Below are 72,089 nucleotides of genomic sequence, written 5' to 3' on the forward strand. Positions count from 1 at the left end.
AAGAAACCTTTCAATCCCAAGGTGAAGCAGAGTGATGTGAAAGGAAGTTTCGTTAATAAGTCTGTGGGTGAGGAGAAGAAGAAATTCGAGAAGAATGATGTGAAGGCAACTGAAGCCAAAATTAAGAAGAAACTTAAGGGAGATTCGGGCATTGACTGTCATTACTGCAACGTAGCAAATTATTTGGCTAATGATTGTATGCTTCGTAAGAAAGAAGAGAAAAAGAATAGGGTCAAGTACGAAGCCTATTATGTTGAAAGATTGGAAGAAGTTTGTGCAAAGACGAAGGGGTTGTCTTTGGTTCCACAAGGCGAAGGTGAAGAAGATGGCACATATCAGATCTGGTCTTCAGGATCTGATGATGAAGAGATGTGTAATCCGACGCATGGGTTTATGTTCGCACAATTAGAAGAAGATGAGGACGAAATGGTGACTGGTCGTTGCTTCATGACCAAATCAGGAGACAAATCACCGATGACAACCAAGGTACGTGTTATTCTTCAGTCTTTTAAAATTTCTTTACAAGCTTATGATTCTGAAATAATTGCATTTGATGATATTGTTGCTTACTTTGATACAATTGTGGTGTCTGCTAGTAATGAAGCTAAGAAACTGAACATCCAGTTCCTAGAGACCCAAAAATTTCTAGATTCGAAATGAAGCAAAGTAGAGTATCTGGAATTGCAATTGAATAATGTGAATAATGATAGGGAATGTCTAGATAATGAAGTTCGAATGTTACTTGCTCAGCGAAACATTTACTGTAATTCAGCAAAAAGATTATATGTTAAATTGACTTCATTGCATCATTCATTTGACATTAGCAAAGAACAACATAGGAAATTGTTGCCTTTTCTTGTTTTTGAGAGAGAGAAAGTTGATAGTTTGTCCTATGATTGTGAGAAAACCATAGCAGAATTCGATAAAGTGCCTGATAATCGATTTGCTTATGGTATTGTTAAGATAGACGAATATGTGAATGCTGATGAACTTGTTGAGATAGTGAATGATACTTTCACCAAAAGTGAACAAATCAAAATTTTGAAAAGAACTAAGATTTCGAAACTTGACTCTCAATCTAATTTTGCTGATATCGATGATAATTCTGATAGTTTTAGCGAAATCAGTAAAATTGAGGAGGAGGAAAGTATCAATTGTTCTCAGTTATCTGTCATTAATGTCACATCTAAGTCAAAAGGTAAAGAAATTTGTAATGATTCGATGGTTGAGGATGACACTGATAGACCCTCTACTTCGAAAGTTTGTGACTTTGATCATGTGAGTGTAAGAGACAGTCAAACAGATAGTAGTGATGATGAGAATGAAGAAAAAGTTTCGTACAATTCTGAGCCAGAAAAGAATGTTTCGAATGAAACATCCATTCCACGAGTTGTTGTTGATCAAGTATTTGGAGACACTGAAAATTTCAACAAAATCGTATCTGACGAAGGTGCTCATTATTTGGAAACAAATACTGTTGTGTATCCAAATTTTAAGTGTTCAGGTGATGTTGTATTTCCAAATCAAGTGTTTGTCACTACTGGAAATGTTGAAAACATCAAACCAAAGTTCAACAAAATGGTCAAAGAAGACAACAAGAAAACATCAGACGAATGATTCTTTTCAAACCAAAGCACTGTCGAAAACAATCTAACAAAGAATTCGTCTGTTTTTCAAAGACAAAAACCACAAAGAAAATGGGTTGATAAACAAGAAAATACAAAAGAGATTTTGAAACAGGAATCTAATGAAACAAATGAGAATGTGAAACTTAATTCACAAGAATTTAAGGATCTTGTTGAAAAATTTTCGAATGAAAAAGGAATTTCGAAAAGACAGGCACGAAAGAGAATATTTTGGCAAGTAGTGTCCAATGAAAAGCAATCAAAAATACCAACCAAGAAAATGTCTAAAAAAGAGTTGCCTAAATCAGTACAAACAAAGTTTTCAACTCGTTTGGATAAAAAAGAAAATCCCGCTCAACCAATTTCGTCTGATACTCAAAATTCTTCAACGAAGTTTTCAAAATCAACATCTTCCAAGACTTTTCAAAAAAATGAGCAACAAAAGATTTTTCATTCAAAAAGTCAACAAAAGTTTTCAACTTCAAATTCATCTTTTTCAAAACCAACAAACAATCAAAACAGATTTTCTACAAATAGAACAAATCAACATTTTGCTAATGTTCGTCAATTTGACAATGTTCGAAAATTTGAGAATATTCGAAAATTTGACAATGTTCGAAAATTTGAGAATGTTCGAAAATTTGAGAATGGTCGAAAATTTGAAAACGTTCGAAAGTTTGTAGATAATCAAACTATTGTGAATGATAAATCCAAAACATCTGCAAAGTTTATTCCACAAAAACCAAATTTTCCGAATCCATCCACACACAAAGCCACTAAAGTTTCGTACACAAAAGGTTCATCTGGGGTGGAAACAATCAATCATTGGCTTGAGGAAAAAGGGAAAAAGTATCAATCGGGAAAGTTTTCTCAACATCAAATCAAGAAGGCCTATGAACAGTATTTGAATGATACTTCATCTGGAAGTTCATCTTCGAAAGAATCAAATACTCCAGTTCAAAAATGGCAACCAATCTCAAAGGAAAAACACATTGAGAAGCATGAGAAGAAAGTCAGTGAAAGTCCAAAACTATCGAAAAATTATGTTTCGATATCTTTAACTGATGATGTCGACTTAATTGATACTTTCAAAACCGAAGTTCGAAATTGGGCTTTAGGTTCTAAATTTCATTCGCTTTTTCAAACTAATAACCAAGGACCCAAACAGCCTTGGATACCTAAATTCTTTTAATGAATGTAGGTACTGAGCGACGAGCAATATGATGAGAAATGGTACATTGATAGTGGTTGGTCACGTCACATGACTGGAAGGAAGGAGAATTTGCGTGATTTTAGGAGTTTGGAAAATGCAGGAGTAGTGAAGTTTGGAAATAATCACAAGTGTCAAGTTAAAGGTTATGGAAAAGTAACAAATGGGCAATTTACAGTGAATCGTGTTGCTTATGTTGAAGGTCTTAAACATAATTTGATAAGTGTTTCAAAACTTGTTGTGGGCACTGGCAATCAAGTTGTGTTTAACGAAGAAGGAAGTATCATTTCTAATGTTGAGACACACGAAGTATTGCTGAAATCAAAAAGATATGGCGATATGTTCACTCTTGACATCAAACCTATTGTTGGGAAACCCTCAGTTTGTTTACTTTCGAAAGCTACATCTGATGTTAGTTGGTTGTGGCATCGACGTTTATCTCATTTAAACTTTCGAAATCTTAATAAGTTGGTAGTAGAAGATCTTGTTCGAGGTTTACCTGTTCTAAAGTTTGACAATGATACTTTATGTGCAGCTTGCGAACAAGGAAAACAACATCGTAAAGGACATCCAATTGTCATAGATTCGAAAATTGTTGAACCGCTGAAACTTCTTCATATTGGCCTTTTTGGACCGTCAACTGTTGAAACTCTCAACAAGAAACGGTTCATTTTGGTTATCGTTGATGATTTTTCACAATTTACTTGGGTGTATTTTCTCAGGTTAAAATCTAAAGTCGCTCAAACAATGATTAAATTTATCAAGAAAATTGAGACAAGTCTGAAAAGGAAAGTTCGTAAAATCAAAAGTGATAATGGTTCCGAGTTTAAAAACAACGTGCTCGATTCGTTCTTAACTGAGAAAGGAATTTCGCACAATTTCTCATCGCCATATACACCACAACAAAATGGTGTGGTTGAAAGGAGGAATAGGTCTCTTTGCGAAGCAGCAAGAACAATGTTGACATATGCGAATCTTCCTCAATATCTATGGGCAGGAGCAGTTTTGACAGCATGTTTTACTCAGAATCGATCTTTTATTCATCGTCGTTTCAATATAACTCCGTATGAAATCATAAATAACCGAAAACCAAATGTTAAATTTTTTCATGTGTTTGGTTGCATGTGTTTTATCATGAATCTCAAAGATAAACTTTCGAAATTTCAAGCTAAGGCTGATGAAGGAATAGTTTTGGGATATTCAAATAATTCGGTTGCATACAGAGTGTTGAATAAGCGAACAAGAAAAGTTGAAGAAACGTTTAACCTCACTTTTGATGATTACTATGTGAAACAAGTTGAAAAACGTTTCGAACAAAAACCAATTCTTAATGAATCAAATGATGAGTGTGAAATGTATCATTCATCTGATTTTGATTATGATTTACTTTTTGATGTTCCAGACAGGGCTGCTGATGCTGAAGTACATGCTGCTGATAATCAAACTCCTGAATCTTCGAAACATACTGATGATTCGACAATCACATCAGATACAACTGCTAATGGACAAAGTATTCTAGATGCTCAAGTGAAGGGGGAGCACTTGAATATACCATCAACTATTGAGGGGGAGCATCCTTTCGAGGGGGAGAAGAGCATATTGAATGATGTTTTGGAGGGAGAACATCAGAATGACAGTTATGTTGAGGGGGGGGGGCATAATGATACTGAAACCATAAATCTTGATGAAAATGATGAATTTCAAGAACTAAATGATAATAATTCTATTGCAGGATCCGAAAATGAAGAAATGTACGAAGATGCACCATTGGACTTTGATCCAACATATCCACCATTGGAAAAATGGACAAGAAATCATCCAAAAGAACAAGTCATTGGGAATCCACAAGATGGAGTTTTGACTAGAGCCCAAATTCGTGCAAAGAATGAGGTACTGAATGCTCGTCAAGAATTTTGTATGTTTAATGTTTTCATCTCGAAAATAGAACCAAAGACAGTTAAGGTTGCAATGGAACACTCAGATTGGGTTGTTGCAATGCAATCTGAACTTGCTGAGTTCGATAGAAACAAGGTTTGGAGGTTAATTCCTAAACCTGAAAATCTTTCAATTGTCGGATTAAAATGGATTTTCAAAAACAAAACCGACAAGGATGGAAATATTGTTCGAAATAAAGCACGATTAGTCGTTAAAGGATATTCGCAACAAGAAGGTATCGATTATGAAGAAACCTTTGCCCATGTCGCAAGACTTGAGGCTGTTCGAATATTTTTGGGTTATGCAGCTCACAAAGATTTTGATGTTTATCAAATGGATGTGAAGTGTGCTTTTTCTCAATGGTGAACTCGAAGAAACAGTTTATGTTGAACAACCTCCAGGTTTCATAAATGAAGAATATCCTGATCATGTTTATATTTTGGTTAAAGCAGTATATGGGTTAAAACAAGCACCAAGAGCATGGTACGCAACTCTTACCAGTTTCTTAAAACTATCGAAATTTAAACAAGGATTAGTTGACCCCACATTATTTCGAAAGAAAGTTGGGAATCATCTAATGCTTGTTCAAATTTATGCCGATGATATTATTTTTTGCTCTACTGACCCTGCTTTGTCTAGTGAATTCGAATGTTTGATGAAAAGCCAATTCGAAATGAGCATGATGGGTAAAATCAATAATTTTCTTGGTTTAAACATTCATCAAAGCAGAGAAGGAATTTTCATCAATCAAGAAAAATATACTAGGAATTTGCTCGAAAAATTTGGAATGACAAATAGCACGAAGTTAAGAGTACCAATGGTAGTTGGAACAAGGCTAACTCCTTCGTTAGACACACCTGTTGTTCATCTTACATTATACAGGAGTATGATAGGTTCATTTCTTTATCTTACAGCAAGTCGACCTGATATCATGTTTTTTGTATGTAATTGTGCTAGGTATCAAGCAAATCCGAGAGAACCACACTTGACTGCAGTGTAAAATATTTTCGTTATCTCAAGGGAACAATTTCGTTAGGATTGTGGTATCCTTCGAAATCAGGATTTATAATTCAAGCGTTTTCAGATGCAGATCTGGGAGGATGTACACTTGATCGAAAAAGTACAAGTGGAGGATGTCAATTGTTAGATGGGAAGCTTGTAAGTTGGCAATCGAAAAAGAAAACTTGTGTTGCAATTTCTACTGTTGAAGCTGAGTATGTTGCAGCTGCCGCTTGCACTTCACAAATCATTAGGATCCAGAGTCAATTGCGTGACTATGCAATTAATATGAAGAAGATTCCATTGTATTGTGATTCACAAAGTGCTATACGCATTTTTCATAATCCAGTACAACATTCGAAAACCAAACATATTGCACTTCGTTATCATTTCATTAAAGATCATGTGGAATATGGCAATATTGAAGTTCATTTTGTAAAAACAACTGATCAGCTTGCTGATATTTTTACAAAAGCATTGGACGAAAAATCATTTGTTCGAATTTTGACAGGATTGGGAATGATTGAAGCGAGTTCGGTTCCAGGACTACTTTCAAAAGAATAACAAAGAAAGGAGGTGAAAAAGTGTCGATTCAAAGGCATTATTGAATGGTTCAGAGGCGTATAGTATTAACCATTCAGAGGTTACTGTTCATATTCAGCGCTTGGATACGCTTCGTTTTCGACACTTGGGAAAGAAAAGTTTCGTTAGTTTGGTACACTCTTAAATTTTCGTTTCTATTTCATTTTGAAAAATTGGAAAAACCAAAAATATTTTCGTTATTTTGTATTCTTTTCGAAAAATCAAAAATATCAAAAAGATTTTCTTTTGTTATTTGTTTTAATTTTCGAAAAACTTAAAAACACAAAAATATTTTCTTTCTTTTCAAAAACATAAAAGACCAAAAACATTTTTGTTATTTTGTACTTTGTCTTTTCTTTCTTAGTGCAGATTCAACGGAAGTTTTACAAGGGTCATGCTTGCGTTTCTAGGGTAAGGTAAATTTTCGACAACTTTGTACTAGTTAGAATGTCCCTAGAAGCATGCTGCAGCATGTTGACCCAAGCCTCCATTGACTCAATGTGTGATTTCAAAAGCCTTAATGAAATTTTTCATTACGAAAATTTCTTCCCAATCAGGGTTGCATTCACATTAGTCTACTGAGCTACCTAACTCTTCTCAAATGAGTTAAGAGTTTTCTGTTTAGTCCAAGATAACAGAGGTAGAATTGAATTCGTGAAACAACCTTTTTCATCTCAAACTTCAAACACATTTCACACACAATGACGTATGTCCAAGAGGTCATTGATCAAACCAATCATGACTTAGACATATCAAACTTCTGTGTTAATGATCTAACATCATGAGACCGTGATGAAAGTGAAACCCACATTATCGAAATCATTTAAGGAATTGACGGGGAACTATGTTCCAGATTTTTACGAAACATTTGTTTCAGTACCAAATTTTCGATGCTCCAAATCATATTCTTTCGTTATGAGTGGTCTTGATCAAATGTTGGAAACCCACGACATTTGTTACTCAACACGATCCAGCTGAAAACAATTTTTCTTTGAATATGATTTTCATGGGAGTATCAATTATTTTAATTGTCACTTTCAAATTAAATCAAAGCATACTTGTCACTAACTATGCTGGTCAAACAAGTAATTTCGGTTACAATTACTCACCTTATGTTTAGGTTGATATATAACGAAATTTTTAAGCCACCCACGAAACCTTGAAAAAGAAGCCCTTCGATACTTCTCTACAATTATTCGATTGAAATTCACGGGAACATATACAAGCTGTTGATTATATCTCTTGATAATTAACGAAGCAACCTTTGCCCGGGGTTTAACTGCCTTTGTGTCGAAATTTTATTTTTCGACATCACAAATCCCAAATTTTCGTTAGTTTGCTTCTTATCTTATTCTATTGGCACACTACACTCACGAAATCATTGAGCTTCTGAGTATTACCAACTCAGGCTGATGATTTCGACAGTCTGGCATATGACTTCGTCTCTAATCCCAAAGACGAAAGAGCCTAACCTCCATGCCGAAGGTTTTTGATCTTATCCACTTGGTACTCACGAACAGTTTGATGTGATAGTTTGACAACTTGGTCCGACTTTCAAGGTACTTTTTCTGATGTGATGCTCATAACGGCTAGTGTCGCGACTTTCAAGGACAGACGTGGGTTACTCTTAATGAAACCGTCTGGAATTCCATTGGGGTTACATATAAAAAGAAATTCTTATCTCCTTTTATAATTACACGTTTAAATTCTCAGACGATCAAAAAGCCCTAAATTTCTCTGTTCTTCAAGATTTTCTCAAAACCCTAATCCACGGTTGCTGATCCCACCAACACTACTGACGATGCCTCATCTCAACCACTTATGAAGATTCAAAGCACCAACTATCAGGTTGAAGGAGATGTGTCAATGTATCCTGAAGAACTCAAGATGTTGATTGTTTCTCTTCAACATTCAGGTCTCGCAACTACGATGTTCAATGCTATTGAAGTCCTGTTGTCATGTTTATCAATGGTTAGTTCCACTGCTTCTTACAACAAATCCACTGATGTAATCACAATCAATCTGGTGAATGAAAAGCGAATTCGACTCACGAAGAAGTTGTTTACTCAAATCTTGGTAATTCCAAATTCACCTCCATTCTTTAAACCTACTGGTGATCAAGTTATGTTCATGTTTAACGAGATGGGTCATCAGCCACCACTCGTTAAGATCAGTGATTTCAAGAAGTCTGGTCTTCCTTGCATATGGAATTTTTTGTTCGGGATATACCTTCGTTGCTTAACTAGGTGAAGTGTAGGGCTTGACAATGGGAGAATGGAAGTCGATGCTATGGTATCAGGGTTGTACTATGATCTCAATGTTGATTATGCTACTCAAATTTGGAAAGAGTTTATAAAGAGCCTGGAAAACACGAATGTAGTAAAAGGAATTTCGTGTGCACGTTACTGGAGTTTGATTCTTCAGTATGTATATGAGAAAGAAGGTATTCCAATTCCTGCTGATGAGGCTAAGGCAGAATTTGTGAAGTATTATTTTCCAAAGACTGTTGCAGATGATTCAGAAGTATTCCCAAATGTTGCTCGAATTCCTGATGGGATGTTGAAGAAAGTTGATCCCACAAATTCAGTATTGGTGGCATACTTGCAACTTGTTAATCCTTCAGTCGAAATTGGTATTTTGCTGAAAATAAGTGGTGAAGCGTCATCTAAGAAGTCAAAAAATTCAAAGAAGGTTCCTGAAGAGGTTATTGTTCAAGAAACTTCCAAGAAACAAGCTAAGTCTAAGTCTCTTAAGAAGATTGTAAACGAAACTGAGAAGTCTAAGGAGGAGGTTATTCCTGAATCTTCGAAGGAATTCATCCCTTCAAAATCAGGTGTGTTCAAAAGATTAAGGAATTTCACTTATCCGAAACGAACTTCATCAAAAGATCAATCTCCTACTATTTGCAAACCTCAGCTTAACCGATAAGGAGTGAAAGTTCGTGAGATTCTTGCACCAGTTTCACCATCTTCCAAGAAGCGAAGAGCTGAGGATGTGGCGAAGCATATCAACAAGAAAAGAAAGAAACGAAAGCTGGTGGTTCAAGACGAGTCATCTGATAGTGAAGTTGTCCCAGACACACCATTGGGATCGAATTCTCCACCACTATCTTTACCACAAACCACTACCATTTTTTCCTCAATAACAACAGTTCCACTCGAAATTTTTGTAACCAAATCAGTTCCTGAGGAGGTTCCAATTTCTCCCATTGTTGCAAACGTATCTGATACGGGTGCACATGTTGTGTTGAGTGTTAATCCATCATCTCAAGGTCTTCCTGAACCTATTTCAAGTACTTTTGTTTCACTTCCACCTTTTATTCAACACATTTCCACTACCACTACTTCACCAACTTTCAATCAAGTATTAAAACAACCCTTCACTACACTTTTCCCATCACAATCCACCGATCCACCAAAACCAAATTCCGATGATGAAACAGATGGAGGAGGTTTCGGAGGAACATTTGCTGATTTGGAATTTGATTCCGAAGAGGAGAACATACCTGATCATATGTTGATGTCGGGGAAGCAGTTCAAGATTCTCAATCGAAAACTCAATTATATTCTTCAATCACAAGCTGATTCCGGTGCAAAGAATTCAGTGTCAGGGATAGAAGTTGATGTTATTTTCATGGCTATGGAGCTTCGAATGTAGAAGCAATTGGATGGTATGGATAAAAGTAACGAATTGAGGGTCAAAGCTCAGACTGATTCGTTTAATTCTGCACTCAAATATCTTCGTTTGACAGCAAAAGAACGACATGTTCTTTTTGTTAAAGATGTCAAGACAGTACGGGAAGATGTCAATTGAAAACTTGAGGAGCTGAAGGTTGAAGTCTCCAAAGAAATAAATGAGCTGAATTCCAATTATTCAACAATCAAGTCGAATGTTGACACTATTGCGGCTGCAGTCAGAACGATTGTTGAATGGTATCAAGCTTTAACTCCCAAGTTTGACGCAAAGGATACAGCAGATGCTCATAATTTCGACAAGATGGGTGTTTTACTTGGTGAATTGAAAGAGTTTGTGTCAAAATCGGCTCCAACTTCGTTTTTAACTCCTAATTTTTTAACTCAGAAGTTACATAGTTTGGATCAAGCCATTCAGAAGGTTGTTGCTGTCACACCCACAAACCAGAACGACGGAAACGTTCAGGGGCGGAGGACGTCATATACAGTATCATATCAATGCATAAAAGTGAACAAGCAACAACATCATCCATTTCATTAATAATATAATTTAATACAAGTGTGTTCTGTATATAGTTTGGAAGACACTCAAAAATATGAATCAAAATAAAAGCAACAACATCATCCAGTGTACCTGTCTACTGGTGACCTGAGAATACAAGTTATTTTGAAAGAGTAGATCATCATTAAAGCTGGTGAGTTCATAAGTATTTTAGTGTCAAATGTTTGTATAACTTTGAAGAAAATGTTTGTAAGTGCTTAATGTAAAGTTTGTATACTTCCTAGAAAATCCTATATTTTCTACTAAAATGGAGAGTAGTCTTCTACTAAGACCCGACTGTTCTGTATGATTGTTCTTTTGTAAAAGTGAGTGTTTTCCCAAGTATATGACTATTAATACCACAAAATAGTTTATATTACCTTTTATGTGAGAAGATCACTATATGGATGTAATGGGGAAATGACAGTGTACATTAATGTTGTAGAAATTAACTACTGATGCACTAACTACCTTAAAACCAATTTGTTTAATTAAGGTCAAAATGTGATGTGGTTATAACCATACTGATTGACTAGTGTTTAACACGACGACCTGTTAGAGTCGAAATTAATGTGACATTTGTCACCCCTTGGCATGTCGGCCAAACTGTAGCGAACAGTCGGGATGCGGGATTGTCAGTCCCATATAGATCTATACACACAATGTCCGCTCTCCCTCCAGGAGACTCTGGTTACAAAATGCGACCTAACAAGGATATTGCTAAGCCGTGAAGTAGTGGTTTCACATTAAAGCTATCTTGTTCTTGTAAAAGAATGTATGTTCCTTTTTGTTCTTGTTATTGTATGTTTACTTCTGTTCTAGTTATTGTATGTTTGAACTGACTCATGTATGAATTGATTCATGTATGAACAGGCTCTTGTAAGTTTCATTGTTCTGGAATTAGTAAGTAGTAATACTCTAAAATATATCTATTATAGTTTACTAGCAGTGTTGATTGAATGACTGAGTATGTTTGTCCACTTTTGCTAACCAAAAGTGTTGAACTGATGTAAGAACTTTTATATCTATACACATATACTTAATATATAACTAAGATTCAAATGACCCTCGGACAAACAACCGGATACTCTAAGTCCACAACCAAACAAGGAACAGGAAATAAAGTGAGTTATCAGTCCTAAGCCCTTTCAACCTTACTTATATAACTATATCTATATAGACATGATTTTGACAATATATATAAGTTTAAAAAGAGTTTAATAAAGAGTTTAGCATATAAAATGGTTTTAACCATTTGAATGGTTATAGATAACTTGATGTCAGTTTATAAATTGTTTTGAAATAGTTTGTTTGATAACATAGTTTGAAGTATAAGAGATCCACTTGTTTTGATAGTTATAGATCACATGTGATTGATTCGATAACTATAATGTTTTCTACTTGTATTCCCCCCCCCCCATAAAAGCATTTAAAATCCTTTAAAAGATACGTTAGGGGTATGAAATCACATGGTAGAAGAGACGATTTGATGAAAACGATAATTTGCTCGGGCAGCACTTCGACCGGAAAGACGTCGATTTCTCGGAAATCTCGGGAACTTCGGGACTTCGGGCTTCTGTCAGGGCTTCGACACGTAACTGGGGCGTCGGGGTAGTCTCGGGATGTTTAATATAGAGTAAAAGTAGAAAGGGAAGTAGAGTTGAGCAGCCTAAACCCGAGACCTTCGGTTTCTATTTATAGGGAGTGATTTTGGAGCTCATGTCGTGAGCATGGAGTGGATCACATCGCGAGGTCGATCTTATCCATCTGCTGACCCGACTTCTGATAGCCCGATGTTGGACCCTATCCATCCCTGGCTCACGTCGTGAGTCCTCTGACAGGGTGGGAATTTGTGTCCCGAACTTCGGAAATTCATATCTCTTGATATGAGTTCCGATTTTGACGTTCTTTATATCCACGCGTAGGTGATATTATGCTCTACAACTTTCGTTTAGACTCCGTCGGCTAATTTTGACTTTTCTTTTTAATATTATATTTTTAACAGGCCTGGACTGGAAACGTCCGTTAAAAATTCATAACTTCTTTATCCGACGTCCTTTTTCGTCTGTCTTTTTACCATTGAACTAATATTGTCGAGATCTTCGATTCTCGTTTAGGTTGTGTCGGCTAAAAGTCGCTCGATCTCTATTTCGAGTTTTTAGCTGTCTACTGCTATATCTGAAACTTAGAAAAATCATAACTTCTTCATACGAAGTTAGATTTGGACGTTCTTTTTATATACGTTTACGGTTTAATGATATCTACGACTTTCATTTAGAAACCTAAGGCTAAAAAGCATTTTATTGAAATTTCGCATTTTCTGCTTAACAGTGTTTTACCCGTTTTATTGCGGATCTTTGGTTGGTCATAACTTCTTCGTTATAACCCGGATTTTAGTGTTATTTATATTTCTGAAAACCTTGTTATGATTCCTATCACTTTATATATCCCAAATAAGATTTTTGAACATTTCTTTTTTGACGCTATTCTTATTATTTCAAAAATAGGTTACAATACTTGGCTTTAGATCGTTATACTGACTTGAAAAATATCGGGTTGTTACATCATCCCCCCGTTAGAGGGAATTTCGTCCCGAAATTATTTCTAGAATAAGTATTTTTTAACTAGGGAAGAGATGCAGGTACTTCTGTTGCATCTGATCTTCTCGCTCCCAAGTGAATTCAGGTTCCCGCTTGGCATTCCAACGAACCTTCACTATTGGTATGCGACTTTGCTTTGTTCGTTTTATTTCCTTATCCATGATTTCAATAGGTTCTTCCACAAAGTTGAGGCTCTCGTTGATCCCGATCTCGTCGAGTTGGATTACAAGAGTCTCGTCGGACAGACACTTTTTCATGTTCGAAACTTGGAAAGTAGGGTGTACGTTACTAAGTTCGTGAGGTAGTTAAAGTTTGTAAGGTACATGGCCGATTCTAGCGATAATCTCGAAAGGCCCTACGTATCTTGGATTTAGCTTTCCACGCTTTCCAAAGCGTACCAAGCCCTTCTAGGGTGAGACCTTCAAAAGAACTCGGTCACCAACCTGGAATTCCAAAGGTTTCCTTCTCTTGTCTGCGTTGCTTTTCTGTCGGTCTCTAGAGGCTTTCAATCGTTCACAAATTTGAACGATCTTCTCTGTCGTTTCCCGTATGATCTCTGGACCTGTGAGAGTGCTTTCAAGAACTCGTCCTTTAGCTAACTGTGTGTCATCCACCTCAGCCCAACACAGAGGGGATCTGCACTTCCGGCCATAGAGGGCTTCAAATGGAGTAGCCTTTATGCTCGTGTGATAACTATTATTGTAGGAGAACTCGACAAGGGGTAGATGAATATCCCATGCCTTTCCAAAGTCAATCACACAGGCTCGCAACATATCCTCCAAGGTTTGAATAGTCCTCTCACTTTGTCCGTCGGTTTGCGGATGGTAGGCTGTACTCATGTCCAGCCTAGTTCCTAGGGAACTTTGTAGCGAATGCCAGAACCTTGAAGTGAATCTACTATCTCTATCCAAGATAATGGATATGGGAACACCATGCAGTTGTACGATCTCCTTAATGTAGGTTCTCGTTAGTTTCTCCATCTTGTCAGTTTCTTTGATAGGCAGGAAGTGTGCAGACTTGGTTAACCTGTCTACGATCACCCATATGGTATCGAGACCACCCGTTGCCTTGGGAAACTTGGTTATGAAGTCCATTGTGATCCGCTCCCACTTCCATTCAGGTATCTCCGGTTGTTGTAGTAAACCTGATGGTTTCTGGTATTCGACCTTAACCTTGGCGCAAGTAAGGCACTTACTTACGAAGGTAGCAATCTCTGCTTTCATGTTAGGCCACCAGTATAACTTTTTAAGGTCCATATACATCTTATCTGAACCTGGGTGGACGCAATATCGAGTGTTGTGCGCTTCTGTCATGACCAAGTCTCTGAAACCACTGTGCCTCGGTGTCCAGATCCGATCCATGAGATATAAGGCTCCACGACCCTTGACTTCCAAGTTCTTATCCATCCCTCTCAGGGATTCACCCGCCACATTTTCAGGTTTCAAGCCTTCAACTTGGGCCTCCTTAATTTGTGTGGACAAGTGTGAATGGATAGTCATAATCAAAGACTTGACTCTATGACCAGAGTATTCTTTCCGACTTAGGGCGTCAGCTACTACGTTGGATTTACCGGGCTGATAACGAATTTCACATTCGTAGTCATTGAGTAGCTCGACCCACCATCGTTGTCGCATATTGAGCTCCTTCTGGTCAAATATATGTTGAAGGCTCTTGTGGTCTGTAAAGATAGTGCTCTTTGTACCATACAGGTAGTGTCTCCAGATCTTCAGAGCAAATACCACTGCTCCTAACTCAAGATCATGTGTGGTGTAGTTGACTTCATGTGTCTTTAGTTGTCTTGAGGCATAGGCGATGACCTTACCTCGTTGCATAAGGACACAACCAAGTCCTTGGTTGGATGCATCGCAGTAAACCACGAAGTCTTCTATCCCTTCTGGGAGGGATAGCATCGGTGCGCTGCATAAGGCTCGCTTCAGCGTTTGGAACGCCTTCTCTTGTTTCTCTTCCCAGTTAAAGGCCATGCTTTTCTGGGTCAATGTATTAAGCGGTTTCGCGATCCTAGAGAAGTTCTGAATGAACCTATGGTAGTAGCCAGCGAGACCTAGAAATTGACGAATTTATGTAGGCGTCTTCAGTGCTGACCAGTTCTCAATGGCCATTATTTTGGAAGGGTCCACATGAATTCCCTCTTTACTAACAACGTTACCCAAAAATTCGACTCTTCGAATCCAAAACTCGCATTTAGAGAACTTCGCGTAGAGCTTCTCTGATCGTAATGTTTCCAAGATATGACGTAGATGCTTACTATGATCTTCCTTACTACGAGAGTAGATAAGTATGTCATTTATGAACACAATGACGAACTGATCCAAGTAAGGTCGGCATACCTTATTCATTAAGTCCATGAATACTGTGGGCACATTGGTTAATCCGAATGGCATCACTACAAACTCGTAGTGTCCATAACGAGTTCGGAGGCTGTCTTCAGAACATCCTCCTCTAACACTCGTAACTGGTGATACCCGGATCTCAGATTGATCTTTGAGAAGTAATTCGCCCCTTGTAGTTGGTCGAACAAGTCGTCTATGCGAGGTAGAGGGTAACGATTTTTGACGGTAAGTTTTTTGCGTTCTATGTAGTCGATGCACATACGGAACGATCCATCTTTCTTCTTGACGAACAAGACCGGTGCTCCCCAGGGTGAGAAGCTTCGTCTAATAAATCCCTTGCTGAGCAGTTCGTTAAGCTGACCGGATAGCTCCTGCATCTCAGCTGGTGCTAGACGATATGGCAATTTGGCTACTGGGGTAGCCCCTGGAACTAAGTCGATTCTAAACTCGACTTGACGCTATGGTGGTAATCCTGATAGTTCTTCTGGAAAGATGTCGGGAAATTCACGTACTTCTGGGATGTTCTTTATGTCTTTCATCTCTTGGCTCATATCGACAACATGAGCAAGGAATGTGTGACATTCCTTTAGTAAATACTTCTGAGCTTGAATGCTCGAGATGATACAAAGGTTCGTTCCTGGTTTGTCGCCGTAGATAACTAGGGTTTCGTTAGACGGCAGATTAAGGCGAACTGCCTTCTCGTAGCACATGATGTCGGCACGATGAAGACTCAACCAATCCATGCCGATAATGATGTCGAAACTTTTAGTTGAGACTGGCATGAGGTCGATTGGAAATGAATGGCTATCTAGAGTTAGAGTACATCCTATGTGTATACTGTTAGTGCTCTCAGTATTTCCGTTAGCCATTTCTACAGTGAACGGTTCTTTAAGTGTACGTGGGTTTTGTTTAAGTAAATGAGCAAATTTCTGGTTCACGAAACTCCTCTCCGCTCCACTATCAAACAGCATGCATGCATAAGAGTTATCGAGGAGAAATGTACCAGTGACCACTGTGGGGTCGACAACCGCTTCCTCGTGGCCTATAGCCAAAACTCTTCCCACTCCTCCAGCGTTCCCTGCCTTCGGGCAGTTTCTCTTGTAGTGACCCACCTCACCACATCCGTAGCAAGCCTGACCCACACCAACGCCGGGGACCTGGGTGATTGGCCTTGCCGGAGCCTTGCAGAAACGGGCAGTGTGCCCTTTCCTGTTGCAGTTAGCGCACTGCATTTCCCGGAAGGGTCCGTTGTGGTGGAAGCTGAACTTGCTGCACTTGGGCAAGCTCCCAACATACTGCTTCATCGGCGCAGTAGCAGTAGGTGTTATCGCAGCATGAACGGCCAGGACCTGCTGCTTTTTGGCAGAGTTTTGCGCCGCGTTCTTCTTTTTGTTATCCCAGAATTCTGCTTGTTGTCAGCGACTTTGGAGGGTTCTGGAATGGCCAGGGTTGTTGTTGTCATTGGGGTGCAGACTCCATGATCGATGAGCCGTTGTGCCAATCGTTTGGCACGGTCGAAGGTAGTGGGGTTTGAAGCTAAGACATTCCCCTGAAATGGAGGCACCAGCCCCCAGATATACCTCTCGACTTTCTTTCCCTGAGTAGGGACCATTCCCGGACATAGTGCCACCAGATCGCTGAACCTGGCATTGTAGGAAACTATGTCGGAGCCCTTCATAGTTAGGCTCTAGAGTTCCTGTTCAAGCTTATGAACCTCGCCCCTCGGGCAGTACTCTTCAATCATGAGCTCCTTCAGAGCTTCCCAGCCCATAGCAATATCCACTATTAGAGTTAGTGACTTGACATGGCTATTCCACCATGTCAGGGCTTTGTCCGCGAAGGTGCAAGCAGCAAATTTAACTTTGCTTCCTTCCAGACAGGAACAGATCTCAAAGATCGATTCCGTTTTCTCGAACCATTGCGAGAGGGCAATGATTCCGCCAGTCCCGTTGAAGGACCTGGGGTTGCAGTTGGAGAAGTCCTTGTACGAGCACTCTCTAGGGCGCACTGGAGCATCACCTTGAGCGTAATGCACTGTTGTTCCACTCCCGCTAGTACCACTAGCACTAAATTGGGCTAAGGCTGCCGAAATAGCCGCATCCACTTCAGCTTGGATAGCTGCTGGATTGTATTGTGGAGGAGGTGGTGGTTGATTTGGAGTTATCGGAGGATTGTGTCTCGTTGATCAACGTGGAGGAATCTTTCAACTGAAATTTTAAAGAGATGAATATGATAGTAAGAATCAATTGTGAGTACAATGATAGTGATCCATGGACTAAATCGCCGTAGCCCAACAAAACAGATGAGAGTAGGATTGAAATAGAGATCTAACAGTAGAATGATGAAAGAATTTGGATAAAGATTTCCCAGAGAATAGATGTATGTTAATAATATTGGCATTAGTGATGTAACAAGTTCAGGAAAAATGACCTAGAAGTAGGTCTTACATCAAACCAAAACAAGAAAATTTTGACAGCAGATGGACCTAGCAGACTGAAAGTCAAAGGTCTTCAGAATAAGTGGGAAATTAATACTAGTGTCTATACACAGACCTGAATATATCCAAAAGACAAAGTAGAGTAAACTCTACTCTCGACGAGAACCGCTCCGACGAGCCTTTGCTTCTGCCTGGTGACGTTCCATGTCCAGCATACACCTTTTGAATGATGTCTGGCGTGCTCGAAGTTCTCTGACTTCAACTTGGGTTGCAGTAAGTTCTCTCTGAAGGGACGCACTGTGGTCCAAAGTTCTTCCATGAGCAGCTTGTAGATGGCGAATGCGGACTGTATTGACTCCCGCATCGGCATCAACTTCCATGATTCGGTTGATGGTTGCCCTACCGTGTTCGTCATTTCTAGCAACCCTACGAACCAGAATAGGCAGGACTTTGTCTGCTGAGCCTCCCTCGCTCATATTGTAAAAGCTTCTATCTCCGTTGTATGGTATGGGTTGACCCTGCTCTTGACTCCATCTTCCCAAGTTATCCGCCCACAGAGGCGTCGAGCCTTGAAAAGTCGGACGAGGGTTAGGATTCGGGATTGGAGCTACCAGGGGTAGATCATTGACTTCTGGCTCGGAGTCAAAATCCTCCGAGAAGTTTTCTACGAAGTCATCATCCAATGGGATTGCAAGATTTTCTTCAGGCTCTGCGTCGAGCCATCCATCATTTCCTTGGTTGGGAAATTACGGGTCGCCGGGGAGATTGAATCCAGCCATGTTATCTACGCGAGAATAGGGGTAAAAGAAATAATTGATAGACGTACTACTTGAAATAATTATAGGATGATCCTTACCAGTTACTTCAATACTTGCGTAGTGCATACCAGTCATATGTAACCAAAACAGGATAGACCTTCGAATAGGTGATCCTAACTCTAAGTCCACAACCAAACAATGAACAGGAATTAAAGCAAAGATCACTATTTCTAATTCTATTACACCCTAGTCACATTTAACCTTAGCGTATCCACTCAGCAACTATTGACTTACTGATAAACACCTTTTAGTTCTCAAATAAGTATTTATAGTAACGCAAAATACTCCTATAGTATTTTAAGTTTTATGTTTTGTTCTAAAGTTTTCATTGTAGTAGTGTTGGTAACTTTTTGGACTTGCTGCAACACCACAACCATTCCTAGGCACATGCTAATCACTTCTCGGAAAATATAGTTGATCAGGATATATCACTCCCAAATCTGATTATATGTCCCCAAGCCTGTTTCTGCTGTCCAACAACCACAATACTTTTGTTCTGTCCTAGTGACACTGATTTTAGTATGAATGCAGGTATGTATACTTCGGTTAAATATTTTATTATTTTAAAGTATAAACTCTTGGTCAGAGTATTTTAATCCCGATGTGTTTTAGTTGGTATATCTTTTATGGGTTGATATACTAAATTCACTATAAACCTGGCTCTGATACCAATCTATCACACCCCCAAACCAGAACGGCGGAAACGTTCAGGGGCAGAGGACGTCATGTACAGTATCATATCAATGCATCATAGTAAACAAGCAACAACATCATCCATTTCATTAATATTATAATTTTATACAAGTGTGTTCTGTATATAGTTTGGAAGACACTCAAAAATATGAATCAAAATAAAAGACGAGTCTTGAACACGCTCCGTCTTCTCAAAACCTGGTCCAGTGTACATGTCTACTGGTGACCTGAGAATACAAGTTATTTTGAAAGAGTAGATCATCATTAAAGCTGGTGAGTTCATAAGTATTTTAGTGTCAAATGTTTGTATAAGTTTGAAGAAAATGTTTGTAAGTGTTTAATGTAAAGTTTGTATACTTCCTAGAAAATCCTATATTTTCTACTAAAATGGAGAGTAGTCTTCTACCAAGACCCGACTGTTCTGTATGTTTGTTCTTTTGTAAAAGTGAGTGTTTTCCAAAGTATATGACTATTAATACCACAAAATAGTTTATATTACCTTTTATGTGAGAAGATCACTATATGAATGTAATGGGAAAATGACAGTGTACAGTAATGTTGTAGAAATTAACTACTGATGCACTAACTACCTTACAACCAATTTGTTTAATTAAGGTCAAAATGTGATGTGGTTATAACCATACTGATTGACTAGTGTTTAACACGACGACCTATTGGTGTCGACACTAATGTGACATTTGTCACCCCTTGGCCTGTCGGCCAAACTGTAGCGAACAGTCGGGATGCGGGATTGTCAGTCCCATATAGATCTATACACACAATGTCCGCTCTCCCTCCAGGAGACTCTGGTTACAAAATGCGACCTAACAAGGATATTGCTAAGCCGTGAAGTAGTGGTTTCACATTAAAGTTATCTTGTTCTTGTAAAAGGATGTATGTTCCTTTTTGTTCTTGTATGTTTATTTCCGTTCTAGTTATTGTATGTTACAACTGACTCATGTATGAACTGGCTCTTGTAAGTTTCATTGTTCTGGAATTAGTAAGTAGTAATCCTCTAAAATATATCTATTATAGTTTACTAGCAGTGTTTATTGAATGACTGAGTATGTTTGTCCACTTTTTGCTAACCAAAAGTGTTGAACTGATGTAAGAACTTTTATATCTATACACATATACTTAATATATAACTAAGATTCAAACGGCCCTCGGACAAACAACCGGATACTCTAAGTCCACAACCAAACAAGGAACAGGAAATAAAGTGAGTTATCAGTCCTAAGCCCTTTCAACCTTACTTATATAACTATATTTATATAGACATGATTTTGACAATATATATAAGTTTAAAAAGAGTTTAATAAAGAGTATAGCATATAAAAGGGTTTTAACCATTTGAATGGTTATAGATGACTTGATGTCAGTTTATAAATTGTTTTGAAATAGTTTGTTTGATAACACAGTTTGAAGTATAAGAGATCCACTTGTTTTGATAGTTATAGATCACATGTGATTGATTCGATAACTATAATGTTTTCTACTTGTATTCCCCCCTCCCCATAAAAGCATTTAAAATCCTTTAAAAGATACGTTAGGGGTATGAACTCACATGGTAGATGAGACGATTTGATGAAAACGATACTTTGCTCGGGCAACACTTCGACTGGAAAGACGTCGATTTCTAGGAAATCTCGGGAACTTCGAGACTTCGGGCTTCCGTTAGGGATTCGGCACGTAACCGGGCCGTCGGGGTAGTCTCGGGATGCTTAATATAGAGTAAAAGTAGAAAGAAGTAGAGTTGAGCAGCCTAAACCCGAGACCTTCAGTTTCTATTTATAGGTAGTGATTTTGGAGCTCACGTCGTGAGCATGGAGTGGCTCACGTCGTGAGGTCGATCTTATCCATCTGCTGACCCGACTTCTGACAGCCCGACGTTGGATCCTATCCATCCCTGGCTCACGTCGTGAGTCCTCTGACAAGGTGGGAATTTGTGTCCCGAACTTCGGAAATTCATATCTCTTGCATACGAGTTCCGATTTCTACGTTCTTTATATCCATGTGTAGGTGATATTATGCTCTACAACTTTCGTTTAGACTCCGTCAGCTAATTTTGACTTTTATTTTTAATATTATATTTTTAACAGGCCGGGACTGGAAACGTCTGTTAAAAATGCATAACTTCTTTATCCGACGTCCGTTTTCGTCTGTCTTTTTACCATTGAACTAATATTGTCGAGATCTTCGATTCTCGTTTAGGTTGTGTCGGCTAAAAGTCGCTTGATCTCTATTTCGAGTTTTTAGCTGTCTACTGCTATATCTGAAACTTAGAAAAATCATAACTTCCTCATACGAAGTTAGATTTGGACGTTCTTTTTATATACGTTTACGGTTTAATGATATCTATGACTTTCATTTAGATACCTAAGGCTAAAAAGCATTTTATTGAAATTTCGTGTTTTCTGCTTAACAGTGTTTTACCCGTTTTGTTGCGGATCTTTGGTTGGTCATAACTTCTTCGTTATAACCCGAATTTTAGTGTTCTTTATATTTCTGAAAACCTTGTTATGATACCTATCACTTTATATATCCCAAATAAGATTTTTGAACATTTCATTTTTGACGCTATTCTTATTATTTCAAAAATAGGTTACAATACTTGGATTTAGATCATTACATTGACTTGAAAAATATCGGGTTGTTACAGTTGCTCCAATTTTGAAGTTTGCAAACATGTTACCCACTGGTGCCCCACCTGTTGTCACAGGGGTGCAAGGGGGGAGAAAAAGAGAAGAAAACTTCGAAGGTTTTGAATGAAGGCGAAGATATGTCCACAGCTGTGGAAAAAGTGATACCTACTCAAGTTTCAACGAAGGTAGTATCAACTCAAATCGTCACTCCAATTGTTCCGAAAGTCAATACAACTCAAGCCATCAAAACCACAACAAAGCCGATAGTGAAAGGGATTGTGTTTGGTTCAACAACTGAAGGAGGAAGTTCAAGTTATTCAAAGCCAAAGGTTTCTAAAGCTAATAAAGATAAAGGAAAAGTGATTGTGATTGAAAAATCAAAAGAAGAGAAGAAGGTTGAGATAGAAGCTGAAATGGAGAAACAAAGACATATTCAAAGCATTATGAGACTTCGTGAGAATGATCCTCCTGGTATGGATAAGGGAGATCCAAAGATGTTGCATAGTTACGAAAACATTGAAGCCAGAGTGTCATACAATCAAATGTATGCATTCGAGAAGAAACCACGAAGGAGTTATTCTATCGAAAATTCTGATATGAATCAACTCGACTTTCCTGTTAATGAAATGATGTTCATTACTGCTCAGTATAAGGTGATAGAGAAGTTCAAGAACGAAGATGACTTTCTTCATATATAACTTAGGTTTCATGCTGTTATAGGAAAGGAACAAGAAGAAGTGTGGTCACTCATCAAGATCAAAAGGGTGTTGAGTATCACAAAAGATGTAATGTTTGAGAACATGATACATAATTTTCGTTATCATGTTGTTAGAGCAAACAATATTACATGTGATTTCTCGATAGCAGATTTCCATCTCATGAACTGGAATGAACTTATTCAAGTTGCATTAATTCTGAAAGACATGGATGCTTCTCAACTTCAAGGAACTGATAAGGAAATTTTGAGACTAGGTCTTGGTCATATCAAAATTTCCATAGACAATTATTATGATTGTCTAGCCTTGACTGATGTTGAATTGTCAACGGCACTTAGGAAGGAAGTGAAAGTTGCTATGGAATTTTCGAAGACTCAAGCTGAACTGAAGAAATATGCTGATAGGGAGATATGCTTAAAGCCTTTTGGATTGGTCTTTGCTGGAAAAGACAATAATGGCAAAGCTAAGAGGTTTTTATTCCAGTCTTCAGAGATAGAAAGATATACTACTTCGCAATATACGAACTTCATTGTTCGTATGAATAATTGCAAGAAGAATAATGATGGAGATAAAGTTGAGTTAAGGAAGGTGATGACATGGTACTCGGAGATACGAAGGATGATGCATTTTGCTGCATAGATTCTCACGAATTGAGAAGTTCGACATGATTACAAAGGGGGAGATTGTAGAGTCAAAATATCTTGTAATATGTCGAAGTCTGTGTATTTGTCTGTTTCGTATGTTTCCTTATGTATTTGCTAAGGCATCTTTTTAACGAAGCTTAAAGTCTAGCCTTAGTATTTTTTGTACTTTCAGCCTCCTATAAATAAGAGCTGAACATAGAGTTGATAGTAGAGTTTTCCCATGTTTAGTATCAGTTTTCTACTCTTGTTCTCTGAAAGTAATATGAGTTGAACCAGTCCTTATTTACTTCTCGTGTTCATATTTTACTCTGATTTGATTCTCATACTCGATTAATCACAACTACACCCACACAATCCACATAATCACATAATCCATATTAGCTATATAAGTTACATAAACCACAAGCCATGCATACAAACATATAAGGATGTCGTGGGCTCCTCCCACTGTCTTAGTCCATGATGCCATGGGCTCCCCCACATGGTCTTACACCTAGGTGCCATGGGCTCCCCCATGGTCGTTAACTGGAAAGCCATGGGCTCCCCCACATGGTGTGACATCCAAGTACCATGGGATCCCTATGGTATTTACCTGAAAATCCATGGGCTCCCCCACATGGTCTGACATCCAAGTGTCATGGGCTCCCCCCATGGTCTTTCATGAAAGTATCACATATACAACTAGCATATAACCAATTAACATACCACATATCACTACATAAACTAGTGTACCACATATCATAAAATGGGCCGGCCTTGGTGCCTTAGACCCATATAACCAAAAATACCCTCAAAGTCAAACTTGGTCAACCATGGTCAAAGTCAAGGTCAACAGTCCATGTTCACCCAACTCGTCGAGTGCATCTAACAACTCGTCGAGTTCTTTCAGTGTTCAGAAAACCGGGGAAAACCCTAACCAACTCGCCGAGTTATTTTATCAACTCGCCGAGTTTACTCTGCTGACAGAAAACGGGAAAACCCAATCCAACTCGTCGAGTTGCCAGGGCAACTCGTCGAGTTTTCCCTTGTCTTAACATATTCATTCCTTCCAGTCGAATCCAAAGCCCCAAACTACAGATCCAGTCCCTTAGGACTGAAATACCACGTAAAGTTGCAAACTTTACGTGCATGCAAGGCCTCAAGAGGCTAAAACATTAAAACTAAGTCTCATACAAGATTTAGGGCATGGAGAAGGGCCTAGACTAGATAAGTGAGCAACTTTATGTCCATGGAGGGCTAGAGGTGTCCAGATCTAAAACCATATCCTCATGACAATTTCAAATCCGAGAATGACATCATTATGCACTAAAAGTGACCATATACTTTCATAATATGAGATCTAAGCAAATAAAGGTCAAGGTAGCAACTTTATACCTCAAGATCGTTGCCAAAATAGAGTAGATGTCAGATCTACTGCCTCTCTCTTTACTGTAATCTCTTCAAGCTCCAAATTCCTTCACAACCACACCAAAATAGTCTCCAAAGCTCTCTCAGACACTCAAGGAGGTATAAGACTCGAACTAGGGTTTCTATGGGCTGAAAGTGTCACACCCCAAAACCAGAATGGCAGAAACGTTCTGGGGTGGAGGACGTCATGTATAGCATCACAACCAATGAATAATAGCAATTTGGCACTTGTCTGAAACTTGTTTGAATTACATCAAATAGTTTGTAAAATATAAACATAAAACTCTTATGGCTCCAGCTCCTCAAAAATCCAGCAGGTACCTGTCTACTGATTTCCTGAGAATACAAGCAGTTTGAAAAATATCAGCATAAAGCTGGTGAGTTCATAAACGGTATTTTGTAATGAAAACTTGTTGATGAGCTTGTAAAAGTGTTCGTATAGTTTAAAGAAAATCCGATATTTTATTTAGTGAGAATGTAGTGTTATCAATTCTGTATAAAACCATGGACATCTGTATGTTTCCAAGAAAATCCGATATTTTCTTTAGTGAGAATGTAGTGTTATCAATTCTGTATAAAACCATGAATGTTTGTTACTGAAAACTGTAGTGATATGCGAAAATACTACTTCATCTGACCAGTTAATGCTAATCATGATGTATAAGTATTTTGTACGTGAAACCATTGTATAATCGGTTCTGTTTGAAAACCCTGGAAATTCTCCAGTTGTAGTGTGTATTAGTTCTATTTAGTATAAATAAAACTGTTGAAGAGTGCCAACTTGTAAACTAAAGGTGATTTATACATAATGTGAGTCATATAACCATACTTGATATGACTAGAGACCTTTCCAACATTCTTCAGGCGTTGAGTTAAATCACATTCGTCACCCCAGGCATGCCTGCCTAACTGTAGCTAGCAGTTCGGGTGTGGGATTGTCAGTCCCGAATAGATCTATTCACAAATCTCACCCTCTCCCTCCAGGAGACTCTCGTTATACTCTAATAGGATTTATCCCTGTACACCTAAGGGTACAGTGTTGAAGTAGAGCCTCACAGTATCGTACAATCTAGTTTACATGTAGTGTTGTAGCGTTATACCGTAGTGAAATCCGTATGTGTACCGTATGTAGTGACAATTACAGTTATGAATGCCATGTTCATGTAGTGATGTAAACCATAACTAAATATGTCATAGTGTATATGTTTAGTAGTGAAATTTTATGTACTTGTTACGTTTCGAAAATCCCAAACTATACCGATTATAGTTTGCATGTATAGCGTAGTGAATATCGAGTCCAGAAAACTATGCAATTTAATGATAAGTTGAAAAACTTCCCTTATGCTCAACATAGTACAAAAGGGTTAAAGTATGAGAATTGCATGAGTTTTATATTTGTTAAAAGCTCTTTGTATTAATTTACAAAAGCATATATGGTTTAGCTTGTATCCCCCCCCCCCCGAAAACATTAAAAACACGGAAAATGTAGGGGTATGAACTCCCCTTGAGCGAGTGGTTTGAACAAAAGACCGGTACGAGATGCTGAGTGACAAGTGAAACCTCGAACTCAGTTTGATCCTAATAACATGTAATGATACACATAGGAGTCAAATGAAGGTATTTCCCTACTAAATACCATAGAGAATCACTCTAGGGACTTGGAACTACTTGTACCAAGTGATAGAACCTTGTAGGATTGAGTATGCGGAGTGTATGGCCACCTTGAGTGTGTGTGCGGCCATGGGTGTGCGACCCAATGGGTATGCGGTAGTACACTCATGAAAGAAGATGCCTTTGAAGTGTTCTCAAGGTCCATACTTGCATCCATGAAGTGTTCTAGGTCTATTCTCAATTGTAGTGCAAGTTAAGGGTCCTAGAAGTGGGTTTGCGACCCTATGATGAGTGTGTGGTCGCACAAAGGTGTGTGCGGCCATACACAAGTGTGTGCGGGCGTACGCCCCACAAAATGATATCCAAAATGTCCATTCCAAGGTACAACAAGGCTATGGGCATGTCTATCTCGAGTATGGAAGTCAAACTCTCACTTTGGAGGGTGTTTTATGGGTGTGCGGCCACCTTAAGAGGGTATGCAGCCGCACTCACTTCCAAACACGAAGAACATGTCGATTTTTGCACACTTAAGGCTTAGATAGAGTGGTCTTTCATGGATTTTAAGCTAGAGGATGAAGTACTCACGTTCTTGAAGCTTTGGAGGGTTCAAGGTTGGAGAAACTTGAGAGAATAGAGTAGTGCGCTGCCAAGGAGCGAAAAGAATGAAGGGGAAAGGAGTCTACCCTTTATATAGGGGAGAGAGTGCTGTCAAAAGTGAGTGTGTGGCCAAGGAGTGGGTGTGCGGCCGCACACCCATGTGTACGGCCGTACACTCCTCCTAGAGGTGTGTATGGCCCGACTTTTTTCACTATATGACACTCTGACTCATTCATATACTCAACCTTGGTCATAATCAAGCTTAGAACACTTAAATGAACCCTTAAACAGTACCAGAAATCAACAAAACAAGTTTAATATTGATTGAATTGACTAAGTGTACAGGAAGGGTTGTCACAGTAAGGACGATGAGGGAGGCTACAAATGAGCCATAAGTTCTTTATATAGCGTACAAAACCCCGAAAATTAGGGTTTTCCTTTCTAGTGTCTACTCGTCGAGTCAGGGCCTTCAAACTCGTCGAGTAGACCCTAAGTCCCGCGTCCAAAAAGATCTCTATTCGTCGAGTTGGGCTCCCAACTCGTTGAGTCCTAGTGCAAAACCCTAAAAGTTTGAGAAATAAATGATACCTGGAACAAGCATTTCAAATCTCCCCCACTTGAACTAGACTTCTTCCTCGAAGTCTGTTGATGTAAACAAATTTGGGTAGTGGTCTTTCATCTCATCTTCCGGCTCCCATGTCCATTCGGAGCCTCTTCGGTGCTGTCATTGCACCTTCACTAAATTCACTTCCTTATTGCGAAGGACCTTAGTCTTCCTATCTAGAACCGCAACGGGCCTCTCAATGTAGTTCAGGCTCTCATCCACCTGAATATCGTCCAGAGAAATAATCGCGGCCTCGTCTGTAACACACTTCTGAAGCTGGGACACGTGGAAGGTGTTGTGTATCTGGATAAGATCGTCCAACAGATCCAAACGATAAGCCACCTTGCTCACTCGGGCAGAAATCCTGAACGGTCCAATATATCGGGTCCCTAGCTTTCCCCTCTTCCAAAACCTAATGACACCCTTCCATGGTGACACTTTCAGCAAGACGAAATCCCCCACCTGAAACTCGAGGTCCGGTCGGCGCTGGTTAGCATATCTTTTCTGACGGCTCTACGCAACTCGCAGCCTGTCGCGCACCTGCTGAATCAACTCAGTAGTCTTGAGCACCACCTAGGTTCTCCCCATGACTCAATGCCCTACCTCACCCCAGCACACAGGGGTCCTACACCTCCGACCATACAACATCTCACACGGTGGTCGGTCGATACTAACATCATAAGTATTCTTATATGAAAACTCTACTATTGGGAGGTATGTATCCCAACTCCCTCCAAAATCCAGCACGCCTGCCTGAAGCATATCCTCGAGTGTCTGTATTGTCCTCTCACTCTGGCCATCTGTCTGGGGGTGGTAAGCCGTGTTGAAATGTAACTGAGTGCCTAGTTCCTCATGGAACTTTCCCTAGAATGTAGATGTAAATCAGACATCCCGGTTAGAGACCACCGACACTGGTACCCCGTGCCTAACCACCACCTCTCGCACATAAATATCCGCTAATTTCTCAGTGGAGATGCTCTCAGAGATCGGAATAAAGTGGGCACTCTTTTTCAATCTATCCATAATAACCCATATGGCATCCAAACCCCTTGTCGTCCTCGGTAACTTCGTGATGAAGTCCATGGTGATCTCTTCCCATTTCCACAAAGCAATGGGTAACGGCTGAACCTTGCCGTGAGGCCTCTGATGTTCGGCCTTGACCTTCCTGCAAGGTCAAGCACCGCTCCACGAACCACGCAATCTCCCGCTTCATGTAGGGCCACCAGTAACTCAACCTCAGTGTAACACCCAGTATCAGAAAGGCCAAGAAAGGAAGGAAAAACCCTAAGTCAAAAGGGGGTCAACTCGTCGAGTCGAAGGAAGAACTCGACGAGTCGGAGCGGGATCCGGGTGCAAGATTAAATGACCGACTCGACGAGTCGGAGAGTGGACTCAGCGAGTCAGTTCTGGGTTAGGAAGCCCTAATTCTGGGACTTGGTACCCTATTTAAGCATCTTATTCTTTTCCCTAAGGTTCATTACAGCCTCTCTCATCCATAACCCAAAACCCTAGCCACCCAACTCCATTGTGTGAGCTTGTGAGAAGATTAAGGGCCTTAGAGTGCATCCTGGAAGCTTGGAGAGAAAGGAGCAAGGAAGGAAGAGTAGATCCAGCCTCCATATTGTCTTAGCAACTGTTAGGAGGTAAAAAGTCCGAACCTTGAGCTTTCAATTGATAGATCCCCTTTCTATCTTGCCTTTTGTCACAATTGGATCATTTCCAAGTAGAATCCGAGTATTAAGCCTTTGAGGATGGATTGGACAACAGATCTGGACACTTTTGAGCTCTAGAAGCTCAAAGTTGTTGGCTTTATCCAGCTAAGGTCCCATTTCATGACCTAGGCCTTCATTGTAGCTTGGATTAAGTGTTCTAGCCTCATAGCACCTTGCATGCACGTAAAGTTAGCAACTTTACGTGCAATGCTAGCATTAGGAGTCCAGATCTATGAGTTAGAAGTGTTGGAATAGACTATAATCGACATAATATAGATGTCATAAGGTGGACTCGACGAGTCCATTCATGGACTCGACAATTCGGGTCGCAAACCCAAACCCTTCTATTATGATTCGGATCAGGGAGTGGAGTTAGTGAAGGATTCAGCCAGACTGAGTCCGTAATGGACATGAAGATCATAGTACTCGACGAGTTCGAGTAGGAACTCGGCGAGTCCAAGACAATCTCCTTAGTTAATAAAGATGAACTCGACGAGTTGTTCATACAACTTGGTGAGTCATGGCCTAGATATTCATACGATGATGATGAACTCGGCAAGTTCAAGGATGAACTCGGCAAGTCGGTTGAAGATAGTCCCGAAGTGTAAGATGAAGGAGAACTCGTCGAGTTCTCGCTAGACTCGACGAGTGGAGTCGGGGTTGTTTTGGGATTTGAGGAACATGGACTCGGCGAGTTGGCAGAACAACTCGACGAGTCGAGTCAACTGGAAGGTTGACTTTGACCAGGACTTTCACCTTGAGAAGGACTTGACCAGAGTTGACCTAGTTGATTACTGGGGGACAGTTAGGCTAAGTTTTATTATTGGTATTGGTAGCTCCGGGAGCTAGAGGAGCAGCGGTTCGGAGAGTTGTCGGATAGCAGCCAGAGGGTTATCAGCAGAGTTCAGCAGTGCAGGTGAGTCTCCTCACTGTGTGCATGGGTCTACGGCCACAATGCTGGCCCATTATGTTTATGCTTATAGTTATGTGTCGTAGGAAGACCCAGGGGTTAGCCCTAGGCACTTATTGTGATTTGTTCGGATTTAGATCCGTTACCGGGGTTAGCCCGATGCAGTTTATATGTTCCGGATTTCAGTCCGATGTCGGGTGGTACCCGAGGCAGTAGTGGATGTGTATTTATACTTGTTGTCTTTGTGATACTTGTATGTGCCTGGTAGGGAGGTGAGTCGGGCGAGGTCCCGTATCTCATCACTAGTCGAGTATGGACGGGGATCCGTGTCTCATTAGTAGCAGTGCAGGGGCGAGGCCCGAGTTAGGATGGAGGTGACTGTGGGCGGGGGCCCGTATCTCACTATCAGTAAGAGCATGGATGGGGTTCCATGACTCACCAGTAGCAGGACAGGGGCGGGGCCCAAGCTAGGCGAGGCCTTACATCAGTAGTAAAGTAGATTATCTTTAGCCTTATGATATGTGTTATGTTATATGCTTGTATTTGTTAGTAGCGGGCGAGGCCCAGAGACAGGCGGGGCCTAAGAGAACAGATCTGTATACCGAGCGGGGCTCGATGCCAGGCGGGGCCTGATGCCGGGCGGGACCCGATGCAGTGGGTGGGGCCCAAGTTAGTCCTGACTACGGTCCGATGCCGGGCAGGGCCCGATGCAGTGGGCAAGGTCAAGTATGTGGTATGTGGTAGATTGGGGGGACTCACTAAGCTTCGTGCTTACGGTTTTCAGTTTTAGTTTCAGGTACTTTCGGTAGCGGAGGGAAGAGCTCGGGGTGATCGCATGGCACACACACATAGCAAAAGAAGTTTAGCCTGGGAAGTTTACTCTAATAAAATGAACAAGTGTTTTGAAAAGATATTCTAATTTATTATAACCCTTTTTGTATGTTGAAATGATTTGATACTATGATTTAAGTAATGTTTTTAAAGAAATTTTTGGTCATGATTTTTGGGATGTTACAAGTTGGTATCAGAGCTTTGGTTTGAGGGATTCGGGCACGCTCTCGGGTGTGTCTGGACTCAAACTGAGGAATTGGTATGAAAATTTTCAAAAGGAAAATCATTTTTGGAAAAGAGCTTTGGGAAAAGAAAAAGAATTTCTAGAAAAAGAAAAGAGTTTTGGAAAGAGAAAAGAACTTTGAAAAAGAAGAAAAGAGGTGTGGATGCCTAATCCTCATCTGATGGTACCCCGACGGAAGATCAATCTCAGAAAACCAAGATGCACACTGGAGCTGATCGAACAAATCATCGATCCTTGGGAGTGGATAACGGTTTTTCACCGTTAGGTTGTTCAGCTCTCGATAATCAATATACATCCTGTGTGACCCGTCCTTCTTTTTCATGAACAGGATCGGTGCTCCCCACGGGGAACTGCTCGGACGAATAAACCCTCGGTCTAGCAGCTCCTGAAGCTGCGTAGACAGCTCCTGAAGCTGCGTAGACAGCTCCTGAAGCTGCGTAGACAGCTCCTGCATCTCGGGTGGAGCTAGACGGTACGGTGCCTTGGCTATCGGAGCAGCACCCGACACCAAATCAATATGAAACTCCACTTGCCTCTCCGGAGGCACCCCTGGCAACTCATCGGGAATGACATCCCGAAAATCTCGTACAACCGATACACTTCCCAAATCTGTCGTGGGCTCAACCCTCGTATCCAATATGTATGCTAAAAATCCCGAACAACCCTGATGGATAAGTCTCCTAGCCCTTGCAGCTGAACAGAGCGTTGGCCCCTGCGAGGCCCTCTCCCCATGAATAACTAGCACTCCCCCACTTGGGGTTCGAAATCTCACCAGTTGGCGCTCGCAATCTATCATGACCCCATTGGCCCCCAACTAGTCCATCCTGACAATCACCTTCAGCCCTCGCAACGGTATCGGTACCAGATCAACCCGAAACCTCTCCCCAAATACATTCAGGACACAGTCTCGATATACCCTCGTAGCACTCACAGTGCGGTCATCTGCAATCTCAACCTCAAGCAGGGAATCCAAAGTCCCCGGAGCATCCCGAAACTTCTTCCTAAGCGCAAGAGATACAAACGATCGAATCAAAAAGAACGTGAGTCGAAATACCATTGACCAAAAAGGTCCCTATTCATTAGCACATATATACACAAAAGCAATACAATTCGATATCTAGCAGGAAAGTAAAATATGTACCAGCCACACCGTCTGGCGCTGCCCGAGCCTCCTCAGTAGTCAACTGGAATGCGCGAATCTTCACCGCAGGAGCATCCGCCTTAGCAGGGCGTCCATCAGTGATCCTCATTGTGGCAGGCACAGGCGCCGCCACTATTCCTTCTCCTCCCTACAACATCAGACAATCGGCCCGTTTATGGTCGGTCTGGTTGCAGTGGAAACAAATCAAGCCCTTCTGGGGCAATTCCTGCTCATGTGACCCGGCTGGCCACACGCGTAACATCCCAAGCCTCCCCCCCCCCCCCCGAAAAACCCCACTGTGCGGCCTACCGCACTTGGCACACCGGCCCCGGCCCTGCTGGCCCCTACCAGAAGAATCAGAGGTCATAGGCTTTTTAGCCTGACCTATAGCTGTGTGAACCTGCTCTGGCTTCCGCTTGGTGCGGAACTCCAACTCCATCTCCCGCTCGCGGGCCTTCTCCACCATCTCATTCAGGGTTTTGCACCCTGTAAAGCTCACAAAATCTCGGATATCATCCCTCAGCATGGAGTGATACCTCGTCCTCCTCATATCCTTGTCGGTAGCATACTGCGGGATCAACAATGCTCATTCCCGAAACTTAGCGGTGATCTCCGTCACAGTCTCAGTGGTTTGTTGGAGTTTTTGGAACTCCCTCACTAATCGTTGCACCTCAATGGGTGGTGCAAACTCCATATCAAAGAGTCTTACAAACTCTGCCCATGTCATCTCAGCTGCACCAGCTGCCCCCACCTGACTGGTCACCTCTCCCCACCAGTCCCGGGCTCGGTCCCTCAGCATATACGAAGCAAATCCCACCTTTGCCGCATCAGGGTAAGAGCTCGTGCGTTGTGCGTTCTCCATGTCTGCCACCCTGCATCGACTAACTATGGGGTCCCTGGCCCCGAAGAACTACGACACCCCACATGCCTTGAACTCCCAGAACGAGGGAGTTCAGGTCCACACCTGGCCCGCCGCAATCTCGGCTCTGAACGACCTGAGCTTCTCCTCCATGATCTCCATCATCGCTTCCTTGATTGTCCCAAAAATCACTGGGGTAGCGTCAAGGATGCCCCTCGTAACCTCGGTTGGAATAAGCTCGTGCAGCCTCTCGTCAATGGGCTCGGTACCGTCGCCCGACCCAGATCCGGATCCTAATGCCCCTGCTCCAAATCATGTCACCACCATCCATATAAGATAGAATGATCAATATAGTAAAAAAGGGGGTCCTCCCACACCGGTTCTCCTTAGAGCTTCCAGATCTAACATCAGTTCGGGTACAGGTCCTATGCTTTCAGTAGTACGGGCCCAATACTACCTTCCACACCTAGCTGTACCTTCCCCAAAGCTCTACTTGATAACTCTAATTCATCCCAGAACAAAACATATCTCACGAGCTACTGTATAATTCAAATCCTAGACTATCCTATGATTTGCTCAATCCCACCAAATCAGATCTCAAATCATCATAACAGGTTGCCCTATGCATGCAAATTATACACAGAACATGATCAAATAGACTTTCGAATAATAGACTCTACCCTAGGACCACAACCAGACAAGGAACGGGAAATAAGACCAAATCAATCATTCTAAGGCTATAAGATCCTAACTGTATACAACTTTTAAAGCATACACATAACAAAATCCATCCGACTATCATAATCCAAATATCAGTATAACATGGCTAACATATTGGGGATCCACTTACTTGAGCTCAGTCGATCATGCGCATTGTACTCTCCCCCTTTTCCATTTTAAGAAGTTTTTAACTTTTGATTTTTGAAAACAATTTTACCATTTCCTTTGTGAGTCCTGACACACCCGAGAGTGTGCCTGAATCTCTCAAACCAAGGCTCTGATACCAACTTGTAACGACCCAATTTTTCCAAATAAATTTTTCATTTTAAAATAATCAAAACATTCCCATAAACCGTAAAATCTCAATGACAATTGTTTTCAAATTCATAACAATAACATTTTATTTCAAATATCAGACTGTCCCCATAAAAATGCCTGAGAGAGTGCATGCCGCGCCATCAGACTGTTCCCAGAGCATACCCCCCACAATCCACATAATCACATAATCCATATTAGCTATATCAGCTACATAAACCACAAGTCATGCATACAAACATATAAGGATGTCGTGGGCTCCTCCCAGGGTCTTACTCCAGGATGCCATGGGCTCCCCCACATGGTCTTACACCTAGGTGTCACGGGCTCCCCCCATGGTCTTTAACTGGAAAGCCATGCGCTCCCCCACATGGTGTGACATCTAAGTGCCATGGGCTCCCCCATGGTCGTTACTTGAAAATCCATGGGCTCCCCCACATGGTCTAACATCCAAGTATCATGGGCTCCCCCATATGATTTCATGCACGTATTACATATACAACTAGCATATAACCAATTAACATACCACATATCACTATATCAACTAGTGTACCACATATCATAAAATGGGCCAGCCTTGGTGCCTTAGAACCATTGGTATGATGAGGAGACTCACCTCTCACAAAATTTTGAACTGATAAGATAAGTCCCAACGCATAGCTCCAACTCAACTGCCTACAATCATCATGTGACTAGCTTTGTCAAAATCCTGAAATACCAAAAATACCCTCAAAGTCAAACTTGGTCAACCATGGTGAAAGTCAAGGTCAACAGTCCATGTTCACCCAACTCGTCGAGTGCATCTAACAACTCGTCGAGTTCCTTCAGTGTTCAGAAAAGAGGGGAAAACCCTAACCAACTCGCCGAGTTATCTTATCAACTCGTCGAGTTTACTCTGCTGATAGAAAACGAGAAAACCCGATCCAACTCGTCGAGTTACCAGGGCAACTCGTCGAGTTTTCCCTTGTCTTAACATATTCATTCCTTCCAGTCGAATCCAAAGCCCCAAACTACAGATCCAGTCCCTTAGGACTGAAATACCACGTAAAGTTGCAAACTTTACGTGCATGCTATGCCTCAAGAGGCTAAAACACTAAAACTAAGTCTCATACAATATTTTGGGCATGGAGAAGGGCCAATACTAGATAAGTGAGCAACTTTATGTCCATGGAGGCCTTGAGGTGTCCAGATCTGAAACCATATCCTCATGACAAGTTCAAATCCGAGAATAACACCATTATGCACCAAAAGTGACCATATACTTTCATAAGATGAGATCTAAGCAAATAAAGGTCAAGGTAGCAACTTTATACCTCAAGATGGTGGCCAAAATAGAGTAGATGTCAGATCTATTGCCTCTCTCTTTACACTAACCTCTTCAAGCTCCAAATTCCGTCACAACCATACCAAAATCACTCTCCAAAGCTCTCTCACACACTCAAGAAGGTATAAGGCTCAAACTAGGGTTTCTCTGGGCTGTAAGGACGATGAGGAAGGCTACAAATAAGCCATAAGTTCTTTATATAGGGTACAAAACCCGGAAAATTAGGGTTTTCCTTTCCAGCGTCTACTCGTCGATTCGGGGCCTTCCAACTCGTCGAGTAGACCATAAGTGTTGCGTCCAAAAAGATCTCTACTCGTCGAGTTGGGGCTCCCCAACTCGTCGAGTCCTAGTGCAAAACCCTAAAATTTTGCGAAATAAATGATACCTGGAACAAGCGTTACAGAATGAGAATATTATTTTTTATTGTGAATTAAGTTGTGAATTTTGTATGGATTTTATGTTAAATTGTGAATGCATGAATTAATATGTCTATTGAATTTTGAATATAATATTTACACTTTGAATATGTCTTTGGTGAAACATAAAAATTATGTTTTAGCTATTTTTTACTAAAAAACCAAAAACAAAAAATAAGTTTTTAATAATTGAATCATATCATCATTTTTTTACTGTGAATTAAGTTGTGAATATTATCTTAAATTGTGAATTATGTTTATACTTTTTGAATATAGTATTTATGGTTTAAATATGTCTTGAGTGAAACATAAAAATAGAGTTTTTGCTAATTTTTATTAAAAAAACAAGAAGAAATTTTTTTAACAATCGCATCAGATTTATTACTGTGAATGAGTTGCGTGAATTTTATATAAAAATCTTGGGTGAAACATAATAATTATGTTTTTGCTTTTTTTTTTTACTAAAAAGCAAAAAATAAGATTTTAATAATTGATTCATATTATTCTTTTTTTTTAAAATGAAATGCTAAAGATTATTGGGTTGCCAATTCCAAAAAGTTAGAATGATAAAAACACCTTTAATAATAATATTAATAAAAGTCGTTTTTAGAGTTCTTAATTTTTTTTGGTACTCATTTGAACGACTTCATATATATATATATGATCATTTGAGAACTCATAATATCCCGAGAACTATAGATGGAACGTTAAATTAGAATATTTAATGGCGAAGATCAAAGATGACATATTTGTAATTATCAATAACTTCAATGGTATTCTAGACTTTTTATAAACAACTGCAGGGGCATATTAGGTATTAACAGTAACCATATCCTTCTCTTATTATTAAATTAACTAATTTAAAAAACCATATAATTATCCTTCTCACACACAAGCACACACACGACTCGTTTGTTTATTGTGACAGTAGATCGTCGATCGGTGGTCGATGTTTGATAGTCAGAGTATCTGTAGTCACGTCGCCGTTGAAGATCGAACTCACACACATACAGTGAAGATTGATGACGAACCATACTTATTGTCGATTTCCACCAAAATCACCGTCAATTTCAACAAAATCAACATTGATTTCTCTCAAATATAATTTGGCCAACTTCTTTGATAGTCAGAGTATCTGATGTTTTTATTTATAATCATCATGACTTTGGATATTTCGGTTGGTATATCGAGGTATTGTTGTAGTATCTGAGGATACATTCAATCAGGGATGCAGATGTATGGTTTAGGTTTTTTTTTCGTGATTGATCAATCATACGGTTTTTCCAATTTTTGTACGTATGAATATTTCTTCGATTTTCAGTGTTCACGGCTTCAATCTATTCATAAACTTCAGTTCACTTTCTGATGTCGATAAAATAGGCTTCATACTGTTCATAAACTTCAAGCATCGATCCAGATGCACTACTACTCCCAGATGTTGAAGTAGCCATTTACTGAGATTGACCACTTCTATTCATTTTTCTAAACATCATATTCAAAAGAGCATCAAAAATTTGGTAGACAGAATTTCCAGGTTTAAGATCCGAGAGAATTGAAGCAATACACACTTGATGTTGTCAGTACCAAAACGCCAGTTTTGGAAAAGAATCCAAAAAATATGGGCTCTAAAGATGACATATTGCTCCTCCCGAAAACCCCCCTTCCGTTTTTTGGATCAAGTGAATTGACACATGATGCTAACTGGGAATTGCGTGCCAGCAAGAGGAATTCTAGTGTTAGTTGGGATCCTATAGGTGTTACATCCCCCATCACATGTTCAAGATGTGGTTGATGAAACCTCCATAGCTTTACAAGAAGAGTGAATGCGTTTGAGAATACAACAAGAGGACATAATACAACAAGAGGACATAAATGTTCCCCAGTTGGAAGTGTCCAAGAAACCATAAGCAAACATGATCCCAAAACCTCACATATAGGCATCAATACACCAGCAAGATGTGGGGCCTGAAAAAAGAGAATATCAACATCAACTTATGTGACAACCCGAGCCTTTTTCAGTCAACAAAAGTCAAATTCCGTTAAATAAAAATTTCGAATTTTATTTATTTTGTCAATTTGGTCAAGCTCGTAAGGATTGAAAACAACTTAGATCATATAAATTAAATTCATATAAGTGTCAGGACTAAAATCGTGCGAAAAATCAAGTTTTTCTTCGAAAATCAGCCAAGTCTCGTTCATCCCGGTGTTTACGGCCGCAAACATGTTTACGGCCGTAAACCGTTCACGACCTGAGGACCCCACCTTCGGCCGTAAACCCAACCTATATATATTTTTGTGACCGTCATTTCTTCAATTCTGGCCAAAAACTCAACACTCTCTCTCTAAACCCACCAACCGAAAACTCAAGTTTCTCTCTTCTATCCTCCGAAAATTATCCAATCCACCTTGGAACTTGTTTTGGAGCATCAAACATTCATCATTTCATCAAATCAAGCACTCTTCATTCTTGAGTTCACAGCCGTGAAACCTTCAAATCTTCATATTTTCACCAAGAACACCAAGTACAGGCCGCAAACCATTCAAGGGCCGCAAACCATTAAAGGGTCGAGAACAGTTCATGGCCGCAAACTACCCCAAATCGGAATCTTGGCTGTAAACCCACTTTTTCCACTTCGATCGAGTCTCGGTAACATTCCTTAACCAAAAGCAAGTGTTTTCTAACACTTTAACTAATGGATTCGCTAATTTAAATGCAAATATGTGTTTAATTATTATTAGGATTCCGTTAATTGCCGCGTACGCCAACTCGAGGGTCATCTTTCCAGTCTCGTTGTCCAGCACGTAAACCACGGTGAGTTCATACCCCCAAATTTTCCAAGCTTTTTCAATGTTTTCAGGGGAGAGAATACAAGTAAAACACAAGTAATCTTGTGTTTTAAAAATATAATTTTTTTATTATATTTTCTTACCATGCGCATGCATTTGAACATGAAATTTACTAAACATGACAACATTGCTACTACTAGACTTACGAACAAATTACAAAAACACATTAAGACTCGACTATTTACAAGCATAGATTTTAACACGGAAACAAACTCATAAACTAGTTTAAGTATAGTTTATGGAACGAACGAACTATTTTTACAAATATACATGTCATTAACAAAAAGGGATTTTCATTGTATTATTCGTGGATTCGTTGAGAAAACTATATTGTGAGACACGTCCTCTAGGAAGTCTACTCCTTAGTAACTAGAGTCTCCTGGAGGGAGAGCGTGAGTTTGTGTATAGATCTATACAGGACTGACCATCCCGCACCCTGACTATTAGCTACAGTCAGCCTGGGGTGACAAACGTCATTACAGTTTACGACGTCTGAAGTACATCATAGTGTTTATCGTCCATTAAGCATGGTTATAAGAACTCACATGGAAAACAATGAATTGTTCACGTAATAATATACTTAACAAACATTCATCAGGGTTAGTTACTATGTGATTACTTAGTATATACAGTAGGGTGATATGAAATTTACACCCGACATGCAGTGGGATGTGTGACTTCCGCCTCATTTCCTGTTCCTTGTTTGGTTGTGGGCTTAGGGCGGAAGCTCCCAATCGACTGTCTGTTCGATCTGGATTTCTATAACTCGTATGTACTAAGTGATCACAGGAGGGTATCAACAACACGTCCAGTATACAGAACAATACATTTTCGACTAGTTTTATTTTAAGTAATAAAACTACTATACATTACTGGTGGTAGCCAGCGTTTTTAAACAGAACAATACTTTAACAACATAAGTATGAAAATTACTTGTACTTTTCAGCTTTGGATCAGTTAAGACAACAACAACCCACATTTAGGGAAAATATAGGATTTTTCCAGGACAAACATCAGTATTTTACAAACAATCGGTTTATCATTCAACTAACGAACATTCATTGTTAATTCTATAATTCTTTAGTTTATGCATCTAGGTTATGTATGAAAAATACCCGATAGACCGTAGAATGTGTGGTTTCCGCCTCATTTCATGTTCCTTGTTTGGTTGTGGGCTTAGGGCAGATCCACACAATCAACTATCTTTTCGATATTGGCTTATACATAGCTAGTATGAACTAAGTGGTCATAGAAGGAACTTGTATTATTATACTCTTACTAAGAAAATATCGGATTTTCTTGAGGAACACCATCAACAGATTTCAAAGGACTAATACAATTAACTCTGTAAGTACCTAGTGAATACGACAGGGTTATATACATGAGGATCCGACAACCAGTGGGATGTGTGGCCTCAGCCTCATTTCCTGTTCCTTGTTTGCTTGTGGGCTTGGGGCAGAACCACACAATCGATTGTTTGTTCGATCTGGATTGTATATGACTTGTATACACTAAGAACTCATTGGAGGAACTGGTACGAATCATTTTACTTATCATTCATCACATCAGAAAATATAGGGTTTTCTGGAGAAACACATCACGCTTTTCAAAGAACAAAGAACCTGTTTTTTATAAAACAAAACGCTTATGAACTCACCAGCTTAAATGCAGATACTCTTTCGAAACTACTTGTATTCTCAGGACACTAGTAGACAGGTACACGCACCGGTTTCTAGAAGATGGAGCATAATAGCGTCAAGTCTTTATTTTGCTATTTACTTTTGGAGTCAGTTTTATATGATTCGAATACAATGTAAACATTATACTATTAATACAATGGTTGTTGTTGCTTTGATTAATATTTTACAATTGTTGTGATACTGTACATGATGACCTCCGCCCCCGAACGTTTCTGCCGTTCCGGTTTGGGGGTGTGACATATTGGTATCAGAGCATTGTTTATAGTGAACTTAGTATACCAACCTATAAAAGATATACAACTATAAATATAATGGGCCGAAGTGCTCAGACTAAAAGTATACTTTTAAAATATAAGTATTTTACAAGAAGTATAGGAACAAGCGTACATACTAAGAACAAGTATCACAAGAAGAACAAAACAAAAGTTTTTAGATGTTGGACACTACAGTCAAACCTAGGCAGTTATGTAATCATATATGGGATAAATATAGCCTGATCAACTATATTTATTTGAGATACGACCAACATGTGTTTGGGAGTGATAGTGGTGTCGCGACGAGTCTAAAACTTACTAACCTTATATACAAAGAAATACTAGAACAAAACGTATAGTTAAAATACTATAGGAGTATTTTAGGAACTATAACTAACATATGTGAAAACTAAAAGACCCTTACTGGCAGGTCTATAGTTGCGAAGTGTATCCTTCCAGAGTTATATATAATTGGGATCTTATAGACTTAGAATTTGTGATCTTCGCTCTACTACCTGTTCCTTGTTTGTTTGTGGTTTTAGAGTAGGGTCACTTATTCGAAGGTCTATTTGATCTTGGTTATATACAACTTGCATGCACTGCATGGTTATAGGAGGACCCAGTTTAGATCACCAAAAACTTCAAAAGAAATGTTTTACTTAATCTCATAAGATTCTTTAGACATTCCCATTCTCGCGCGAACAACCTAGATAGATATAGCCACTCCACTACAACAACCAATAGAAGAGGCAAGGACTAAAGAACAAGAGAAATCACTGAGGACCTTTACCCGATCCTGAGCAGGCATGAGAGGCTCGATCAAGCGTTCGAAGTCAGATCTTCCATCGTGAAGTGATGGAGATCAGTGATAGAACCCGAGGAATGAACTATTGAGAGCAAGAAAACCATAGGAAGGTCCAGAGACAACCAATCCCTACAGCTGAATCTAAGATAATCATGTCAGGAACATAGAACAAAGAGAACCCCACTAGACATGCGAAGGGACTGAGCATCATATACGTCACATTAATAATGAACAAACTAATATAATTTAGTGAGTTAGTGATTACAGTGCTCACACTAGGTGTTAGGCTTATCGCCTTTATCATAACAACTAGTAACCGTAAACCAGATTACATGATTTCACTTAAAAGGTGCTTAGCATCAAAAATTCATAAGTCCATTATGCATAGACCTCTGTTATGAATTGTTTTCAAAAGTTTGAACATGATACACTCAGAACTAAGACACTCCGATTTAAATAACACTCGACATGTAACCACCACTAAAGACTTACCATCATTTCATCTATTAAACCTTACGGAAGAAAGATGCCACCGAAGAAGTCGAACAAAAACAAAGACAACGCACCACCTCCACAGTATGATCCAGTCATTTTTCAAGCAGCAGTAACAGCCACAGTGACAACTGTCATGACTCAAATCCACGCAAGTGGTACCGGTGGATCGGGTAGTGGTACCAACAACTCTAACCACGGAGAGAGCCACGGACACACAAGAGAGTGTTCGTATAAGGACTTCATGAACTGTGGATCCAAATCCTTCGATGGAAGTCGGGGATTCATCGCCTTAATGAGATGGTTCGAGAAAATAGAGTCAATTTTTAAGATATGCGAGTGCCCAGAAGGGAGCAAAATGAAGTTTGCTACCTGCACCTTCTCTGACAGAGCCCTTACATGGTGGAATAGACATGTCAAGTCGTTGACCCTACCAGTGGAAAACGCAGTGGGCTGGGAAAATCTAAAAGAAATGATGTTGGAAGAGTACTGCCCGAGGTGCGAAATACAGAAGCTAGTGCAAGAGCTATGGAATCTTACCATGACAGGCTCAGACATAGTAGCCTACACTGACAGATTCAACGATTTAAGTGCATTATGTCCTGGGATGGTTACCCCGGAGAGTAGGAAGGTAGAGAGATACATTTGGGGACTACCTTCTCCAATCCAAGGAAATGTGATAGCAGCGAAATCCCTTACGTTCGACAGTGCCAAACGCCTGGCTCGAACACTGGTGGACCATGGAATCCGCCAAGGCATAATGGCCCCCGTTCCTGAGTCAACCAAAGGATATGATGATAAAACAGAAATTCGGGAGTAGGAAGAAAAGACAATCAATACAAGAGCCCTCAGATGGACAACGGATGGGTGTGGTCCATGCTACCACGACACCAGCCACTCCAACACCCGGCAGTCGATACGCTGGAACCCTCCCTAAATGTAATAAGTGCAACTTTCATCATACTGGAAGGTGTCGGAAGAGGTATTGCAAGAACTGCCTTAGAAGGGGACACACCATCCGTTTCTGTAGGGCACCGGCACGACCAATCTCTCAGGTCCCATATGAGGAAGTAAATCAGACCTATTACGAATGTGGCGAAACGGGGCACCGCAAGAGAGATTGTCTATTGACCAGAAACCCTGGTGAAGAGGGAAGGGTGTTGATGATCACAGGATGAGAGTCTACCCCGGAACCACCTGAGAACAGTGGTACGTTTCCCTACTCGAAACATTCCTAAAACTTACATTTTCACGAAAAACAATTACCAACTAGATCCTAACTATAAAAATTTCTTCCTCGTTCAAATCAAAGCACATAGTCTATATAGAAACTAAATACCCTTTCAGGTAAGCTATAATGACTTGGGGTAAACATTAGGGTCATATATAATTAAGAACCTACAGACTTAGAGTGCGTGATTCCGCCTTTTTCCTATTCCTTGTCTGGTTGTGGATTTAGGGCAGAGTCACTCAGTCAACTCTCTTATCAATCTTAATTATATATGACTTGTAGACACCAAGCGATTATAGAGGGACCGGATAGGGATCATAATACCAAAGTATCAATATCATCCATCAGAACAATTCTACGATTAGTACACGCTTAATACAGTAAGAAACGTTCGCAGTAGTAATAACAAGGTCAAAACAGAAAGCACTAAAAACTTACGCACAGATGCACTATCGTTCTAACAAATCCTCCTTCTAAATCAACCCTACACGTGATCCGACGACATCATCCCACCTAGATTGACTAGGTCCACGCTATACCAATCACATGTGTTACCGAAGAGACCCTTCATCTTAACCGACCGACTAAGGAAACTCACGTCACCCTTAACGACAACCCGACACCGAACCTCAGAATTGTCTCTCGCTTCAAAACTCCTATGTACTCATGCGAGGAGTATGGTATCCTTCTGTAACCTTCCCTACGTATTCCCAGCATACCTTTTTGAAATACCACCCGCGCAGCAAGTCAAGTTCAAGCACAGAGGCTAGGGACATATACGGTTAGCCTATCAGTGTTGAGTGTATATACGAGGGTGGTATATAATTAAGATTCTACGGACTTAGGATGTGTGTTTTCGCCCTATCTCCTGTTCCTTGTCTGGTTGTGGACCTGGGGCAGAGTCGCCCATCCGATCATCTTATCAATCTTAATTATATACGACTTGTGTACACAAGGCGATGAAAGAGGAACCAGGTATGAGTCGTACCACGAATTTCAGGAACAGAAGTTGTTCAGGACTACGAATGGACATCCTACCAGTTGGATAAACATAGACAAGCAAGTCAAACCCACCTCTCTCCCTTGTCCATAACCAACCGCTCAGAATTCAAATTTCAGGACGAAATTCCCTTTATCGGGGGGATGATGTGACAACCCGAACCTTTTTCAGTCAACGAAAGTCAAATTCCGTTAAAAAAATTTCGAATTTTATTTATTTTGTAAATTTGGTCGAGCTCATAAGGGTTGAAAACAACTTAGATCATATAAATTAAATTTATATAAGTGTCGGGACTAAAATCGTGCGAAAAATCAAGTTTTTCTTCGAAAATCAGCCAAGTCTCATTCATCCCGGTGTTTACGGCCGTAAACCGTTCACGGCCTGAGGACCCCACCTCCGACCGTAAACTCAGCCTATATATATATATATATATATATATATATATATATATATATATATATTTGTGACCCTCATTTCGTCAATTCTGGCCGAAAACTCAACATTCTCTCTCTAAACCCACCAACCAAAAACTCAAGTTTCTCTCTTCTATCCTCCGAAAATCATCCAATCCACCTTGGAACTTGTTTTGGAGTATCAAGCATTCATCATTTCGTCAAATCAAGCACTCTTCATTCTTGAGTTCACGGTCGTGAAACCTTCAAATCTTCATATTTTCACCAAGAACAGGCCGCAAACCATTCAAGGGCCGCAAACTATTCAAAGGCCGAGAACAGTTCACGGCCGCAAACTACCCCAAATCGGAATCTTGGCTCTCAACCCCCTTTTTCCATTTCGATCGAGTCTCGGTAACATTCCTTAACCAAAAGCAAGTATTTTCTAACACTTTAACTAATGGATTCGCTAATTTAAATGCAAATATGTGTTTAATAATTATTAGGATTCCGTTAATTGTCGCGTACGCCAACTCGAGGGTCATCTTTCCAGTCTCACTGTCCAGCACGTAAACCACGGTGAGTTCATACCCCCAAATTTTCCAAGCTTTTTCAATGTTTTCAGGGGAGAGAATACAAGTAAAACACAAGTAATCTTGTGTTTTAAAAATATAATTTTGTTTATTATATTTTCTTACCATCCGCATGCATTTCAACATGAAATTTACTAAACATGACAACATTGCTACTACTAGAATTACGAACAAATTACAAAAACACATTAAGACTCGACTATTTACAAGCATAGATTTTAACACGGAAACAAACTCATAAACTAGTTTAAGTATAGTTTATGGAACGAACGAACTATTTTTACAAATATACATGCCATTAACAAAAAGGGATTTTCATTGTATTATTCGTGGATTCGTTGAGAAGACTATATTGTGAGACACGTCTTCTAGGAAGTCTACTCCTTATTAATCAGAGTCTCCTGGAGGGAGAGCGTGAGTTTGTGTATAGATCTATACGGGACTGACCATCCCACACCCTGACTATTAGCTACAGTCAACTTGGGGTGACAAACGTCATTACAGTTTACGACGTTAGAAGTACGTCGTAGTGTTTATCGTCCATCAGCATGGTTATATGAACTCACATGGAAAACAACGACTCATTCACGTAATAATATACTTAACATACATTCATCAGGGTTAGTAACTATGTGATTACTTAGTATGTACATTAGGGTGATATGAAATTAACATCCGACATGCAGTGGGATGTGTGACTTCCGCCTCATTTCTTGTTCCTTGTTTGGTTGTGGGCTTAGGGCGGAAGCTCCCAATCAACTGTCTGTTCGATCTGGATTTCTATAACTCGTATGTACTAAGTGATCACAGGAGGGTATCAACAACACGTCCAGTATACATAACAATACATTTTCGACTAGTTTTATTTTAAGTAATAAAACTACTATACATTACTGGTAGTAGCCAGCGTTTTTAAACAGAACAATACTTTAACAGCATAAGTATGAAAATTACTTGTACTTTTCAGCTTTGGAACAGTTAAGACAACAACCCACATTTAGGGAAAATATAGGATTTTTCCAGGACAAACATCAGTATTTTACAAACAATCGGTTTATCATTCAACTAACGAACATTCATTGTTAATTCTATAATTCTTTAGTTTATGCATCAAGGTTATGTATGAAGAATACCCGATAGACCGTAGAATGTGTGGTTTCCGTCTCATTTCCTGTTCCTTGTTTGGTTGTTGGCTTAGGGCAGATCCACACAATCAACTGTCTGTTCGATATTGGTTTATACATAGCTAGTATGAACTAAGTGGTCATAGAAGGAACTGGTATTATTATACTCTTACTAAGAAAATATCGTATTTTCTTGAGGAACACCTTCAAAATATTTCAAAGGACTAATACAGTTAACTATGTAAGTACCTAGTGAATACGACAAGGTTATATACATGAGGATCCGACAACCAGTGGGATGTGTGTCCTCCGCCTCATTTCCTGTTCCTTGTTTGGTTGTGGGCTTGGGGCAGAACCACACAATCAATTTTTTGTTCGATCTGGATTGTATATGACTTATATATACTAAGAACTCATCGGAGGAACTGGTACAAATCATTTTACTTATCTTTCATCACATCTAAAAAAATATAGGGTTTTCTGGAGAAACACATCACGCTTTTCAAAGAACAAAGAACTTGTTTTCTAAAACAAAACGCTTATGAACTCACCAGCTTAAATGCAGATACTCTTTTGAAACTACTTGTATTCTCAGGACACTAGTAGATAGGTACACGCACCGGTTTCTAGAAGATGGAGCATAATAGCGTCAAGTCTTTATTTTGCTATTTACTTTTAGCGTCAGTTTTATATGATTCGAATACAATGTAAACATTATACTATTAATACAATGGTTGTTGTTGCTTTTATTACTATTTTACAATTGTTGTGATATTGTATGTGACGTCCTCCGCCCCCGAATGTTTTCGCCATTCCGGTTTGGGGGTGTGACAACTTAAGACAAATTGCATTGCAAGGTATAGCAACATATTTTACTCTCGTCATGAGTATGGGCAATGTAGTTTATTTTCTTTTACTCTCGTCATCAGTATGGGCAATGTAGTTTATTTTCTACCCAGTTTCATATCAGTAAACTTGTATGTCAAACCTATGTGAACTGAAATTCTGTTTACTGCTTCTTTTATTCATTACACGATAAACTTCAGTTCACTTTCTGAGTTTAATGCACAGAAGCCTGATGAGATGAATGGTTTCAAATGAGTTAAAAAATCATCTCTTTTTAGGAATTATCCGCTTTATTTTTTTTCTCCAAGTGAGATTTTTTTCTTATTCCCTTTATTATCTCTCTCCCAAAGGGCATTCACATCTTTTTCAACCTTTATGGGTGCTAATGTGTTATGCATCTTTCAATTATGACTCATGTAATCTTTTGGTTTTAGGTTATTATAATCATGTTTTTGAGAAAATTCACAACAGTTAGGCTTAGTTGGCAATTTAGGCTAGTATCAGTTGTTATTTATCAGGTTGGTTTTTTTCTTTGTCATTCATGAAAAGACCATTGGCAAATTTCTTTTGTTGATTATTTTGTTATATCATCCTACTTTCATTTCTTTCTACTTTGAAAAATAATTAATATATCGTGCAAATACGAAGCAATTTTCATTTTTATAATTGTTTAAACTTTTCACAAAGTACAATGCCTTGAAAAGAAAAAAATGGAAGTAAAATTTCATTGTTATAATCCGTAGAAACAATTATGTTCAATGCTTATTTTCCTCCTTTTAGTCCTTGGAATGAAGCTCTTTACAAGGATTCTGCTAAAAGAACTGAACTAGGCGATCTTACACTTTCTGGTTTTCTCTCTCAGGTGCTTTTAATGGCACCCAACTTTATACATAATTTGTATGTTCTTTTTTTATGCAAATATCCCTTATTTATGTTCAACCGTTTTTTGTTGATGCAAGGTAGTGATTACATGTTCTATTCACATATGAATATGCTATAAAATGTTCATATTGTATATACACATGTGAATATGCAATGCAATATTCATATGTGAATATTACATGATATACATTCATATGTGAGTATTACATGATATATTCACTTATGAATCTTACATGGTATATTCACAAGTGAATCATATATGAATCACATGAGATTCACTTGTGATTCACATGTAAATCACATGTGATTCACATGTAAATCACAAGTGAATCGGATATGAATTATATGTGATTCGCATGTAAATCACATATGAATTACATGCGATTCACATGCAATTCACATATGACTCACATGTAAGTCACATGTAAATCACAGGTGAATTAAATGTGATTCATATGTAAATCAGAGGTGTATCACATATGAATTACGTCTATATGCACACATGCATTTTGTGTGAGTGTTCTTCTTTAACTATTTTTTTTTAAATTTTGTTGTGAATTTCCCATTTTCAATTTTTTTCTATTTTCTTGTATATTTGGAAAATTTTGTGGAAAATATTGAAGATGTGAAAACGATAAAATGAAGAAAATATGGAAATCTTGACACGAAGACATGAAAATGCTTTGAAATTTTATAACATTTTTTATTTTTTCTATTTTATTTTGTATCGAATAAAATACTTGTACTATTCTGTTTATAGATTAGTAAATAAAAATAATTTTTTTTTATGATTTACTTACGAATATTATAATATTAGAAATATGCATATATGCACTTGAAATAATATGCATATATGCTCCTAAAATGTTGATTTTTATGTTTAAAAAATTATAGTTTTCTTTTAGATTTTTCTAATTTTTTTTATAATGTATTGATTATTAAAAGTTTACTGTTTTTTAAAAAATTGCAGTTTGTTTAAAAAAAATATTTTTTTTTCAATTCTTTTAAAAAATTCATGTTTTCAAAAAATAAAATTAGAAAATCAGTATTTTTTTAAAAAATCAAAAATTATTATTTTTATAAAAAAAATCCGGAAATTTGATTTATAATGTTAATTTTTAGACCTTTTTATTAATATTTTCAATAACACAAAAGTTAAACATTAAATGAGACTAGTAAGATGACGATCGTTCCCTTAATGAGTCAATTTTGATCTAACGTTCCACTTTTAGTTCTCGGGAAACAATGAGTTGTCAACGGATATATATATATATATATATATATATATATATATATATATATATATATATATATATATATATATATATATATATTTGCTTACATGTTTCCTTTAATTGAAAAAACCTTCGGTTTTGAGGAAGAAAACGACATGAGCAAGATTTGAACTTGCTGCTTCCAACACACAAAATAAACATGCTACTACTAAGCTAAAACAATTTTGTTGTATAATATGTTTAACATCACTATATAATGTCTAAAATACTAGAATACTTCATTGATATATATATATATATATATATATATATATATATATATATATATATATATATATATATATATATATATATATATATATATATATATATATATATATATATATATATATCAATGAAGTATTCTAGTATTTTAGACATTATATAGTGATGTTAAACATATTATACAACAAAATTATATATATATATATATATATATATATATATATATATATATAGAGAGAGAGAGAGAGAGAGAGAGAGTGGTAGGTTCAAGTATTCTAACTAATTATTGTGTGGATGTAGGAATCATTGTGGACTAACCATTTCAAATTTAGTTAATTTTAAATTTATTTAATAGATAAGGGTAGAATAATAATCTTGTATATTTAGTAAATAATATCCTTAATTATAATCCCATTTTTATGGAAACAATTAATTTCAAATGAAAAAAATTCCAACTTTGAATCGTTATATATGATCTTTTAATCATAGGAAGCTCTAAAAACTCAATCAGAGACATCGTTCATGCCTCCTGCCAATTTCCTCAAATGTCGGTACTCCACCGGCCATTCTGCCACCTTTTTCTTCAACATCCCAACCTCATCATCTTATATATCCTTATTCCCTTTCTCCTTCTTCGATTAAAATAGTTGATGAAGATTTTCAATGAAGACTCTGTCCATAACAACCCATCGTCGAATTTTAGGGCTCAACAAATCGACACATGTCCTACAGTTTTGCCATTTCTTAAGAAAAGGTCAAAGATTATTGAGATTGTAGTTGCTCATGATATAGTATTTGTTGTGGCACAATTGGGAGTCTGTATAGCATTCAACCGAGGTATAGTTAAGAAGATAATCAGATACAAATGAACTTCTTACATTAAATATATATATATATATATATATATATATATATATATATATATATATATATATATATATATATATATATATATATATATATATATATCTAAAAGACATCCTCTATTTATTTGATACAAAAACCAACAAGAGAATATTCTTTCTGAATGTTACTCCTGATGACGTTATAAGAAGCTTGTTCTACAACAAGAACAATGATTCACTCATTACTTGTTTTCGTGTATGCATCAGATAGCTTTAGTTCCTTGAAATGTAAAACGACAAGGATTGAGTATGTATCTTAATCTTTTCATAATCTTCTTTACTGGAAGTTTATTTAGAGCATGCTTATAATGTTGTTAGATACGTAAGGATAGGTCAATCGGATGCTGGCTTTGCTCTTTTTGAATCAGAATCTTTAAAATGGCCTGGATTTGTGGAGTTTGATGATGTAAATGGGAAGTGTAACATCCCAATATCATGACCAAAAATTTTCATTTTTAAATATAATAATTATAAAACCATTCGTCTGAAAACAACTATAGCATCCATTCACATCAAAACCAGAGTATCAATAGTCAGATCATAATATGATAAAACAATGCCAGAGTACAAATCCCAGAAATCTCATATGCGAAAATCGTGTGTGTGATGCACTGCAGTCACGCCGACTCCTTTCCCTTCGAATAAGAGGTACCTGAAACCAAAACTGTAAACCGTAAGCACAAAGCTTAGTGATTTCCCCCATAATACCACATACAATACTATAAGCATACTGTCAGGCATATTGTCACACCCCCAAACCAAGGATGGCGGAAACGTCCGGGGGTGGAGGACTTCATGTATAATATCACAACAACGAGTATAATAGTGCTCAAAGTAAATACAAACATCATAAATATAATTGAAAATTTTACACCAAAGTATATGTTTACATGTTTTAAATCAATTACATTATGATGACAAAATGAACTGTTTGACGATTTATCGTCCCATCCTAAAAATGTTGTTGGTTTTCCTGTTTCACTGATTTCCTGAGAATACAAGTAGTTTTGAAAAAAGTGTCAACAATTAAGTTGGTGAGTTCATAAGAGTTTTGTTTGAGAAAGAAACAGTTTTCCTTGTAAAAGCGACAAAGTATGTTTCCAGAAAATCCAATATTTTCTTTATTAAGTGAAATGAATGCTTCTATGTTATGCGATAATGAACCCTAGAAAGACCCATAGATTCCTTCTATAATCGCCCAATGTATATAAGTTATATAAAATTTAAGTTAAATAAACCGTTGAATATAATGGGTCTGCCCTAGGTCCACAACCAAACAAGGAACATGAGATGAGGCGGCCCACCAATTCTAAGTCGATTGTGACTAGATTCTTATAAAACCCTAGCATATACACTTAGCGATTATAGCTGAAGTCTAACAATTCTAGCTTTATGTAGTTTTAATAGAAATATGTTCCAAAGAAAATCCAATATTTTCCTTATAAAAGTTAGGTAGTCCTAAATCCCAGGACCAAAAATAAACAAGTATTTTCCATACTTAAAGATATAAAAGTGATTTTAAATCGGCATAAAACCCTTTTTAAAGTTAGGTAGTCCTAAATCCCAGGACCGAAAATAAACAAGTATTTTTCCATACTTAAAGATATAAAAGTGATTTTAAATCGACATAAAACCCTTTTTAAAGTTAGGTAGTCCTAATTCCCAGGACCGAAAATAAACAAGTATTTTTCCATACTTAAAGATATAAAAGTGATTTTAAATCGGCATAAAACCCTTTTTAAAGTTAGGTAGTCCTAATTCCCAGGACCGAAAATAAACAAGTATTTTTCCATACTTAAAGATATAAAAGTGAGTTAAATCGACATAACTTGCTAACTTAAAAGTAAAAACCCGTAAATCTTATGATTTGTTAATACCACATGTGAGTTATTATAACCATGCTAAGACTCAGACGGTCTCGTAATACGACGTTCTTCAGGCGTCGCAAGTTAAATGACACTTGTCACCTCAGACCTGCCGGTCTAGCTGTTGCATGCAGCTCAGGTGCGGGCTTGTCAGACCCAATATAGATCTATACACAACTATCACGCTCTCCCTACAAGAGACTTTGGTTACAATTTACAGGACTTTTGACTTTGTTACCATGAAGGTAACACGAAGCAAATGTCTCACAAATTTATTCATTAACAGATTTACGTTAACTGAACTGAAAACCTTTGGTAAATGAGTTTGAAATGTAAATGATACATAAACTATACCTATTATAGTTTATCCAAAACGTTTGTACTGCAAAAGAACTCTTTTATGAAAATACATTAGTGCTATGAATCCATAAACTATGCTTATTATAGCTTATTATATGTGTTCGAAATGAATGAAGAATCTTATCATGAATGACTAAAATTTAGTTTATGATGATAAACTAACAAGAAAATACATTCAATATTTAGAACTTATTGTTATACACTTTGCTCAACATAATACAAAGTGTTATGAAAGTTATAAGTTGTTAACTAGTTTTTAAGCTTTCTGCACTGTTTTAGAAAAATCATAGAAAAATCATAGAAAATTCATACGAAGTCGAAAACTGAATCTGTAAGTTCTGAGAGTTCATAAAATGTGTCTAGTATATTCATAATTTTTATTATGATTTTTAGAAGTCTTTAACTTGTGTTAAAATGTTCATATTCACATACTGGTCCGAATTCGTTTCTGAAATGGTAGTCAGTTTTGTAAAAATCACCATAAATCATAGAAAACTCATATGGATATGTGCAAGTAGTAATTTTAAAGGTATGAACCTGAACTATTTGCATATTAAACAGTTTTGAAAGATATTAAGTTTAAGATAGTCAAAAAAGTCTGTGAATAAGACTCAACTTTTCTGATGAAAGCTGTTGTTTGAGTTTAGTTGTATTCTTGGTGTTTTAACTTGTATTCCCCCCCCCCCCTTAAAACTTAATAAAAACATGAAAAGATAGGGGTATGAACTCACCTTGAGTGATTTTAGTAGATGGATGATGAAGAAAAGAAGTGTTCAACTCAAGAACACTTAGATGATGCTTGAAGATTCGAAGATCTACCAACAAATATGACGATATTTGTGTAAGGAACTCATGATTTGAGTGAAGAAATGTAAGGAAATCAAGTGTGGGAAGAGATTTACTTACCAAGGTAGATGAAGAACTTGAAAATCAGCCTTGAAATCTCGAAATTTAGAGAGAAAAGTGAGAGAGAATGAGTTTTTGCTTCTTGGTGAAGTGTGAGTGAATGGGAGGAGAGATAAGGGTTTTTCTACCCTTGAGTCAAAGTACTTGGCTGGAAAGAGGGGAAAAAGGACAATGAAATGACCATGTATGGTGGAAGGACAAGGGTTGGTCATTGAGTGGGCATGGGTGGTTGCTTGTGTCATACACTAAAGCAAAGTCAACACTCCACCCAAAATATCCTACCCACTAATCTTGGATAAGATTTACACTAAAAAACGTGGTTAATTTTGAATTTAGGGGTCTTATATGTTAAAATATAATTTTGGTTGAAAATCCCGCGTTAAAATTATGTAAAACGGGCCTAAAATGAAGTCGTAGTCGAAAAACGGGAAGAAAAGTGCATTACAGCGAGGCTTCTCGGATTAGGCCGGAGGTTCGGTCCCTACTGTTGCTGGGCCCGAAGGGGAGGTGGAGCGAAATAGCCCGAAGGCGAAGGTCAGGAGCGAAAGCGAACTTCGGGTTCGGATCATCAGACTTCGGTTCGGTCCTAAGGGTTTCGGTTCGGAAGGTTCGGTCCGAAGGGACCTTCGGGTTCGGTTCGCAGGCAGCTTTGGGTTCGGTCCGACTCAGTTCGGTTCTTAGCACCTTCGGTCCCTATGGTTTCGGCTCTTTGGAATTTCGGTCCTTTATTGAGAGGCTTCGGTTCTAAAGGTTGTTTTTCCAATAATTAGTCTGTTTTAAGTGGTTTTTGACCCGGTTAAGGGTCGGGTTGACCCGAATGATTATAAAAAGTTAAAGGAAGTTTTGAGAGAGATTTGGGAGAGATTTTTAATAGAGAGAGATAGAGTGAAAGAGATTGGGAGAGATTTCTTTTGTGACCTTTTTGAGTGTTTGGCATTGTAACGCAAGGTTTGTAAACCTCGTTAAGTCTTGTTATGATTGTTATACGCTCTCGAGGGGTATGGAATAATGTTTTATCGAGTAGTTTCATCACTTGCCCTGATTAGGGTTTAGATTTTCCGAACACGTGAAAACTCTAAGTGATACTTTGTATTAAGATTGCGAGTAGTTCAATAAGGAACATAATGGAAACCCTAATGTACAAGGGTTAGTTGAGTTGACCAGTTTGACTTGTTGACTTTAGTTGACTTTGACTTGGCCAAAAACTGACGGTTGTCACACATATCTGGGTGCCCGACCTACCCAACTGAGCATACCGGGGTGCTCAACCTACCCCTGCTAGGCATACCGGGGTGCCTAACCTACCCCTGTCAGACATACCGGGGTGTCCGACCTACCCCTCCGGTTTATCTCAACCGGTTACCGGGACTATTTCACCCCTACTACTACCACATAACAACATAACATAATCATACTGTCAGGCATACCAGGGTGCCCGACCTACCCCTTTGGTCATTTCGACCTGATACGGTGACTATTCCCCCTACTACCACTATCACATGACATCATACTATAATAGCACATAAAACATAACAAATAGTGGCATACCAGACAATTATCACAAAGACAATCATCTAACAACATCTCCTACTAGTGAGCCCGCATTGTGGCCTTAGACCCACTTCTGCTGGAAGGTAACTCACCTCAATGACATCCAATAACTGAATTGTCCTTAGTGCTGGGATTAACTCTCCTCAAACTCCTACACATAACATCTCTTTTAATTACTCTTTCAAACTTATAACCCCTTTAAGGGTCAAATCTGGTCAATGGTCAAGTCAAAGGTCAACACTGTGGTCAAAGTCAACCTTTTGGTCCAAGTCAACATTCTGGTTGACTCAACTCGCCGAGTTGGTCCGTCAACTCGTCGAGTCCCATAATTCATAGAATCTCGAACTCGCGTTCTAACTCGTCGAGTTACCCTCTAACTCGTCGAGTTTCTCCTTATGACAGAATCGGGACTTTCCGTTTGAACTCGTCGACTCCTTCCTTGGACTCGCCGAGTTCTCCTTCATACAAGTCGGGACATTTGCTATCAACTCGTCGAGTTCATCCTTGGACTCGTCAAGTTCGTGGATCTTCAAGTCCATAAACACCTCCAACTTGCTGAGTCATCTTCTAGACTGAACAAGTTTGCTCAGTAACAGAAAAGGTTAGGGAACCACGACCCAACTCGCCGAGTCCTAAGAACGACTCGTCGAGTTCCCCAAAGTCTAATACCATACAACCGATTTTAGTTGGGCTTAATGCATCCAAAACATAGATCTGGCATTCTAGGGTCGATATAACAAGTAAAGTTACAAACTTTACGTTCATGCATGGATTATCTAGCTCAAAAGGCCTTAAAATGGGGTTCACAAGTTGCATGAGACTCCCATGGCCATAAAGTTGACACATTTATGTCATGGAGTTCCTCAAAGGTTCCAGAAGCCAATACCCCAAAACATGCTTGCATCCATGAATGGCTCCAAAATTATTATTGAAATTATTCAATAAATAAATGTATTAATACTTTTTAAATACGCTATTATTAAATATACAAAAAAATTATAAATGAATAGATACTTTTTAAATATATTATTATTAAAATACGTTTAAATATGTTATTTAAAATATGAATATGTTTTTTAATATATATATATATATATATATATATATATATATATATATATATATATATATATATATATATATATATATATATATATATATATATATATATATATTACATATTTACCCTAACTATATTTTTTAATATTATATGCAATAATGTAGAAAAAGCATATTTATACACAATTTTTTAGTTAAACGGTTTATAATTTTTTTTGAATGTTATTTCTTTATATATGAGTTATTTTATAAGGTTTAAAGTATAAAATATATTTTTATAAGTATAAATATGTATTTTTATATATTTTACACATTTACAAGTATAGATATAATTTTTAGAAGTATAAATACGTATTTTACGTTTTTTAGAAATATAAATATTTTCTTAGAGATATTAATATGTTTTTTGGTAGCATAAATACTTATTTTATGTATTTTATGTTTTTAGAAGTATTTTAAGATAACATAATCATAAATAAAATGTTTAATTAAATACTTTTTAGTATATAAATATGTTTTTTTTATCAATAGGAATAATATGAAAGAAACAAAAACATATATAGGGTAAAAACGTAAATATATTTAGATATTCAAAAATGTATTTATATATTTATAAACATATTTATATATTACAAACATATTTTAATAATAACATTTTATAAAGTATATATACAATTGAAAATATATTTATATATTTAATAATAGCGAATTTAAAACGTATTTATATGTGTATTTATATAATAATTTTAATAATGATGTTATTATTTATGTTTTTAAATATAATAATAATAATAATTTTATTTAACTTTGTATTTTAGACATTATATACTATAGTTCAACAAAGTATAGAACAAAAGGGTTCTAATTTAGTAGTAGTAGGTCGTCTTTCTGGAAGTGCATATGTTCAGATCCTACCCATTTTGTTTTCTTCCCCAAAAATGTTATTTTTTCAATTGAAGGAAGCATGCTAACACTGCATGTCAGCTCATATCAGCGAAACTCTGAAACTTTGGGAAATAGTTTTTTTAGAAATGGCGATTTTACAAAGAAAGAACGAGCCCCTGCCAAAGATAAAAGGGCAGGGGAAACAAACAAACAAAAGTATGCAAAATATTAAAAGGGCAGCAAACCCAGTCCGACCGGTTACAAATGCCAAATATACCCTTACACTTAACACAGTTAAACAACATGGTGATTATATGATCCACAATCTTTGTGGGGGTGGAGAAAACGTTGCTAAAAAATCTAATATTCCGCGCTTTCCAAATGTTCCAAAGGGCACCATAAATAATTGAAATAATGTAACCCAAAAATACCGACTAAAATTTTCATTTTTAAATAATTCAAACCATTCATTCATTAACTCAAAGACAATCAGAATAAAAGTATTCTCAAAACATCAGAGTAATTCGTAAACATTCATGTAACATCCCAAAAATCAAAGTAAACTTTTTCATTTTTCCAAAACAACCGAAGTCGATAATTGTTTACAAAAACGTTGTTTCAAAGTATTGTTCGTAAATCAAAGTATCCCAAAATCCAAAAACATAAAATCAGAAGGATGTGCATGATCACGTCTTTGCTTTTCCCGATCATCTGAAGTACTTGAAACCATAACAAACAACTATAAGCACAAAGCTTAGTGAGTTTTCCCAGAGTATCACCACACAAACAGATAACATATACAACAAGCATGCATACAACATATACAACAAGCATGCATACAGGGTTTGTTGGTCCTTGACCTCAACCCAAACGTCCAGGGTTTGTTGGCACGTGGCCACAACCTAGCAATCCAGGTTTGTTGGCACGTGGGCTCAACCTTACTATAACGGGCTTGTTGACGCAGTCTCAACCCTACCATACCGGGTTTGTTGGCACGTAGCTTCAACCCAACAATCTAGGTTTGTTGGAACGTGGCCTCAACCTTATCATACTGGGTTTGTTGACTGGCAGCACAAAGCAATACAGTCTCAACATAACAATCCAGGTTTATTGGCACGTGGCCTCAACCTTACCACACTGGGTTTGATGACTAGCAGCACAAAGCGGTACAGTCTCAACCCAACCACACTATGTCGACATATGCAACTGATAAACATATAGCCACTGTCACGCTCTAAATTTTCGAAAACAAATTTCATTTTTAAAATCACATTTCTCAAAAAAAAACACAATGTATAAGTTATAAAAACACAAATCAACAATTTTTTAATAATATCCCAGAATCCTCAAAAAAACATAAACTCCAACTCATGTGTACAATCAAGTTGGCGCCTTCCCGTCATCCTGAGAAGTACATGAAACACATATCACACAACACTATAAACACGAAGCTTAGTGAGTTCCCCAAAATACCACACGCAAATCATTAGCCTCTCATGGCTATATCTCGAAAAAGGACCCTCCGGTCAATTTGTCTCAGTGAAGACCCTCTGGTCTCACAACTATGTTTGGACCCTCCGGTCCTGACTCATCAAGGCACAAAAATAATATACAACACATATCACAAAGACAAATGCAGAATATCAAATAACTCAGTATAATCATATAAGACCCTCCGGTCATACAATATTACCACTCAGGTAAGTATAGTGAGAAGACTCACCTCGTAAGTAAGCAAGTAGGTCTCGCACTCGATGATCGGTCTAGACCCCGCCTACATATCATAATCATCTCTAATTAACACTTAATAATAACAACCCTAAAATGTTAGTCTACCCCTTTTCTAACTCTAGGAAAGGGTGAAAGACCATTTTACCCCTCCCTGGTCTTCATAACTCATGCCTTGACCAAACCCTAAAAGTCAACACTTGAGACAACAGTCCATGTTGACTCAACTCGTTGAGTGCATTTATGCGACTCGTCGAGTCCCTCCTGTTCTCAGAAAATCGGGAAAACTCCAACTCAAATTGCCGAGTTTTCTCATTAACTCGTTGAGTTTGCATGTGTCCAGATTATCGGGGAAAACCTTAACCGACTCGTGGAGTTGGCTCATGCAGTTGTCGAGTCCATCTAGTCTAATTCTCATTCAGACGACTCTAAGCAGATCTAAAGCCCCAAACTCTAGATCTAGCTTCCCAAGGCTGAACTACCACGTAAAGCTGCAAGCTTTACGTCTATGCATGGCACCTAGGGCTGAAAATGCCAAAACAAAGCTCTATAGAAGGTTAAGTGCTTGGAACTTGGCCAATAGCTTAATAAAGTTTGGATCTTTATGCTCAAGGGACCTCATACAGTCCAGATATGAAGTTTCAACTTCATGGCATGCTCAAACAACCCAAAGGCTCAAAAGAATGCTACGAATGCCCATAACTTCCTAGTGAAGAGATCTAACAACTAAGGGGTCAGGGTGGCGACTTTTTACCTTTAGATGATCGCTACAACAGTGTAGATGTTGGATCCAAGGTCTCCTTCTTGTTCCAAGCCTCTTGCTCCTCAAGCTCCTTCAAGGATTCCACCAAGATACACTCTCTTAGCCTCTCTCTCTCTCTCTCTCTCTCTCTCTCTCACACACACACACACACAAATGACACTAGCTCGTTTAGGGTTTCTCTCAGGGTGTTAAAGTGATAAGGGAGGCAGAAATGAAGGCTTAAGGTCCTTTAAATACGACACAAACCCTGAAAATTAGGGTTTTCTCACTCAGCACCTACTCGTCGAGTTGGGTCCACCAACTCTACGAGCAGACTCTAAAACTCACGCGGGCATCTCCATCTGTACTCGACGAGTTGGGGCCTCCAACTCGTCGAGTTGCCCTAACAAAATGAATATAATATAATTAAATTTACCTGGGAGTCGGGATGTTACAGCCAGTAAACAGATAAACAGGCAGATCGACAAATCACTACCGCATAGCAACATCCTAAATATTAGGATATAGATCTAACAGATTACTAAAACATAGCACCATCCTATATACCAGGATACATAACCTAGTGGGCCGACATTTGTTCCTTCGACCCACGAGTACAGTGTGAATTAAAATGATGTTTAGATGGATAAAGTTTCCAACTTTATCCATAACAAGGTCACAAACTTTCAAGATCAAAACTTTATGCACTAAAATGACCAAAAGCTCATAACATCCAAAACTAGTTAGATCTAACAAATGCATTATCAAGATTCAAGATTTATACCTCTAGAAGAAAGATCAAGGTGAACAAAGTCTGGATCTACAAGCTCCAATGCAACCAACACTTTCCCAATGGGCTCCTTCTTCTCCAAGATGCACCAAGAACACTCAAAAGCAATTAAAAACACCTTTTTTCTTACAAGGCTCAAACTAAGGTTAGGGTTTTAATGGAGGGTGTTGGAGAGGTGGAGGCTGAGAATAGAATGGGTTTGGGGAAGTTAAGGAGCTTAAATAGGGCTCAAACCATGAAAATAGGGGTTGGTAACTGATCACGTACGCCCAACATACTTGGGGATGCCCTAGTACGCCCAACGCACTTCCTCTGTACGCCCAACATACACTGCTTAACCCCAAAACCGTCCTAACTACAAACGGTCATAACTTCTTCGCTCCAAGTCCGTTTTCGATGATCTTTATATCCATGGAAAGGTATTGAAGAGCCCCACATTATTATCTAGATATCATGGACTAATAACTTCCTGAAAAAAAATCCATATTTCATGAAGGAAGTCTAAAACATCACTTTTCCCGTTTTGCCCCCTTTGACTCCAACGCACACCAATGGCTTGGATCGCATAACCAATATTATCCACATCCAATAGGTTCTAAACCTTATTCCCTTGAAGCGCAAGGCCTTTACTTGATCAATTTATTACCCACGATCCCAAAATAAGAAACTTCTCCAAACTGGATGTTACAACTCTCCCGCACTTAAACTGGATTTCGTCCTCGAAATCCGTCTCGGTTACGATTTCTAAAACAACACCAACAATCCGTAAACTACCTATAACCATTTGGAAATCAAGGAATCTTATAAATAAAACTCGAGAGACCACTCAAAAACCCCCAACTGCCAACAAGCAACCCAATAACTTGAAAATGCTCAAACACAACAATTTATTTCTCTCCCTAACTGCATGACCCAACTTCCAGAGAAAACCACACAAACTGGGAACTATCAGTACTATAACCACAAACCATCATCATCACTATACTTCCCAAAATCGGGAACCCATTAGTATATTCTCATAAACCTTACCCAAAGACTGATGATCATCAATTCATCAAACCTACACGTAGTCCCAGACTAGGGACACCACCAAAACGTGCTGAAAGGATACTCAAAACATTCTGATCGTGAATTCTGCCCAAAACTTTAAATATACTCTTGACTTCCTGATAAGTCATCACCAACCTGCTGCCCTCATAGACATAAGGATGGCCAGTCCAAGAATTCACACATTGCATCGAAATCCCTCATCAGATCAGGTGTACCTCCACCTGACAAATGACTCAAGATTTCAGAACCAACTCCTCATACTGGAAACCAAACTCTTAATAGACATCCCACAAGAAGATGGGGTCCATCATAGCAACCATTCATTAAGCGACTCCCTGTGCACAAATAATATACTATTCTAAATAACTTTTCCTTACCATATGATCCAAAGATGGTCACCGAGTCTCCCGACTCCCAAGAACAACGCACTGTCATCCAACCATACCAATAAGACTAACGATCCGAGACCTAAGAGTCTCAACCAAATGACTACCGGGTCTAAAGATACTTAACCATCAACAAAATGTCTTGCAGAAAACCCGTTCAACATTCATTTTGATGCTAACCAAACACAACGCATGCCATACCCTTTTATCACACATAATTCCTTTCATAGCATAGGTTGCTACCAATGCAAAATCATACGAAAACATGGTTGCACCTAACCAATGAATGAGATAGGTAGTTGTACTCTTGCTCTAACTTAAGGGCTACAAACCGATTAAGAACCGTACTGATGAATTTGGACCAGGTGTTCTCATGGTATCTTACTCAGTCCATATACACCTCCTCATGACCATATTTGATGAGCTTCCACAATATACATCCCCAAAGGGAAACACATAACCATCTCTAGATCTACTGAATTCCTTCTTCCTCATAATCTTACCCAAAGGGGTCAAGTGACAGTAGATCTAATGAAATGGCGATCCTCCACCTTGATTGAAACTGAACAGATTCCACCAATACGTAACTAGCTCAAGAAGACATCCAAGGTAATCTAGAAATGTTTCCAAAACTTTATTACGATCAATCCCACTACAAATCCTATCGAAAAAACATGCCAAAATTAGTTTCTTCATATATCAAAGTCACACCAGGAAAACTAAACAACACTGCCCCAACATCTGAACTTCCAATACCTAAGGACAACTGCCAAACTTGAGCATGTTATGAACCAAAATTCCACATCACCATTGAGGGTAAACATACCCAAAAACCACGAAAATATAAAACATATGCAACTTGTCGATAGGTTGACGCATCCATTGAACTTCAACTGACACAACTTGAAACTTTCGAAGAACCTCCACCTTACAGATGATGAACGAATGACCAACAATCGAGGATGCATAGAATATTAATCTCATGACCCGATATACTACTGAACAAGCTCTAAATATACCAAACTCTGAAACTAATCGACCAATTAGCAATTGCCCATCCTGGACTATAGATATCAAGCTATACAACAAGCTGACAAATCTCTCAACAATAGATACTCAACCTGAGTGAACCAAATGCCTCTTGATCTATACATCGATGCTTCCGAAAGGAACCACTGGCTACAACTAGCCCCTTGTCCAATAGATTTTTTCCGCGAAGACGAATCTTGGATTCTTGTCCACATACATCTGATGGCAACTTGATCTGCACTCCTGTCTTGCCTAAATCATGAACCAAAGTTTCGCATACCCGAACCATAATTCCCTATGACCCATTCTTCTGAAACCAAAACTTGAAGATGTCGTTTATCCTCTAAACAGAACATCCAGCTCTCCCCCACTTGGGTTCGAACTACCACCAACTGACCTAGCAAACTATAACATCCTGTTTCCCGTCATTTCTTATTTTAGGGCCATGGGCTAGAAGTTAATTGTGTAAAGGCTTTGGGCCTTAAGGATTTAAACCTTTTGGAAGGACGCAATGATGGTTATGAGATATAAACCTTTAAATTGTGTTTTGGGCCGAAGGGTAGAACGGAAAAAGTCATAGGCCAGGTTCTTGCATGAAATATGGATTTTTTTCGAGAAGTTTTTAGTCCAATATATTTATATAGGGTTGTAGATATCCTCAATACCTTTCCGTGGATATAAAGAACGCTGAAAACGGAGTTGGAACGAAGAAGTTACGCCCGTTTGAAGTTAGGATGATTTTTGGGTTAGCCACATACGCTGGCCGTACGGGGAGTACATTAGGCATACTAGGGCATCCCTAGTACTCTGGGCATACCAGAAGTATGTTGGGCGTATGCGATCAGTTCCTAAACCCTATTTCATGGTTTGAGCACTATTTAAGCTCCTTAACTTCCCCAAACCCATTCCATTCTTAGCCTCCACCTCTCCAACACGCTCCCTTGAAACCCTAACCCTAGTTTGAGCCTTGTTCACCTTGATCTTTCTTTTTGAGGTATAAAGTTTGAATCTTGATGATAAATTTTTTAGATCTAGCTAGTTTTGGGTGTTATGAGCTTTTGGTCACTTTACGTGCATAAATTTTAGATCTTGAAAGTTTGTGACCTTGTTATGGATAAAGTTGGAAACTTTATCCATCTAAACATCATATTGATTCAGATCTGAAGGTTGGAGAGTTGGACTTAATGGATTAAGTTGAAAAAGATGCACTTTTGGTACCTTTATGACTTAAAGACTAGATCTTGTTTGTTGGGGCCATTCTAATGGATAAAGTTGGAAACTTTATCCATTATGGAGCTATTAGGAACCATAAAAATGTGATCTTGGTCCTTCTATCCCTTCCATGCAAGAGTTATGATGTCTTAATGGATTAATAAGTGAAGGTTTTCGCTTTTGGGCCTTCCCTAGCCATGGAGAGTCATAAAGGTGGAAACTTTATGACTTAAGACAATGTTTTGAGGTTAGATCTAAGTTTGGGTGAAAAGTCCTTAAGGGATTAAGTGCTTAATGGAAAGGATTGAACCAACTCGAGTACGCTAGGCGTAATTTTCTTACGCTGCGCATACTAAGCCATCCAATGTACACAGGACGTAAGTTGAGTACGCAAGGCGTACTCAACCAGCCTTGACTTTGACTTTTGTTGACTCATTTGATCGTTGACTTTAGGTCAAACTTGAGGGTTTTGATTGGTGATTAAGATTTTATACGACTCTAATGTTAGTGGATCCACGAGAGAAAGAAGTGTAGCAGGGAACGTATCACAGTGTTCTCGGGTTTCTTCATTTCAGGTGAGTTCCGCCTCACTGTACTCATGGCTCGAAGGTACCAATGCCGACTCACTAGTTTTGGTTATTTGTTAGTATATGGGTGCCTTAGGGACTGTATATAGTCATGTAGGATAGACTGGGGATTCTTGATCTAGGATCTTTTACCTGTTCCTTGTTTGGTTGTGGTTCTAGAGTTGGATCACCTGTCCGGGTGTCTATCTCACCTTTGAGTATACACGATCATGCATTCCTTGGATTGTTGATATTTAGTATGTTGTTATGCTATAGTGATCTATAGAACCGTATGTTATCTGTTCTTGCTGGTTATCATTTGGTAGACTGCCCTAAGGACTGTCTGTGGTCATGTAGGATAGCCTGAGAACTCTTGATCTAGGCTTTCTTGCATGTTCCTTTTTTGGTTATGGCTCTACAGTAGGATTATCTGTTCGGGTGGCTATCTTAACTTTGGTTACTTATGGTTATGCATTTCATCGAGGTTATATGGTAGCGGGAATGTATGTTGTGAGAGGACTAGTACGTAGTAGTGAGCTGTATGATTGATGTTTGCTTGTATTATGTGCCTACTTGATCCTTGATTGTTTATATGTCGTAATATGGTAGTGGTGGGTTGAGGCGATCCTGCTTTGTGTTGTATGCCAAGATACCCGATGCGGTCCGGATGTAATCCGAAGGCACGGAGGCTCGGGAGGAGTGGTTGGGTTGAGGCGGTAGGCCAACAAACCCTGGGTATTCCAGCCTGATGGCTGAGTGGACCTGATGTTTTCTTGTATGTTTATTGTATGTGTTATTTTGGGGGAAACTCACTAAGCTTTGTGCTTACCCAGTTGCTTATTGTTTCAGGTATCATTGGTCATCATGGGAAGGCGAAGGCGTGACTATACACATTCGTCAACAACAATGAAGATTTCGCGCTTTAATTTTACTCTGGTTTTTATAAATGTATTTGGAATAAACGGTTTTCTCCATAACGGATTTATAATTGGGAAGATTTACTTAAATAAAATGAAATTTTTTGGTTGTGAAAATGAGACGTTACACAAACAACCAAAAATCCTAATCGGCTCACCCAGATACATAACATCCCTGATCCTTGGGATATATCTCAACGCAAGATAATCGTCCAGGCAGAGACCAAGCAAACTCAAAAGATTCTGAATCTCAGATGGATACCTCGGGAACTCCCCAATCATGGATGCCTCTAACATCAAGAATTCCCTACAATTGCACAAGCAAAACACCAACTTCCTATCTAGAAACAAATGGATTACTACACTCCTCACCTGAAACCATCAGCTAGCACCTGACCTTCCTATATCCAAAGAAACCAGACCCTTGATCTCATCTCAAACAACCATACAACAAGGATCCTCTTGTACATTCCAACACCACCATACTGTTACAAAAAACCGCAACCACCTAGCCCATTGTAGGGTCTCAATTCCAGCTCTGAAGATCACATTCCCACGCTCTCTTTCCTCCGAATCAAGGAAATTTGAAAGAAAATAGCCTCTATCATAGATAGGACATCCCAATCCATCTTCCAGTCACTCAGCCTCTGGCTGAAAACCCCAAGCCGATCATAACAATTGCTTCTTTCTTGAGTCCTACGACTCAGCTGGCATTACCTCGATCAAGCCCCTCAACACCTCAAATTCAACTAACTCACCGAGGTTAGCATTATTCAAACCCAAAGTGACATGGCTGATAAGGCCCAAACAACCACCAGGCCCATCATCAGTCTGAATAACCATCACCAATCAGATCAACAGATACAAAAATACCTGCCCTGGATCATGGTATCAAACCATGCTATCTTCCCCAACCAACTCCTTAGAATCCCCGAAATTTTCCTCGATTCGAGCATAGATCCTGTGCTTCCAATAGTACGGGCCCAATACTACCTTCCACACTTATCCATAATTTCCTCAAGAATCATCTCGAGTCCTCTAAATCATCTACTCATAATAATATTCCCAAAACCTGTTAAACATCGCACCATGCGTACTACAAAACTTCCTAGGTTATCCTAGGATCCCCACCTCACCCTGCTATCTGTTGCTGAAAAACCCTTATTAATGTCAGCTAACCACTTCATGAATACAATTACATGCATCAAAACTTATATAATTCTTCGACTAAAAGACCCAACCACACAACAGTTAGACTCAAACGAGAACTGCGCGATAAGGCCGAATCCATCATTCTAAAATTATTTGACCTTTGCAGCATGTAACATAGCATATTCATTTAGTAGTTAACCCACATTAATATGAATCCCACAAAGCACAAAGCAAGCAACATTCGAGCAGTGAAACCGACTGGCACTAAGACAACATAAAAACAAAATCTGGCAGATCCTTACACGCAAATTTCGGACCACTATGCCTAAGCATCACGGATACACATACATCATGCATCTACTCTCTCAATAGTAGCTAAACATTCCTCATCTGGATGGCTGCTCACACATATACTCATCCATGAAACTTCCACCAACCCTGTAGCACTCGCATATGCTAATCATACATAACATTGGATCTTATAGACAATAGAATACTTGATTCTACCCTAAGCCCACAACCAAACAAGGAACTGGAAATAAGGCTTAACCAAACATTATCAGGCTGTAAAATCTTAGTTATGTACAATTATGATGCATACACTAAGAAACTACAATAATGACGTCAATTCCATACAAGAAGTAATCCTAGGCTATCAGGAAATTCTATCATGCAATTCCTGAAGATCCCTAGCCTATCACTAGCATCCAGTTCTATCATATCATAACAAATAAAAGTATAGTAACTTGGGGTATACTTGCTTGCTCTGACTGATCGTGCACATCTCCTCCTTCCTGGGTTACTTTTGAAAACAATTTGAATTTAACTTGGAAATATTTTAAAAATCATTTTGAAAACTTTTACAGATCCTTAGTTTAAGTATGGATCGCAAGAATGCTCATCCAATTCTCTCAAACCAGTGCTCTGATACCAACTTGTAACATTCCAAAAACCAGATTAAAATTTTCATTTTTCCAAAACAACCCCAAGTCAATAATTGTTTACAAAAACGTTTTTTCAAAAGTATAGTTCGTAAATCAGAGTATTCCAAAATCCAATAACATAAAATCAGAAGGATGTGCACGATCACGCCTTTGTTTTTCCCGATCATCTGAAGTACCTAAAACCATAACAAACAACTGTAAGCACGAAGCTTAGTGAGTGTAACATCTCGATGATAAGGCACTTCTAAATGTGGTCATATAAATAAATTATATTGCATTGTTGGTCCCTAAGTGTAATAAAGTGTGAAAAAGGGCCCATGGTGGCAATTTGGTAAAATTAGGAGTTTTGAGTACGCCATGCATACGTGTGTGTACGCTGGGCGTACATGGATGGCATGAAAACCCTAATTTTAGGACTTTGGCTCATATTTAAGCAACGTTATGGACACAAACCCTCTTCTCATCCAACCTCCTTCTGTGTTTTTGACCTTCAAGCAACCCTAGAGCAAGTGCGAGCAATTTTGAGCCTTAAAGTGAGTTTTGGAGTGGTTTTGAAGAAAGAAGAAGGTGGTGAGAAGATCTTGGAGTTGAGGGAACTTTGGATCTGTGATTTCTACATGGTTTGCATCATCTTGAAGGTATAAAGCTTACATCTTTACCACTCCATCTTGTAGATCTAGATTTTTCTCTTTAAAGACACTTTTTGGTCCCAAAATGATGATTCATGAACATAGCATGTTCTTGACCCATTATGTTGTCCTTTCAGAGCCTTGGAAGGGTCTTAAGTCATAAAAATGGAGTCCAAGTGGTTGGTTTTGCTCCATGCATCATTTAGAAGGTCTTAATGGATTAAGAAGTTGAGATAAGCACTTAATGGACATGTAAAGTCATAAAGTTGGAAACTTTATGAATCTTCAGAGTATTTTAGCCTTGGATCTAAAAAATGGAAGTAGGTGTTTAAGCCATTAAGAACTTATTGAGTTTTGAGGCTTCTGGGAGTACGCCCCGCGTACTCGGAGTGCGACCTGCATACGAGGTCAACCACCCCAATAGTGGTCAACATGTAAGTACACCTAACGTACCTTCGGGTTACGCCCTGTGTACTCACTCTGAGTCGATTCGGCTGAGTTGAGTCGGTTGGGTTAACTCGGCTGGGTTGACTCAGTTGGTTTGACCAGTTTGACTTTGACTTTAACCTACTTTGACCAAGTTTGACCTTAAGGGTATTTTGGGAATTTTGGGATTTTGATTGAGATTGGTTATTTGGATTGAATAGGTGATAGTTAGAGCTGAGATTCAGAGTCGATACCTTATCAGCTTTTGTCTAGTTTGTGAGGTAAGATTCCCTCACTGTACTTATGGGTCAAAGGCACCAAGGCCGGCCCATTGGATTAGATATCATGTTATGTGATAGTATGTTATCATGTTGTAGTGATCTGTTAGATCAATATCCTGGTATATAGGATGATGATATGGTTAGTGATCTGTAAGATCTGCCTCATTGTCTGTTGACTGGTTATATATGTGTTTATATGTTATGTATATGTCGACATGTTGTGTGGTTGGGTTAAGGCGGACCAGTGTAGGGCGTCCCGGATAGACTGAAGGCTTGAGAGGCGTACCAGTTAGGCCGAAGGCCCGGAGAATGGTCCAGATAGGCTGAAGACTCGGTGAGGCGTACCAGTCATGCTGAAGGTTCTGTGAGCATTCCAGATAGTCCATAGGCTGGTGTGGCGTTCCAGTCAGGCTAAAGGCTCTGTATGCATGTCGTTTGGTATTATGTTTATGTGTTGGTACTTTAGGGGAACTCACTAAGCGTTGGCTTATAGTTTTGAGTTATGTTTCAGGTACTTCGGATGACCGCGAGAAGGTAAAGGCGTGACCGTACACACCCTCTTGTTTATGAATTACGACTTTGGGAAACTCTGATGTTGAAAAATGTCTTCAAAACTATTTTGTAAACATTTTATGAATTTGGGTTGATTTTAAAAGTTGAAATTTAACATGATTTTTATGGATGTTACAATGAGTTTCCCCAAAGTACCACCACACAAAAAGATAACATATACAACAAGCATGCATGCAGGGTTTGTTGGTCCTTGTCCTCAACCCAACCGTCCAGGGTTTGTTGGCACGTGGCCTCAACCCAACAATACAGGTTTGTTGTCATGTGGCCTCAACCCTACCATACAGGTTTTATTGACCTCCAGTATCAACCCAACTGATGATATATGGTCCACTAGCATGGCCTAGACAGCTCCGGCGCGCCAGCCTCGCCTGGCGCTCCCTTGCCAACCTTGCTGTGGACTCTCCCACCGGCCCGGCATGGCTCTCCCTTGCCAGCCCTGCTGGGGACTCTTCTGCCGGCCTAGCCTGGCGCTCCCTGGCTTGGCGCTCCCTTGCCAACCTTTCCTGGTGCGCGCCCGCCAGCCTTGCCTGGTGCGCGCCCGCCAGCCTCGCCCGGCGCCTCCGGGCGGCCTCGCCCAGCTCCTTGCTAGTTGGGCCTGAATTGGGCTGGCCCAAGGCCTGACCTAATTGCCTCCTATATAATGAATAGTATCTCTTCCATGGAGGGGGGTCTTCCCTTTGGCTCGGCCTCCACCCTATACTCTGGCTGGGTGGCTCAGCCACCACCCGCCGCCGTCAGCCACCATACACCACCACTAGCACCAAGATGGTTCTCTCCAGCTATGAAGGCCCATCTCAGATCTTCTAGCTGATCTAACTTGACCGTCGGAGTCCGCTCCCGGGGCACAGCCCCTGGGGCGGCTCTAACGGGTTTGCACTGTGATGTCCAGATCTTCGCCGCAACAGAAGACCAGAAGACTTGCCGGAGGTCGATGTCGCATCATTTGGCGCCATCCCGGACTTGAACAAGCAGCTATCACCTTGTTCTTCCTAGATCTGTTCAGATCTGTTGAGTTCCACATCAGGTTTTCTCAGATCTGTCCACTCTTATCCCTCATTTGATCAGATCCGTTCAGATCTGATTAGCTATCTTTTAGAACTCTCGATCTGATGTGTTTTCATTCAGATCCATAGATCTACATCGTTTTTAGCTCAGATCTCCTGATCTACTTAGTGTTTTTGTTCAGATCTATGGATTTGCTTTGTTTCTTAGACCAGATCTTTGGATCTGTTCTAATTTTGGTTCATTCAAAGATTTTTCGAGTTTACAAAGGCATTTCAGATCAGTTTCATTTTTCTTTTCAGTGACCCATTCAGTAAGTTGGGGAGAAAAGAAATTTTTACAAGTTTATCCTTTTATCAAGTTCATATTATTAGAAAATCGTTTTTTAGTTAAGATTTTTTGTGTATAACCTTACTCCCATCAACATTTGTTTGTAAACAAAGCTGGGATGCTTGTACATTTCAAAAAAAAATCGAGTTCTTACTCACTTTTGTTCATATTTCTGGTGTTTTCCCTTACAAGCTTAAAGAAGGAAAACAAAAAACTTCCAGATCTCTTCTTGTTCATATTTTGATGGTTTGTTGCACAAGCTAAGAAGAAGATAAGTCTTTACCTCATTTTTACAAGAAGAGATCCTTCTCAATTCCGTTTTTCTTTATATTCTGGTGTTTGTTTAGCAAGTCTAAGAAGAAGAGAAGTCTTTACCTCATTTTTAGTTTATGTGTTATAGAAAAAAGATTTTTGTTTAGATCTTCTGTAAAGAACTTCAATTCTTGAAACATTTATTTGTACATACAGTTGTGTGGTTTGTACATTTTACAGAATCTTCAAAAAAAAAAGAGAATGGAGGAGAAGTTCTGCTGGGCCTTGTCCCACTTTCAGTCCATGTATTCTTCAGTAATGAGTTTATGTGTACAAGTTTGTTTAAGTTGTACATTCAGTAAATGGTTTTAAAAAAAAGGGTAGAAAAAGAGTTCTACAAAAAGAAATAAACTATAAAACAAAAAAAGACGTAGCCAAAATTCAAAGTCTTTTATATCTCATCATAAATAGCAAAAGAAAAGAGGCTATAAGACTTGTACAATCTGTTTCTTTTCAACCAAAAAAAAAGGAGGCAGCTAGCTATAGCACTGCAATAGCAGCGCTAAGGGGGTCCCACGCGGTTTGAAATCATTCACATGGCAGAAAAGACAAAAGAACCGGGGCCCACTGGCCAACACCTCTTCCCAGGAGGCCAAAGATCTTCCCAAAACCCCAGCTTCTCTCGCCGGAACCTGAGCACCACCA

This window comes from Lactuca virosa, chromosome 3 (genome assembly GCF_052849685.1).
Source record: "Lactuca virosa cultivar CGN04683 chromosome 3, Lactuca_virosa_CGN04683_v6, whole genome shotgun sequence".
NCBI classification, from domain to species: domain Eukaryota; kingdom Viridiplantae; phylum Streptophyta; class Magnoliopsida; order Asterales; family Asteraceae; genus Lactuca; species Lactuca virosa.